Source organism: Oncorhynchus mykiss, chromosome 26, assembly GCF_013265735.2.
Source record: "Oncorhynchus mykiss isolate Arlee chromosome 26, USDA_OmykA_1.1, whole genome shotgun sequence".
Classification (NCBI taxonomy): domain Eukaryota; kingdom Metazoa; phylum Chordata; class Actinopteri; order Salmoniformes; family Salmonidae; genus Oncorhynchus; species Oncorhynchus mykiss.
This window is the reverse complement of record NC_048590.1, coordinates 19,296,682-19,368,770: the sequence shown is the minus strand read 5'-3', so window position 1 is coordinate 19,368,770 and position 72,089 is coordinate 19,296,682. Positions and strand designations below refer to the sequence as shown.

General features: G+C 41.3%; 1 long non-coding RNA gene across 1 annotated transcript; it reads left to right on the top strand.

Annotated features, from left to right (window-relative positions):
- Nucleotides 1-26,686: 26,686 nt before the first annotated feature.
- LOC110506226 lies at nucleotides 26,687-39,922 on the top strand. Its single transcript, XR_002470931.2, has 3 exons — nucleotides 26,687-26,957; nucleotides 27,057-27,115; nucleotides 39,724-39,922. It is a non-coding gene; the product is annotated as an uncharacterized LOC110506226 (long non-coding RNA).
- Nucleotides 39,923-72,089: the final 32,167 nt, after the last annotated feature.

The window sequence follows — 72,089 nt, the reverse complement described above, 5'->3', positions numbered from 1 at the left end:
CTCAGCCAATCATGGCTAGAGGGAAGGTTGCTGCCATTTTCCATGGCTAAACCAGCTCTTCATTTAACAATTATTATGATATTTACAGATGGCATACAAGTTTGTTACTAAGGCACATGAAAGTTCACATGTTCACATTTCTGCCAATATTTTTTTTATTCAAAATAAGAAGTTTACGTCCAAATGGTTTTCCTGTGAAGTAATGACTCACGACATACACCTCATTTCCTGAAATTAGTCACATACGCAGTTTTTCCGACATCTCATCATAATTTAAGAGAAGTTTTATCTAATTGCAAATAATACAATGAAGCAACATCCCACTGTTTTGCTACCCTGTTTGTGCAGCTGATGAGCAAATGGGAATTATCACCAGCAAGCACTAAATGCAAATGGTTCTACCTTGTGCCAAAAAAGGGTTCATTGGCTTGTAACCATAGCAGATCCCTGAAGACAGCATTGAGAACCTCTGATTTAATCAATAGCTAAGGCCATTAGTGAGTATTTTACAAGACACCATCATTGGCCATAGTCATATTGTATATAACATGTCATGGCATAACACAACAGTTTAGATAAACTGGAATGACACTCTGACTCACGGTTGCACAAAAAGAGTTGTGCTCAAACCACGCCCCAAAATATTTGAATGAACCGCCACCCCTACAATTTAATTATCACTTAAAGATTAAAGAACCCTTTTGTGAACTGCAAATAACCATTGAAGGGCTCAAAGGATTCTCTGAGTCATTTTGGTTCCATGTAAAACCATCACCCTTTCCAAAGAACCCGTAAGGAACCCCTCCCTTCTGAGTGAACCCTCGATTTTCAGTCACCAATCAATATTTTGAATCAAGACAATATGCAAGTGAATGCAATGTATTCTCTCTAATGAAATGCCATGCTGTAGCATGAAGCGTTGTCACGAGAGATAATAATATTATGCTAATTAGTATGAAATATGATCACAGAAAGGATGTTATGCTTTGGGCTTTTTTGATTACTACACAACACCTTGGAAGCCATGCTTAATCATTGTTCAGTGTGCTATGTACATAGCTTGTGGAGGTTAGGCGGCTGATGGAGTAGGCCTTGTCATCTGACAGACATCTGTCCTCAGGCCAATGGCAGATAGAGAAATAGGTGAGAGAAAAAGACATTAACATCTCTGCTGGAGGTACAGTGCCTTGTAAAGGTTTTTATCCCCCTTGGCGTTTTTCCTATTTTGTTGCATTACAACCTGTAATTTAAATAGATTTTTATTTGGATTTCATGTAATTGGTGAAGTGAAATGAAAAAAATCACTTGTTTCAAAAACATAAAAAAAATAAAAGGGGTGCATGCATATGTATTCACCCCCTTTGCTATGACGCCCCTAAAAAAGATCTGGTGCAACCAATTACCTTCAGAAGTCACATAATTAGTTAAATAAAGTCCACTTGTGTGCAATCTAACTGTGACATGATCTATCACATGATCTCAGTATACATACACCTGTTCTGAAAGGCCCCAGAGTCTGCAACACCACTAAGCAAGGGCCATCACCAAGCAAGCGGCACCATGAAGACCAAGGAGCTCTCCAAACAGGTCAGGAACAAAGTTGTGGAGAAGTACAGATCAGGGTTGGGTTATAAAACAATATCCGAAACTTTGAACATCCCACGGAGCACCATTAAATCCATTATTAAAAAATTCTAAGAATATGGCACCACAGCAAACCTGCCAAGAGAGGGCCTCGCACCAAAACTCACAGACCAGGCAAGGAGGGTATCAATCAGAGAGGCAACAAAGAGACCAAAGATAACCCTGAAGGATCTACAAAGCTCCACATCGGATATTGCAGTATCTGTCCATAGGACCACTTTAAGCCGTACACTCCACAGAGCTGGGCTTTATGAAAGAGTAGCAAGAAAAAGCCATTGCTTAAAGAAAAAAAAATGGTGTTCTCCAAAAGGCATGTGGGAAACATACGGACGAATGTACTGTACTCTGGTCAGATGAGACTAAAATGTAGCTTTTTGGCCATCAAGGAAAACGCTATGTCTAGCGCAAACCCAACACCTGTGGGGATGTTTTTCATCGGCAGGGACTGGGAAACTGGTCCGAATTGAAGGAATGGTGGATGGCAATAAACACAGGGAAATTCTGGAGGGAAACCTTTTTCAGGCTTCCAGAGATTTGAGACTGGGTCGGAGGTTCACCTTCCAGCAGGACAATGACCCTAATCATACTGCTAAAGCAGCTGTAGCAGTTTTGCCTTGAAGAATGGGCAAAAAAATCCAGTGGCTAGATGTGCCAAGCTTATAGAGACATACTCCAAGAGACTTGCAGCTTTAATTGCTGCAAAAGGTGGCTCTAAAAAGTATTGACTTTGGGGGGGATAGTTATGCACGCTTTCTGTTTTTTTTGTCTTACTTCTTGTTTGTTTCATAATAAAACATATTTTGCACCCTCAAAGTGGTAGGAAAGTTGTGTAAATCAAATGATACAACCCCCCCCAAAATCAATTTTAATTCCAGGTTGTAAGGCAACAAAATAGGAAAAATGTCAAGGGGGTGAATATTTTCAAATGCCACTGTACCGGTAGTATGTGATCACCCTGAATTCACTCTTGACAGAAAGGTGGGACTTTCCACTAGTGACCAGACACATACCCGTAGAGACTGACAGGATGGCATTGAGGTACTAAAGACCAGAAAACGATTGAGCAAGAGGAGAGAAAAATATACATAAACGAGTTACTCTACTCTGCAAAAGAACACTGTCTCTCAGGAGGAAGATAAGCTTGAGTTATTTCACTCTTATGATGCATAATTCTTTTATGGACCAATGACGTAGAGGAACAATGAGAAATAAAAGTGAAAGAAAGCGAAAGGCTAAGACACTGATGTGATATAATATTTGGAGCTACATTTTTTCAGGCTGATTTTGATGGATCTCTATGCATGCCATGTGGCAGTGCACTGTATTTACAGGTTAATAAAATCAGAACGTCTTTATAAAAATAGGGTGGGTGAGAAAGTAATCCACAAAAGCTGTGGTGTGTAAAATTGGATTTTCCATAGGAGTTGTGGAGAGGAACAGTTGTCAATTGACGTGGATACACAGTGCCTTGCTTTTAATTCTCCCTGCTTTAAATTTTTTTACATATAATATAATAGAATTATCATCCAGTTGCATAGCACGAGGGCCAAATCAAATCAAATGTATTTATATAGCCCTTCGTACATCAGCTGATATCTCAAAGTGCTGTACAGAAACCCAGCCTAAAACCCCAAACAGCAAGCAATGCAGATGTAGAAGCACGGTGGCTAGGAAAAACTCCCTAGAAAGGCCAAAACCTAGGAAGAAACCTAGAGAGGAACCAGGCTATGTGGGGTGGCCAGTCCTCTTCTGGCTGTGCCGGGTGGGACAGGAGAAGTACTCCAGATATAACAAACTGACCCTAGCCCCCCGACACATAAACTACTGCAGCATAAATACTGGAGGCTGAGACAGGAGGGGTCAGGAGACACTGTGGCCCCATCCGAGGACACCCCCGGACAGGGCCAAACAGGAAGGATATAACCCCACCCACTTTGCCAAAGCACAGCCCCCACACCACTAGAGGGATATCTTCAACCACCAACTTACCATCCTGAGACAAGGCTGAGTATAGCCCACAAAGATCTCCGCCACGGCACAACCCAAGGGGGGGGGGCGCCAACCCAACCCAACCCAACCCAGACAGGATGATCACATCAGTGACTCATTGTTTGTGAAGATTATCATCAGTCTGGGTGACATTCCTATAACTTAGTTTGACACTGTCAGGGGAAAACATGCTGCAGGTGCATTAAATAAGTGACCAGTAACATGATTTATCACACAAAACGTTTTACATTTTGAACTGGTTCTCTATTTTTGTTTATCAACCAAATTGCCTGGGTGCTTTCCATCAATAATAACACATTTATTAAAGTATAATACTCATGAAATGATGACTCATTGGTAGAATGAAATGTCTTGCGTATCTGCAGTGTCTTGCAGATCTGATCTGATCACAAAGAACAAATACCAGATAAAATGTTAATGCCAACGTGTTCATAAAATCACCCTAACCAATTTGAGCCAATTTGTGTGCAAAATTGATGACGGAGGCAGAATGATTAGATGATGAAAATGTCAGCCATAATCCTTGTGCCATTGTTAAACTTGCCTTTACTCCCTTGTGTTCAGACATGTACCATTTTAAGATGAATTAATTTATCCTCTGCAGTCAGTACTTTAACATTGTCTAGTCTTTTCTCTGTCCAGGCACCTAGTTTAATTGGTGTGAAGACATAAATAGTAGAGTGGTAGAGAAAGTTGTTCCGGTAATAAATCATCTATCAAAATGACAATATTTGATTTGCTTCATGCCGTTCCAGCAGGACCTTCTTTCTGCCTGCATAATCCGTTTGATTGGTCAGCTCTACATGGATCCCACAAAGCCGGGGTATGAGATGCAAGATGTGGACCTACATTAGTGCCGGCTGCTCTTTCAAACAGCTCCTCTCTCAACAATCAAGGCAAGCTTCTCCAGAAGTAATTACCATCACTGTATTTACCGAAGGGGTTTTCCCTGGTGTCCTAGGAATTAATTTTCTTACTTCTTTTGCAAACAGGCCATGAAAGGAATTTATATCCGAATCTAATCAATAGTCTTTCAAAATCCTTCCAACCTTCAGTAGTTGATGATCTTTGTTGATGATGTTGGTCTGTACAAAATATTGTTGAACATGAACATGTGTGTGTGTGACACCTCCCCACACTGTACCACAAGGAGAACTGAAGGAATTCAACCCATATGCAGGCAGACAAAATACTTTAAGCTAATTCTGTCAGCAATAACAATTCTCTAAATGTATTTAGACGCTGTGTCTGCCAACCCAAACATTAGATTCATACCTCGACATGGGTCAGAGACTGCACTGTCATCCATGTCCCATAGAGTCCCACTGAGAGTGACATGACTGAAATGATGGCCAAAAGTCTTAATGTTGCTGTGGGAGACTGACCTTGAAATGTCAGTAAGAGTAAAACATGGATGACTCTCATTGATATTCCATTCACCCAGTTCAATGTAACTGCGATAGGTTTAGGCTACTGCATGATACTCAAATATTCTCTATACCCTTCATGAGATTGCGACAAGCTAGCCTATGAATGAAGGTTTACAACGTAGGTGCACACAGGTCGAGAGACAAATTTGAAAGGACCGACAGTGACATTCAATACCGCTTTGCACACTCTTGCCTGCATATAGGGTCTAATCATTAGTCCAACAGTTGCAAATCCAGGTTTGTTTATCCCCTTTTATTCCATTTGCTTCCGTTTAAGAACAGTTTTTCAACAGAATAAACAGAATGAATACACCTCTGATCACACGTAAACAGAGTTCACTCTTCCTTCTCTTCCCTTCGCTTGTGGACTTCAATGCATAACACATCAGCTGTATGGTTACCAGGCGAAAAAACCTTTCCAAGCCAAACCGATACACACAGCCTACATCGTTGTCACCATATTTGCTAAAGTAACATCATAGTCAGCATGGCTAATAGAACTAATGCGTTAGTAAACCCGCTACAATCATGGCGTAATGTTGGTATACAGTCAGTAAGCAGTTACACCAGTGGGCCCTGGTGGCAATAAATTAGTAATACCAAAAGCTGACCTTGACTTGGAAGAGTTCCAGTGTTGTGTTGGAAAGTCATAGCCAGCTAGCTAACATAGCATCCCTCTGTTTGAGCAGGGTGTTTCAGTAGGCTAAACTAGCTAGCTGCATTTGCTACCTAAGTAAGTGAAGCTGTTAACTTACTCTCTTGCTTCTCCATTTTGGAAGAAATGCATTTGATCAAAACTGTTCAACTATTGTCTTTCTCTCTCTTTGAGTCAACTACTCACCACATTTTATACACCGCAGTGCTAGCTAGCTGTAGCTTATTCTTTCAGTACTAGATTAATTATCTGATCCTTTGATTGGGGGTACAATCAAAGGATTCCTCCGGAAGTTGTCATAATTACTGTGTCAGTCGATGGAAGAGGGTGAGAACAATGAGCCTCCTAGGTTTTGTATTGAGGTCAGAAGCTAGCTGTCCTCCGGCTACACAATGGTGCTACCCTACAGAATACTAAATACATTTGCAAAATACTGTGTTGTAATCAGTTATTTAGTGATGTGATTATATTTAGTACAGTTTACTCAACCATTACAATGTATAGGGAATATACAATTACATATCTTATTGTTTCTGTTTTGCAAGTTGTACTATGGTGTAATAGAATGAGTGACAGACTCTTTTCATCATCACTCTTTCCCTCCCCATCAGTCAGTAGCCTAATTACCCTAGAATCTGTCATCACTGTGCCAGGGCAAAATACCAAATATATCCCATTAATACACTTCAGAGCCATGCTCGTGGCTTCACTTAAAGTCCATGACCTAATGTTCATCTAGCATGTGGTGTAATTATGGGTCATTCACAATCATACCAATGCTAATCATTATGTGTCAGATAAGACCATTATACTGTACCTGTAGGACATCTAGGAAGACATTTTCTATCCGCCAATCTGCAAAGAGTAAAGGTGTGGAGATCTTGCCAAAACAACAGGTTTGTAGACAGACTTCATTAATGGCAGTTACAGATATGGGTGGTTTCGTTTTTGTGCCCTTTGAAATACTAAACACAACGCTTAAATTCTGGCCTTTGTTTTTAACCTATGATAATCTTCCAGTCATATTGTAGACATTATATATTTAAAGTAAGAGACCAGCTAATTCTATTTTCACCATTTCCCTCTAACTGGTTAGGTCATCTTCTCTAATGCCCTTTGAAACTTCCAATAATACAGATCATCTTTCATGACATCTGGAGGGTCTAACATCTTACATGACATATTGACTTTAGTGTGCATTGGTGACAATGTGTTCGCAGTAATAAAATGTACCCGTCTTTGAAAGCCATTTTGTGTGACAGCGAAATTGGAGCAATGTTAAAAACATTGTGCAGTGTTTCTCATGTTTCGTTGTTTAACCTGGCATGAATTCTGCTACAGCACAAGAGGGTTATTTGTCTTGGCCAGCCATTGCCCCAGGCTAATAACAGCAAAGCACTTAATAGCAAATAAGTGACATCTTTTTCCAAATGATTCAACAGTCTTCAAAAACAGAGCTGGCCGGTCCCCCGTAGCTATTGTCAGTGTCTATGGTGACTTTTATAGCATTATGTCACAGCGCCCTCAGAGGGGCAACTAAGGGCTTAGCATAAATTAAAGCCTCCAAAAATAACTATGTGGAACTTCTTGAAAAACAATGGCGCTGGCTTCCAACAAATCATGTCTGTTCTGTTACCCATCTTCATGTGAAGCTATGCTGGTGTTGGACACACTGCAAACCTATGACAAGCTGCACTATCCATAGTAGCTCACCCATCATATTGCTAGGTATTGCTAGGTGTCAGACAAAGGCTTTAGAATTAAAGCCTTCCTAATATTGAGTTGCACCCCCTTTGGCCCTCAGAACAGCCTCAATTCATCGGGCATGAACTCTTCAAGGTGTCGAAGGCGTTCCACAGTGATGATGGCCCATGTCGACTCCAATGCTTCCCACAGTTGTGTCAAGTCGGCTGGATGTCATTTGGGTAGTGGACCATTTTTGATACACATGGGAAATTGTTAAGCGTGAAAAGCCCAGCAGCGTTGCAGTTCTTGACCCACTCCAACTGGTGCGCCTGGCACATATTGTCATATCCCGTTCAAAGGCACTTAAATCTTTTGTCTTATGTCTTTTGCCATTCACCCTCTGAATGGCACACATACACAATCCATGTTTCAATTGTCTCAAGGCTTATGAATCCTTCTTAGACCTGTCTCCTCCCCTTCATCTACACTGATTGAAGTGGATTTAACAAGTGACATTAATAAGGGATCATACCGTTCACCTAGATTCACTCGGTCAGTCTGTCATGGAAAAAGCAGGTGTTCATAAGGTTTTTTACACTCAGTGAATCTACAATGTATTTCCTCATTCACGGTCTGCACAAGTCATAATGATTTATAATGATTTTATGATTTGCTTTATTACAAATGATGGCTGAATCACAAAGCATAATTATGCATCACTGATGCGGCAACAGTTATATTTCTGATATATTAACATAAATTACCAGTTAAACCTTGTGGATGAAAAAAGCGTATGTATGTGTCTGTAGTGTGTGTGTGTGTGTGTCGTGGAGGGATTGACTGTAGCTTACCATTTGTTATTAATGACTTCAATCTTTCTATGCATTTTAATACTCTGCGATTTTGCAGTGTGGTGAAAAATTAAACAGCGTGTCTTTGGCCAATTGGTCTTGTGCCTACTGAAACAATCTGCCAGGGAGAAGGAGGTCCATATTGCCCAGTTTGTATGTTAGTACAGCTTACAGCCTCAGACTAACACTCACTGAACTGACAACATGATGCTGATCACCTAAAAGCCTTTTCTCAGCTGATTTTGTAATGGTGCAATTTTAATAGGACTATACTTCAAAAGGCCTTCAGAATGAGTTAGAAGCATACATCGATAGAGCCAGTGTATTGTGTGTCCATTTATGTTTATGTTTTCCTCCCCGCCAGTGCTTCACTAACAACATTCTCCCTCTCATTACCAGGTGTTCTCAACCACCAGACCTAATTACATAATTATAGAAAACAATCATCTGTGGATAGTTGGAGCCCTCACTGATTTAATTAAAAACATGTATTAATTAAGCCACCGGTGCCTTATGTGACATTGTAGTTTCTCTGGAACTATCCAATATCCAATGCATTGATGTCATCATGAATCAGTCACACCCTGATCTGTTTCACCTGTCTTTGTGATTGTCTCCACCCCCCTCCAGGTGTCACCCATCTTCCCCATTATCCCCTGTGACTTTATACCTGTGTTCTCTGTTTATCTGTTGCTAGTTCGGTTTGTTTCGTCAAGCCTACCAGTGGTTTTCCCTTGATTCCTGTCTCTTGAATGTGTTCCTGTTGTCCCGGTTTTGACCGTTTCTCTCTGCCCTGAACCTGAGCATGCCTACCATCCTGTACCTTTGCCCCACCTATCTGGATTACTGACCCCTGACTGCCCTTGACCTGTCATGTGCCTACCCCAGTTGGATTAATAAACTGTTGTTAATTCGACATTTTCTGCATCTGGGTCTTACCTTGAAACATGATAGAATCTATCCATGTGAAGCCCAAGGGTTATTGTATACTGAACAAAAATATGAACGCAACATGCAACTATTTCAAGAATTTTGTTGAGTTACAGTCCATGAAAGGAAAAAAGTCAATTTAAATGAATTCATTAGGCCCTGATCTATGTATTTCACAGGACTGGGCATTATTTATTTTTTTACATAAGAAGAAAGATTGTGTCTGCGTTCTGCCAAAAATCTGAATATTCACTGCTGAAGTCCTAATGTTTCCTCTCTCTTTCTAGGCTCACCATTAATGTGCACAGGCCCACCCACTTGGGAGCCAGTCCCACCCACTGGGTACCCAGGCCCAGCCACTCAGAATTAGTTTTTTACCAACAAAAGAGCTTTATTACAGACAGAAATTCTGCTCAGCACCCCTTACACCCACTCCCCCTCTAGATGATCCTGTAGGTGAAGCAGCCGGATGTGGTGTTCCTGGGCTGACGTGGTTACACGTGGTCTGCGGTTGTGAGGCCAGTTTTATGTACTGATAAATTCTCTAAAACGACATTGGAGGCGGCTTATGGTAGACAAATGAAAATGTAATTATCTGGCAACAGCTCTGGTGGACATTCCTGAAGCCATCATGACAATTGCACGCTCCCTCAACTTGAAACATCTGTGGCATTGTGTTGTGTGACAAAATTACGCATTTTAGAGTGGCCTCATCAAATCAAATAAGATTTTATTGGTCACATACACATGGTTAGCAGATGTTAATGCGAGTGTAGAGAAATGCTTGTGCTTCTAGTTCCGACAATGGAGTAATAACTTACAAGTGAACTAACAAATTCGACTACCTTATACACACAAATGTAAAGGGATGAATAAGAATATGTACATATACAGTGCCTTGCGAAAGTATTCGGCCCCCTTGAACTTTGCGACCTTTTGACACATATCACATCTTTCAAACATAAAGATATAAAACTGTATATTTTTGGAAAGAATCAACAACAAGTGGGACACAATCATGAAGTAGAACGACATTTATTGGATATTTCAAACTCTTTTAACAAATCAAAAACTGAAAAATTGGGCGTACAAAATTATTCAGCCCCTTTACTTTCAGTGCAGCAAACTCTCTCCAGAAGTTCAGTGAGGATCTCTGAATGATCCAATGTTGACCTAAATGACTAATGATGATAAATACAATCCACCTGTGTGTAATCAAGTCTCCGTATAAATGCACCTGCACTGTGATAGTCTCAGAGGTCCGTTAAAAGCGCAGAGAGCATCATGAAGAACAAGGAACACACCAGGCAGGTCAGAGATACTGTTGTGAAGAAGTTTAAAGCCGGATTTGGATACAAAAAGATTTCCCAAGCTTTAAACATCCCAAGGAGCACTGTGCAAGCGATAATATTGAAATGGAAGGAGTATCAGACCACTGCAAATCTACCAAGACCTGGCCGTCCCTCTAAACTTTCAGCTCATACAAGGAGAAGACTGATCAGAGATGCAGCCAAGAGGCCCATGATCACTCTGGATGAACTGCAGAGATCTACAGCTAAGGTGGGAAGACTCTATCCATAGGATAACAATCAGTCGTATATTGCACAAATCTGGCCTTTATGGATGAGTGGCAAGAAGAAAGACATTTCTTAAAGATATCCATAAAAAGTGTTGTTTAAAGTTTGCCACAAGCCACCTGGGAGACACACCAAACATGTGGAAGAAGGTGCTCTGGTCAGATGAAACCAAAATTGAACTTTTTGGCAACAATGCAAAACGTTATGTTTGGCGTAAAAGCAACACAGCTGAACACACCATCCCCACTGTCAAACATGGTGGTGGCAGCATCATGGTTTGGGCCTGCTTTTCTTCAGCAGGGACAGGGAAGATGGTTAAAATTGATGGGAAGATGGATGGAGCCAAATACAGGACCATTCTGGAAGAAAACCTGATGGAGTCTGCAAAAGACCTGAGACCGGCACGGAGATTTGTCTTCCAACAAGACAATGATCCAAAACATAAAGCAAAATCTACAATGGAATGGTTCAAAAATAAACATATCCAGGTGTTAGAATGGCCAAGTCAAAGTCCAGACCTGAATCCAATCGAGAATCTGTGGAAAGAACTGAAAACTGCTGTTCACAAATGCTCTCCATCCAACCTCACTGAGCTCGAGCTGTTTTGCATGGAGGAATGGGAAAAAATGTCAGTCTCTCGATGTGCAAAACTGATAGAGACATACCCCAAGCGACTTACAGCTGTAATCGCAGCAAAAGGTGGCGCTACAAAGTATTAACTTAAGGAGGCTGAATAATTTTGCACGCCCAATTTTTCAGTTTTTGATTTGTTAAAAAAGTTTGAAATATCCAATAAATGTCGTTCCTCTTCATGATTGTGTCCCACTTGTTGTTGATTCTTCACAAACAAATACAGTTTTATATCTTTATGTTTGAAGCCTGGAATGTGGCAAAAGGTCGCAAAGTTCAAGGGGGCCGAATACTTTCGCAAGGCACTGTAAATATATGGATGAGCGATGGCCGTGCGGCATAGGCAAGATGCAGTAGATGGTATAGAATACAGTACATACATATGAGATGAGGATATGTAGACATTATTAAAGTGTCATTATTTAAAATGACTAGTGATACCTTTAAAACAATTTATTAAATGTATTAAAGTGGCCAGAGATTTGAGTCTGTATGTTGGCAGCAGCCACTCTGTTAGTGATGGTTGTTTAACAGTCTGATGGCCTTGAGATAGAATCTGTTTTTTGGTCTCTCGGTCACAGCTTTGATGCACCTGTACTGACCTTGCCTTCTGGATGATAGAGGGGTGAACAGGCAGTGGCTCGGGTGGTTGTAGAACTTCATTATCTTTTTGGCCTTTCTGTGACATTGGGTGCCGTAGGTGTCCTGGAAGGCAGGTAGATTACCCCCGGTGATGTATTGTGCAGACCACACTACCCTCTGGAGAGCCTTACGGTTGTGGGCGGAGCAGTTGCCATACCAGGCGGTGATACAGCCCGACAGAATGCTCACGATTGAGCATCTCTAAAAGTTTGTGTGTCTTAGGTGACAAGCCAAATTTTTTCAGCCTCCTGAGCGCCTTCTTCACCACACTGTCTGTGTGGGTGGACCATTTCAGTTTGTCCGTGATGTATATGCCAAGGAACTTAAAACTTTCCACCTCACCGACGTGGATGGGAGGATGCTCCCTCTGCTGATTCCTGAAGTCCACGATCATCACCTTTGTTTTGTTGACATTGAGTGAGAGGTTGTTTTCCTGACACCACACTCCGGGGGCCCTGATCTCCTCCCTGTAGGCCGTCTCATCGTTGTTGGTAATCAAGCCTACCACTGTAGTGTCGTCTGCAAACTGATGCTTGAGTTGGAGGCTGCATGGCCACACAGTCATAGGTGAACAGGGAGTACAGGAGAGGGCTGAGAACGCACCCTTGTGGGGCCCCAGTGTTGAAGATCAGAGATGTTGTTTCCTACCCTCACCGCCTGTGGGTGGCCTGTCAGAAAGTCCAGGACCCAGTTGCACAGAGTGGGGTCAAGACCCAGGATCTCAAGCTTAGTGATGAGTTTGGAGGGTACTATGGTGTTGAATGCTGAGCTGTAGTCAATGAACAGCATTCTTACATAGGCATTCCTCTTGCCCAGATAGGGCAGTGTGATTGCTATTACCTCGTCTGTGGACCTATTGGGGCGGTAAGCAAATTGGAGTGGGTCTAGGGTATCAGGTAGGGTGGAGGTGATATGATCCTTGACTCGTTTCTCAAAGCACTTCATGATGACAGAAGTGAATGCTATGGGGCGATAGTCATTTAGTTCAGTTACCTTAGCTTTCTTGGGAACAGGAACAATGGTGGCCATCTTGAAGCATGTGGACACAGCAGACTGGGATAGGGATTGATTGAATATGTCTGTAAACACACCAGCCAGTTGGTCTGCGCATGCTCTGAGGACGCGGCTAGGGATACTGTCTGGGCTGGCAGCCTTGCGAGGGTAAACATGTTTAAATGTTTTACTCACATTGTACACAATGAAGGAGAGCCCACAGGCTTTGATTGCGTGCCCTGTCAGTGGCACTGTATTGTCCTCAAAGGGAGAAAAGAAGTTGTTTAATTTGTCTGGGAGCAAGACTTTGATGTCCGCAATGGGGCTGGTTTCATTTATGTAATCCATGATTGACTGTAGACCCTGCCACATACGTCTCGTGTTTGAGCCGTTGAATTGCAACTCTGATTTGTCTCTATACTAACGCTTCACCGATGCACTTGCTAATAAGTTTACGTTGCTTTTATATCCAATAGTTCTGTCCTGCTGTATTTAATAACACTTGAGATTTTCTGGGCTAACAATGTAAGAAATAATTCATATATTTTTTTTATTACTGTACAGTTTCTTAACCTGTTAGATCTCTAGGGGCGCTATTTCATTTTTGGATAAAAAACGTTCCCGTTTTAAGCGCGATATTTTGTCACGAAAAGATGCTCGACTATGCATATTCTTGACAGTTTTGGAAAGAAAACACTCTGAAATTTCAGAATCTGCAAAGATTTTGTCTGTAAGTGCCCCATAACTCATTCTACAGGCAAAACCAAGATGATGCATCAACCAGGAATTAGCAGAATTTCTGAAGCTCTGTTTTCCATTGTCTCCTTATATGGCTGTGATTGCGCAAGAATGAGCCTACACTTTCTATCGTTCGCCCAAGGTCTTAGCAGCATTGTGACGTATTTGTAGGCATATCATTGGAAGATTGACCATAAGAGACTACATTTTCCAAGTGTCCGCCTGGTGTCCTGCGTGGAATTCGGTGCGCAATTGCCAGCTGCTCGTACTTTTCCATTTGATATTGGGGAGAAACCATGTGTCCAAGAACGATGTATCAATGAAGAGATATGTGAAAAACACCTTGATGATTGATTCTAAACAACGTTTGCCATGTTTTCAGTCGATATTATGGAGTTAATTTGGAAAAAAGTTCGCGTTTTGAGGACTGAATTTTCGGATTTGTTTTGGTAGCCAAATGTGATGTATAAAACGGAGCTATTTCTAATACACAAAGAATCTTTTTGGAAAAACTGAGCATCTGCTATCTAACTGAGAGTATCCTCATTGAAAACATCAGAAGTTCTTCAAAGGTAAATTATTTTATTTGAAGGCTTTTATGTTTTTGTTGAAATGTTGCGTGCTGGATGCTAACGCTAATGCTAATGCTAAATGCTAACGCTAAATGCTAACGCTAGCTAGCTAGCTACTTTTACACAAATGATTGTTTTCCTATGGTTGAGAAGCATATTTTGAAAATCTGAGATGACAGTGTTGTTTACAAAAGGCTAAGCTTGAGAGATGGCATATTTATTTCATTTCATTTGCGATTTTCATGAATAGTTAACGTTGTGTTATGCTAATGAGCTTGCTGATAGATTTACACAATCCTGGATACAGGGGTTTTTTCATAGCTAAACGTGATGCAGAAAACGGAGCGATTTGTCCTAAACAAATAATCTTTCAGGAAAAACTGAACATTTGCTATCTGAGAGTCTCCTCATTGAAAACATCTGAAGTTCTTCAAAGGTAAATGATTTTATTTGAATGCTTTTCTGTTTTTTTGTGTAAATGTTGCCAGCTGAATGCTAATGCTAAATGCTACGTTAGCCATCAATACTGTTACACAAATGCTTGTTTTGCAATGGTTGAGAAGCATATTTTGAAAATCTGAGATGACAGTGTTGTTAACAAAAGGCTAAGCTTGAGAGCTAGCATATTTATTTCATTTCATTTGCGATTTTCATGAATAGTTAACGTTGCGTTATGGTAATGAGCTTGAGTCTGTATTCACGATCCCGGATCCGGGATGGGGAGATCAGAAAGGTTAAGGACCTGAAGCAAGGTGACCATCTCTATCGGTGCACCTGTGTAATGATCATGCTGTTTAATCAGCTTCTTGATATTTCACACCTGTCAGGTGGAAGAATTATCTTGACAAAGTATAAAATGCTCAATAAAAGAGATTTGTGCACAAATTTGTGCACACTATTTGAAAGACATTTTCGGGCATAAGGAACATTTCTGGGATATTTTGGTATATTTTATTTCAACTCATTAAACATGGGACCAACACTTTACATGTTGCATTTATATTTTTGTTCAGTGTAGTATCCTTTAATATTATGCTACAGACATTAACCGATTCCTACAGATGTAGGATCTTAATTTGATCACCCTGTTGCATGAACATGTAGTATATCTGAGGTTTAAATACATTTCCTGAAAAAAAATGTCATTAATTATAATCCACATAATAATTCACATTTCCTGTTGCTGCAGGATTATTTTCCTGCTACAGCAAACTGGATCAAATACAGTATGAGATTGAGATTGTATGAGATTGTAATTGAATAGCTTGATGTCTTTCACTGCTGTGAATGTTTTTTTGAGTGCTAGACTGCTCTTGGTGTAATCTGTATGACCATATACCCTGACTCTTATCATACATGTATGCAAACTTTGGTTCTTTAAAACAGAGAACTCACCTAGACGTGTCCAGCTCTGAGTGACATTTTTCATGGAAATCAATCGAGCCACCTCACCCTCCATCATTTAGAGCCCAGCACTTGTCACACTGACGTAATGGCTGCCAGCCAGGTTTCAATAGACCAGCCATTGATTTGAGGGTAGGCAATTCTTTGGCACAAAAAAATATTTGATCCCTTACCTCCACAGCACAGCCACCACCATCATACATATAGATGAAAAGGTAATCATGCCCAACTAGGATATAAAATACAGATCAAAGGTGTTTTTGAGAAATAAAATGAAAGAATCAAATGTAATTTAGAAACAATCATTCATCACCCACGTGTTACTTGTTCACAATTTGTTTCTTCTGTCGATTGCTACAGTAGCATGGTGTCATTTCTGAAAATGTTAAATGTCATAAAATAGGATGATGAAAGGATGTGATTTTCCCTCTCTCTAGTACTGTACCTTATTTCTGAATGCCCCTTTCTCAATCACACAAACACAGTGAGTGTTTTCACACCTTCGCCTAATGCTGCCATTGATTGACACTCATTTGGGGTGTGAGGAGAAAACCTTTTACCCACAGGGTTGAACCTCCTGTGCTAATGACGGCTGGTCCTCTTCATGTGTGCAGTGCATACCTGTGACCTGATCCTCTGATCCCGAGGAGTTATTACAGCACGCTGCTCTCTCTGACGATGTCATGCACCACGACAAAAGCCACATGCAGATATCACACTGATGAATTTGGACAAGACTTGACACTCCGGAATAGAAGATATTAACATGTAGAGGTGCACGCAGACACTGTCTCTTAGATACAGTGACAGCCGTACTTGTTTACATGACATTCGTTGTCCACATAAACCTTGTTCGGGCTTCTTACTAATAGCACTTCTCTGCTACTAATGTGCCCTCATTCTTCAGATGTGTTCTCTGTGTTTATGAACTTGCACATTATGTATTTTGTCTTCATTCCTCCCCACCTACGTGTGCTGCAACACACAACCTATTTTATCACAAACAGGATAATAGTACCATGTCCTTCAGTCCAGACTGGCTATCACATTAACGTCTTCTCATAATCTGTCCAGTCGAGACCTTTGCCACTAGGTGTAGCTCACGGACTCAGGTACCAGTAACTCCACCAAGCAATATATGCCTAGTAAATAATGCAATCTAAAGGACTCTGAAACAGGTTACTGTCCTTTCATTGCATGGGCAGAGAGCAAACAGAGGCAAAGACGCATATTTTCATTTGAAAGGAATGGTTGTTTTTCCAATGCATCTATACTAGCAGGCCCTTTTCCTTATCAAAGCCAGGTCCATCAAGGCTCCTTGTTTCATTGTCAATATACAGTATTGTTTCTGTGTCACTCTGTGAACCAGATGGTTTAAATGGTGGCTTGCTCATTATGGAGATGTTTCTGGACTGCCTCAATCACTGGGTCGACTCTCCAATCCTAAGGATTACGAGGATGGTGGAAGACGCCGGCACTTGACTTGATTTCTCATAGATCAGTGAACGTTAGCTTGGCTCCTGGTATTTCACAGCCCATGTAACTTAAAGTGACACTTGCCTGAAGCTCCCTTGGAGCGCAAAGCAAGGTTAGCTCTCTGAAACCATATATGACAAGCAGGAGAGAGCTTGCAGTGGAAGTGTTTGCAGCGGTACCATAGGGAAAGCCCGAAATCCTTTCCTCTCTCTAAAAATTCCCAATGCGCCTACATTCTCTTTTTCTACAGGATATAAGTACATTTTGGTGAGGAGAGAGGAGTGAGTTCTCGGATAGAAGAAGAGTGCATATCCATATGCTTGTGCGACCATGTCACCAGCTCAAAGGTGAAATTCAACATGGCTTAGTGGTTTGGGTGAGGTGTGAAGCCTGGCCTGCATCCAACAGCAACTAATACAAGTAATTCCAACTGCTGCATTTGAATAGAAAAGTCTTATGCAACATGGCCACGAGCATTAGGAACCGACCTGGTGTCTGCAACACAACATTCTTTGTCGATGTAATAAGAAAATACTTCCATGGGTATTTGACCTGTCTAAGTAAAGGCTAAGTAATTTAACACTTGCAAGCCACATACAGAAGTGAAATAGCTTGTCGGTCTCTGTTCAACTTTTAAGATAGTCCTGAATGGAGCTGGTATTGAGATGGTTTCCATGAAAGTAGGGCTCAATGACAGTGCCCTGATGGATCATAATCTCTACACTGGCTAAAACTTCAATTCTTTAACTGTATATGATGGGGGGGTTGACACTTCAGGAAATGAAAGAAGAAATGTAAAAAGTTAGATACAGAAAACTGTTCCAAGAGCAGTGATGACAGCCTATGAATTATTTCATGGTTCAAACTCTCTGCTCTAACAATTAGTGAATGTGTGTTCCACGAGGTGCTTTGGGAAGAACTCGCAAACCTACAATGTACATTGCTCAGATTCATCATTCAGTTGTCCTAAAGCCCTCTCTGTATCAACAATCCCTCCCAGATCATTCAGTTCTCACTATACCCCTGTAATTATATGGTTGAGTATTATCTTTTGTTCAAGCATAGCATAAATCAATTGATACATAACCCATACCAACCTAACAATAAATACGTGCTGCCATGCTTGATAAAAAGCATACACACACAGAAAAACACCTTATAGACCCCAAATGATACTGTAATTAACTCCATTAATCATCATTTGAGCCTTTGCATGGTTCAATGAGGGTTGAACATAGAAAGGAGAGATAAATACTGTAATTAGCTGAGAGGTAAAGGCAATGCCTTCCTCAGATGCATAAATAAAACATTGGCCGGAGTTGAGGTCCTAAAGTAATCTGTCTCCATGAACTCATTCCTTAAAGGAACCTATAGAACCTGAAGGTCTACATGATGATACCAGATCTGCAAGGCCAAGAGGGAGGGTATTTCTGAATTTGTTATCATTCCAGGTTTTCACATGGGTCATTTATCAGAGCAATCATTACATAAGAAGGAAGATTGTGTCTGCGTTCAGCAAAATATCTGTTGAATATTCACGTCCAATATTCAAGTCCTATTGTTTCCTCTCTCTTTCTAGAATCACCATTAATGTGTGAAAAAGCCAGACATGATGCCCTCCTCTCTTTTCAACAAGGTTGTTAGTGTGCCGATGTTGGAGATTTCTATGTTTTAAACCATTTCTGTGTGACTGAGTGACAATGCACAGTGAACTGGAGAACAATGTATTTCTCTCACAGACCTGAAGACTGAAATGCTCTCCAGCCTTTGGCTTACCGTGTGGTAGTCTGAATCCATTCAGGCTTTTTTACATTGTTAACCTGACCTTGATTTACTTACTGGTATCACCGTTAACCCCTAAAAGTCTAAGCCTTTGGGGGTTTGGGGGTTATACTAAGATATTGAATTGTTTTAAGATGGTTATACTGTGGATCATTTAGCTATTTGATTTAGAATTTTTGGACCCCTGTAGGCATATATATATATAAAAAAATAACACATGATTTGATAAAATATTGAATTTGGCGTTTACTATTATAGCTCATAGAAACCCATCAAAAAAATGTATCTTACAGAATTGGTTAAGAAGTGTCTATCCCATATCTAGAAGATATAAGAATGCTCCGGACATACACTGAGTACACAAAACAACTTGACACAACTACGGGAACCATTGGAGTCCACATGGGCCAGCATGTGGAGCACTTTCGACACCTTGTAGAGTCCATCCCCCAATGAATTGAGTCTGTTCTGAGGGGGGAGAGTGTATGTATATTTTTTGGGGGGCTCAAAACTACTTCCATAATTTTTTTTAAACAGTACCGAGTTACCTCCAGATGAGTACAGTCATGAAGAAAAATGGAAAAAAACCATTGTGATTCAAGAGAGTCTCCCCTTTCCATGGGGGACTCATATGAGTTTGTAGCGCAAACGGTTCAGACACTACAGACAGAAGTTGGCACATTGACGGTACCAACGTAAGCCGAGTCCCATGACACTTGTGGGGATCGTAGAGCAAAATGGAGAACACCATCGTGTTCGTGAGGGTCACATCTTTCTGTAGAGTGGTCATATTGGTTTGTAAACCTTTCAGAACGCTGCAGACGCTTTCATGAGAAGACATATTGTCTGACAAGCAGCGCTGTAGCTCTGCCACTTTTTTGCAGAAGGCCGACATTCTGTAGGTGGATGTGGTGGATTGAGACACAGCCCATACAAAGAAACAGATATCAATAGCTTAAACAGACAGATTTTGATGGGGATTTTTGTATTATGTTAATTTGATTGATGCACCAGTGCATCAATTGACTATTAAGGATTAAACACCTGGCAGAATAAGTATCTTGGTTCGCTTGCACTCTAATTGCACTCTAAACCATATCAGGTTTTACTAAAGTTTGAAATAGAGGAAAACACTTAGAATTTTGTTACACCGAGGCAAATTATTCCAAAATGTCAGATTGCCTATTTACAAAAACAATTTTCAAAATTGTGGAATGAATAAGTAATAACGTCAATGCTTTCTTAAATAATGGTTTTAAATCACCTGCCTGCACAAATAAAACCATATTGCTTACACAAAGAAATGCCTTCTCCAGGCATCAGCAGCTGGAAAGATTTTCAGCAACATTAATCCACTGTTAATACGTTGATTCATTCACATCCACAGGGTATTTCCCTGCCAAAACAAATATGCATCCGAAAAGCTGACTGATAGAACTGTCAAAAGACTAACCTTCTGACAAAACTTCGAACTGCAACCCAAGTGACAATGGAAAATAAATTAGAAAATGTAAATGCAGGAGGAAGAGCAACAGGGGATAAAAACTGTACAGGAAGTAGAAGAGCGCTTCTCTCCCCTACCAGGGAATAAAGCATATCATAGTATCAATGAAGCTTGTCATGGTAATGCAAATTGGATTTGGGAATTTAATTTCCATCTCACTAATTATCTGATGCCTAAGAATGATCTTGAATGGTATGAGAAATATATTTTTTAAATAAAGAAGAAAAAATGTATGCATGAAAGCTGTTCAGTGGAAGTTGAAAACTGGCTTGCCAAATTCCATCATCTCTCAGTAGACGCCTGCCAGGTCACATGTTGTTGGAGCCATGTGATGTTCTAAGCACAAACAAATGAGATGCATTAACCTGAGAGGATTTTACAACTCACGCTCGTTGTTTTTGTGTGCATGGCCTATATTGTGATAATCGTTGATGGCTAAACTGTTTGGTCGTCACCGACAGTAAGCAAGACCCATGTCTACTGGGTTGTGGCACTCAAACACCTTTTCGTTGAATCAGAAATTGTGATTACTCAATGTGCTAAGACATTCAAAAACAGAGATAATACATAATAATCACCCTTCCTCTAATCCTCACAGTCCCCACTCTGGGTGACAATAATTAATCAACCTAGCATTAAGCAGATGGGGTGCAGCGGTAATAGATCAATTGACAAGCAGATGATAAGGATCGATGGGAGAGATAACCTTGGACAATGTAGAAAGTCTGGATGAGGGAAGAGGGAACCATGGTAATTTGGCTTACACTTACTTTATGATTGTTGAGAACAAAAGGGTTTGACTTTCTTCCACCAAAGACAAAAATGCAGTGCTAAAATGTCAGAGAAACGCTGACCTCAAACAAACTTTCTCATTGATCTGCCTTACTTGGGTTTCAATGTACACATTCAAGATATTTTGGTTCAAAGGGAAATTTGAGTGTGCTTTCACAAGAGGCATTCCCTGATGTGAACCATGCCTCGAACAAAAGACATCTCACAAGTCCCAAGATTAAGAAATGTTGACTTGCATAAAGCTGGAAAGGGTTACAAAAGTATCTCTAAAATCCTTTATGTTCATCAGTCCACGGTTAGACAAATTGTCTATAAATGGATAAAGTTCAGCACTGTTGCTACTCTCCCTAGGAGTGGCCGGCCTGCAAAGATGACTGCAAGAGCACAGCGCACTATGCTCAATGAGGTTAAGAAGAATTCTAGTGTCAGCTAAAGACTTACAGAAATCTCTGGAACATGGTAACATCTCTGTTGATGAGTCTACGATACATAAAACACTAAACAGGAATGGTGTTCATGGGAACACATAAAGGAAGATGCCACTGCTGTCCCCAAATTTTTTTTTTGCACTTCTGAAGTTCGCAAAAGAGCATCTGGATGTTCCACAGCGCTACTGGCAAAAGTATTCTGAGGACAGATGAAACTAAAGTTGAGTTGTTTGGAAGGAAAACACAACACTATGTGTGGAGAAAAAAAGACACAGCACACCAACATCAAATCCTCATCCCAACTGTAAAGTATGGTGAAGGTAGCATCATGGTTTGAAGCTGCTTTGCTGCCTCAGTGCCTGGACAGCTTGCTATCATCGACGGAAAAATGTATTCCCAAGTTTATCAAGACATTTTGAGGAGAATGTAAGGCTATCTGCCCGCCAATTGAAGCTCAACAGAAGTTGGGTCATGCAACAGGACAACAACCCAAAACACAGAAGTAAATCAACAACAAAATGGCTTCAACAGAAGAAAATACGCCTTCTGGAGTGGCCCAGTCAGAGTCCTGACCTCAACCCGATTGAGATGCTGTGGCATGACCTCAAGAGAGAGGTTCACACCAGGCATCCCAAGAATATTGCTGAACTAAACAGTTTTTTAAAGAGGAATGGTCCAAAATTCCTCCTGACCGTTGTGCAGGTCTGATCCACAACTACAGAAAATGTTTGGTTGAGGTTATTGCTGCCAAAGGAGGGTCAACCAGTTATTAAATCCAGGGTTTCAAATACTTTTTCCACCCTGCACTGTGAATGTTTACAGTGTGTTCAATGAAGACATGAAAAATGATAAATTGTTTGTGTGTTATTAGTTGAAGCAGACTGTGTTTGTCTATTGTTGTGACTTAGATGAAGATCAGATCAAATTTGATGACCAATTTATGCAGAAGTCCAGGTAATTCCAAAGGGTTCACATACTTTTTCTTGCCACTGTACGTTGTCTGCTTGCAGAATTGCTGTGAATGTTGCAAATCCTTGTCCATTTTTTCGAGCCTTTCAAGCTTTCAAGTTCATTAACCGCAGTATCTCCCTGGGAGCAGGCCCAATAATCATCATGTTTTATCCCTCATTTCAGTGGATTTACTTGAGGTCGGCTTCTGAAGTCCAACAAGTGGTCACTCTGGATCTCCCTGATCCATTTGAAAGTAAATTAGTCTGAAATAGCCATTATAATTCATAGAGATAAGAAGTCAATTCAAACACAGAGCCCACAGGCAAAGCATTATGATAGATCTTAGGGAGGTCAGTGTTGCAAATCAGTACATTTCTAGGTATAACCCTTTTGGTTCCAGGTAGAACCCTTTTGTGTTCCATGTAGAACCCTCTGTGGAAAGAGTTCTACATGGAACCAAAAGGGTTCTTCAAAGGGCTCACCTTTGGGGACAGCCTAAGAACCCTTTTTGGTTCCAGATAGCACCTTTTTTCTAAGAGTATCGACAAGTAAGGAAAGGAGCTGACATGTCTGAATTGCCATTGGATTGCATCGCACACCACATCCATTACATATGCTGAAAATTGTGTTAATAACTTAAAACAGTAAGAATGTATTCATCAAGCAATCTTCCTGGAACATGCAGATTCAGGGGTTTAAGGAGTGGATAATGGGAGAAAAAGGAGTGTAAGTGGATTTTTGTCTTCTCCATTGCTGCTTCCCTGCACGGCACTCACATCAGAGGGCAATTTGAAGTGTTTAGTCTTGGAAACATTAATCCCTGTAATTTTAGGTCTGGTGTTTCTCGGTTGTCAGGTACATCAGGTCGCATTGGAGAAGCACTAAAACAGGGAGGAAGCCTGGTGTCGTCCGCCGATAATTAGAATGCCCGTGTTCATCCCTACAAGGTAAAACAGCACTTCTTAAATGAAGGGCTGTCACACTTTAATTGTCTCCGCTGAGACAGAGAGAGAACGAGAGCGTGGGATGGATAATTCTACAAACACATGGTAAATCAGAGAGAAGTAGAAGCTGAAAGAAATGATTGCAACAGTTGAAATTCATCAATGCGTCATTTCCATTGAAGTGGATCATGTCAAGGCCAGTTACTTCAGTGGACATGTCACATGCACTGCTTCATAACGGCAATGTAGTAAGATACTTGTGCATGTCCCCTCAAAGCCCCGGACAAGTCACAGAACCAACCAGACTGTAAATAAAGAGAACGTTTAGGAGTGCACATTGAAGGATTGTAAAACAGCAGCTGACAGCATGAATGTCTTAATTCTTTCCATGTGAAGTTAAAAAAAGCCTGCCCTGAGCTGTCTAAAAATAAGTGATTATCTGTGCAAAGTGCTCCACCAAAGCCTTGGGGATTTGATCATAAATTAATCACAACATCTAAAAAGGTGCTATTCATCAAAAGCTAATGGTTCTTACAGTAATGAATAATTCCCTCAAAAAAAGCTGTCTTGAAAGTAGATAGGTTAACAGGCATGTCAAAGACCTCCAGTAGGCAAACTAAGATATGTCACAGCATTTCTGTCATCATCAAGGTTTATGTGTGTAAATTCTGAAAGAAAGTTGGGAAAAAAGATAGATACCCACACACTGATACACCCAGTGAAAATCAAATTAGCATAATATAAAAATCCCCATAAAAATCCATCAGTTTAAGCTAGAGGTACCAGTTTATTTTTGCATTCGATGTGTCTCGAATCACCGCATCCGCTTATGTCGCACTTCCGCATCTGTGGTGAAGGGTAACAGAGCTAGAGCTGTGTTTGTCAGACCATGAGTCATCTGTGGTGAAGGGTAACAGAGCTAGAGCTGTGTTTGTCAGACCATGAGACATCCTGAAAATTGGTCTTCTCACAAAATTGTCTGTAGCATTCGAACGGTTTGGCCTACAAACTATTGTGACCCCTCTATGGAAAGATGAGACTCTCACAAACATAATAATGTTCTCCGTTTTACATCAGGAGAACTGTCAGGAAACTCATCTGAAGCCAACTTCTGTCTGTAGTGTCCAAACTTTTTTTTTGTTGCTAAGGTGAGGTCCCCCGGTACCAGTAGAACAAATAAATGGAGGCATATATGGAGACTGTTTAAAAAAATCTCTCAGATATAGGAGAGCCACTTCAGAACAAACCTAATTTTGATATTTGTGGGGACCATCTGTTGTTCCATGTAGTGAATCTGTTATTCAATGCTTTTGTACTGTATGTGCTAATATAAGTAAGGCCCCAAAAATGTTTTCATCAAATAATTAGTTCATATATATTTTTGCGATTCTTCAAGGGTTCTTAAAATTTAAAATCAAATAGCTAAATGATACTTGGTATGACCTTAAAACAATTACATACAGTAGAACCCCCTCCCCTCCTCTGGCTTAGAAAGAGCTTAGACTCTGATGGGTTAATGCTACCGCAGTTAATTGTGCAACATTTTGACGTTTTGGTCTATGTCAGGCTAAGGCACCTGTACATTTTTGGTTTGAAAACCAAAGCAAAAAAGGGAAAAAAATAGCTTGTAAAGGTTGATTAATCATGCTCTACATGAACCATTGATGGTCTCATGTACAGTAGCCAAAAGTCAACGTGTTTTCCAAGACTTTCTAATTAAATCACATTCCAAACTCAAGTGGATTACTCGCTGCCCAGGCGTAATTAAAATGGTGAAGTTACGAGATGGCAATTTTATGACCATTTCCAATTATACATTAGGGGCAACACAAGTGCCTGTTACCTTCATTAGTCTCTTGGGTGTTGGGGATGGGTTTGATGATCGGTTAACCTCTACTGGATCAGTGTTTTACTTTTTACCCCTTTTTCTCCCCAATTTCGTGATATCCAATTGTTAGTTACAGCCTTGTCCCATCACTGCAACTCCCGTGCGGACTCGGGAGAGGCAAAGGTCGAGATCCATGCGTCCTCCGAAACTCGACCCTGCCATGTCGCTCTGCTTCTTGACACACTGCTCACTTAACCCTGAAGCCAGCCGCACCAATGTATCGGAGGAAACACCGTACAGCTGGTGACCGAAGCCAGAAATCATGCACCCGGCCACCAGAAGGAGTTGTTAGAGTGCGATGGGAGTAGGACATCCCAGCCGGCCAAACCCTCCCCTAAACTGGACGATGCTGGGCCAATTTGTGCACCGCCTCATGGGTTTCCCGGTCGCGGCACAGCCCGGGATCAAACTCAGACCTCTAGCACTGATCAGTGCCTTAGACCACTGCGCCAATCATGAGGCCCTTCAATATGCAATATTTGACTAGAATGTTGTTTAAACAATAGACAATTTTCCGGGACATTGACATGATATATATCGTCACAAAGCATAAATTATTGTTAATCTACCTGCAGTGTCCAATTTACTGTAGCTATTATAGCAAGAAAATACCATGGTATTGTTTGAGCATAATGCACAACAAAACACTTTTATCAAGGCAACTGGTTTGATACATTCACCTCTGACAGTAAATGTACTTACATTCTTGCTCTGATTTGTCATCCTGAGGGTTCCAGAGAAAAAAATGTTGCACAGTCATGCTACATAAAATACATTTTAATATCCTTACACAATCCATTTTGTATACTGTGTTTCACATGAATTCCGTATCTTTCAATGTGCATAAAAAAAAAGTATGAAATCGAATCAGCTAAACCTTTTTTAACCCGGTCAAGTTTGGTTTCTGTGCAATCCTCAACCACTCTAGAAGGCAACCAAATATGTTTCATCATTCTACATTATGTATTGGCTACACAACATGTCAGCCATCATTATGCACGGGCTGTGTTCACTTGATTGACAGCGTCTTGGTCCAATGACCACCTATAGTTTGAAACATAGCTAGCCAAATAGCCAATAAGCTGGGCTTTCCATAAGCATGTGATCGCCCTTTGTAGGACAAACGGTCATTATGCAAGAGCTGTAAGCAACAGGATTCATTCTCAACTGAATATCAACAGGGCGCAGGGAAGTTTACGTTACGCAGTGTTTTGCTTTCTTCTACAAACTTTTCTCAAAACTGAAAAAGTACAACATGGCTACTAAGAGTGGAAAAGCTACATCGAAGTCCAAGTATAACAATTTGGATGAGATTGTTGCAGAAATTGACTGGGAGAGAGAACTAGTGGAATGGATGAGTTGTCTGAGTGAGCAGTTTTGTTTCCAGGGTGCAAGAAAGATTTTTGTAAGGAAAATGTACTTTTAGATCAGTAAGTAAAATACGTTTTTGCTTCTCATGCTAATGCAGCTGTTTAAATGGTTGCATATTAATTTGAGATATTTTTCTTTGATTTCTATATCTCCTCCAGTCTGACCCCTCTGCTGTCTCTGGCTCCATACCCCCGCACGGCCATTTAAAGTTGTGAAGGTTAGTACCTTTTATGTAGGGAAGCTAATGATCCATCATGTATGACATTCCTGGGAGTGTGTAAACTTAATATTTTTTAGTACCATAGCATTTTTGTAAGTTCTCGATAGTTATGTACATGAAAATATATAAATGGACCAATTAGGACACTTGGGTACATTCGGGCAAACTCGTGAGGGACACCTCAGAGACTTTAAAAAAATACTATGTATCTCGCTCATTCTTGAATGTATCAGCCTGAAACTTTGCACACACACTGTTGCCCTTTTGTCGACATCACCTAAATTATCACCAGCTTCCAATTTCAATGTATGACATTTATTTTGCATTTCAAAGAGGATGCAACAAAAATAAAATATATTATTTTGTTTTATCTTTTACCAGATCTATTGTGTTATATTATCCTATATTAATGTCCCATCTCCACAAACTTCAACGTTTTTCCTTTCAAATGGTGTCAAGAACATGCATATCCTTGCTTCTGGTCCTGAGCTACAGGCAGTTAGATTTGAGTATGTCATTTTAGGCGGAAATTGAGATGAAGGGTCCTATCCTCAAGAGGTTAAAAACACAATGATTGTGGGTTCAATCCCAGTGCTTTATTTCTGTTTTAACCCTAACCTTAGTTAATGCATCTAGCTTCGATAGATGGCCGCTACACTAACTTACCAATAAAAATAGTTGTTGTTGAATGACTGTCAGTGACTGACATAGCAAAATAAAAACTCATGATGCACACAACCAAATTTCCAAATTGCACCTTGTGTTGGGGAAATTGATCCGGGGCCTACAAAAGGGGCCTACAGTTGCCCCGCACTAGACGATATAGCTGGACAAAATCTGGTTGTACATTCTATTGGTTAGGCTGCTAGAGAAGTGCACTAGTCGTTAGTTATATTTTCATAGTTGCTATACATAAGCACGGATTGTTTGTTCTTCCTATCGGATTGTTATTCAGGCTGGGTAAATATCTTGTCACTTCCTAGCTAGCCAACTTCAGCTAACAGAGTCATGTCAAACAGCAGTTGCAAGGACAGCAAAATAGCCACATTTTAATAGCTGCATCTCAGTTTGTTTTAGCTACATGTATATCCATAATAATGAGGCTGATGCGTGATTTCGCAGAGGCTGATGCGTGAGGCTGATGCGTGATTTTAGTCTGGACATTTCCCCTGTCTATGGCACAGGGGAGATCGCATTTCAAAATTGAAACATTGTTTTTGAGGTCGGTTTTTACAACCTCCCGCTGTTCCAAGCCAAATGCTAAGCTAGAAGCAAAGGGAAATGATGTGATAAATGTAGGAGTTGATTTGGACAGTAACATGAACATGATGATATTCTTTTGGAGGCGCAGGTTTATTTTAGATGGAACTGTTTGCAGGCATAGGTGTTCAATATCGCTGAATAGCACGGCTTGGAACACTGCTCCTCCATTCAGCATCCAGGATCAAAACAACCAAGTTTTATAACTGGATTGAATGACTAAACTTCTTAACCCCTCTGCCTAAATTTAACCCAAACTTTAGAATAAATATCTAAACTAACCGTTAAGTTTGACTGACAGCTAACAGACAGCAACACATTCCATAATTAAAATGGCAACACACTCCGTAATTTAAAGGGTGACACACTCCGTAATCTCCTGTTGCCTACTGTCTTCGTTTGCCATAGACTCAAAGTTGCATTGAAAAATCATCATACCATTGGTGTAATCAATGACATTTACATCGCGCAATCTGAAAGATGTCTGTTCACTGCTCTTGAAAAATCAAGGCTTATCATTCACTAACATTTGTGGTAGAATAGCGGCGCAATGAGATTGCCCTTTAGACAGTTTCTTATACTGCATATCCATTCAAGACCACATTACTTCTCCCTCTCATAGTTGCAGACATCGTTCATGTTCATATAAAACATTTAAGACATAATGTTCAGTGTGGCAAGACAGACAGTTGACATTTCATTTCTTACATTGTATTGTATGTCTCACATAATTTATTCCAAATATTCTATACATTTTTTCTCTTAAAATTGCTCTTAAGTCCTCCACCAAGTCTTAGCAATTCTGAAAACTCAACATTTGTAGATATGTAATTCTGCTCCTTTGTACCTTGAATTGCCCTCCCCAGCCACATTCATTCTCATGAAGGGTGCAATGGGAATGTGCATTGTGATGCAACAGCAGGCAGGAAAAATAATGCAGCCCTCCTTCTCTCCCATGTGAATGTATTAATTCTTTATCTCAGACTTATCTTCCCTTCCTCTGCCGGTGGCTCCTGAGTTTGCTGTTGCTGGAGCTCAGGCCTAGCCTCAGTGCACCTGATTCCACTTTCTCTCCCCAAAGACCAGCACTGAGTCCCACATTTGTCATTGGTAAACATGCAGACGCGCCATACTTCATACATTTGGAGGGAGGGAGGGGACTTGGTAAGAGGAAAACACAGGGACAACAAAAATCAGCATTATTCTCCATGACGTGAAACCCTCATTCCACAAGAAAAGTTTAACAAAATACAGCAGTTATCTCAACAAACAATGCATATATCGTCGGTACAGTTAATTCTAAGGACATTGGTATGCAAAGAGTGTATTTCATGTGAAAATATCCTTACTTACACCCAATAATGACAACAACATCTCCTCTAACGATATGGCAGTGACGCATACATTTCCAACTCATTAATGGAGAGTCATGCAGGAGAAAGCTTGTGAGTAGTTGAGCCCTTTTGTTTGATTTATTGGACACAAGGGCTGAAGGAGTAAGATATCATTTAGGGGATATTTACGACATGGTTTTACCCACAGTCATTATAAATCCATTGACCGCTGTCGTGTCACGTACCCTTCCAAAAATCAGTCACTGCATTTTCAAAACATTTTTAAATACCCATGCTAAATAACTCTGTTGATGAATAGCTTGTCTCGTGCTCTGGGGGGGAAAGGGTGGTGCGCTAGGGGGAAAAATCCGGATGAAATTACACTGTGGATTGATTGATCTCTGCAACTCTGGAGAATGCAGGTTAAACTGATGTATCAAGATTAGCGTCAGCGGTGGAGCTGAAGGACAATGCAACCATTGTCTTGGGACATGACCTTCGGAATATTTCCAGACCCCCCCCCCCCCCCCCCCTCTTCGTGGGCCGTGGTACATGGCAGGGAACCAAAAGCTGTCCATCACTCCCACATTGGAAGAGTTTTCATTGCCATGAAAGGGAATGAGAGGGAAATGAAATGGTATCACAGATGTCTCAATTCGTATTTACTAATGTAGCTCTGTATATTGTGGTATGAGAACATGCACACAGAAAAACACACACACACACAGACACACACACACACACACACACACACACACACACACCACACACACACACTAAAACAATGTGTAAATCATTTTACCAGGTTATGATTTTGTTTCCTATTATTATGATGGGTGGTGTGCCACAGTACACTATAATTTTACTGGAGAGTCAGATGTGGCTTACTGCAGCTCTTCATAAAGAGCTGACCTCTTAGCAGTCAATATATAAATACAGTCAAAAGTGAATGGGATATATGACAAATGTGCCAACAATTCACATAATAAATAAGTATTTATCACGGTTTGGGATTTATCAAGGTTGGTAAGCCTCTGTGGTTCTCACTAGTCCTTGGCAGAGAGGGAGAGAAGAATATGGATATGATATCAAGCTGAGCACCAGCGTCAGCTAAGTCAAGGACAACCACACAACCACAGCGATGGAAATCTTCGGGGCTATAGCTAGGTGTACCTCAGAGCAGCCCATGGCAGCATGGGAAATGAAATATTTATTAATTCATTCTCCCAACCACTGGGCGAAGCATTATTCTCAGCCCACACCCATAAAGAGTAACAATTACAGATCTGGTGTTTTCCAGCTTAGACTTACTTTCAAAAAAGAAAATACCAGGAAACATGTAAGTAAATGTGTTCATGTTGAAGTTATAATTCATAAATGATACTTTTACTACTGTAGCTATATAGACTCTGTATTTGCATTAAAAGCTGGGATTTTCTTGTCTGACTCGTATCATTGGAAACGTGTGATATGTGCTGTACATAGCTAATCTGGAAAGAAGTAGTGTACCTTCAAAGGAAAACCGCGGGAACACCAATATAAATCAGATAAGGGCCCATACACTCACCTCTTTACCCCTAATGCATATGGCTTACTCATTCACTCTGTTTGAAGTACGATATCTGACATGTACATGATAATCTCTCACTCAACACTCAACATTAGTAATGTTTTTTTGAAGAGCTCTCTCTCTTCTCCAACATTTCTGCTTATTCTGAGGAGGAGCTACTAGGGGCTGATGTCTGCCACTGATAAGTCCTGAGCTCTGTAATTAGACTGGGGGGGGGGGGGGGGGGGGGGGGAATTTAATTCTTCCTCTCGCTGAACTGCCTCCTATTCTGCATCTCTCCCCAGCTGTGCTTTCTTGATGATGAGGCTTATTACAATGCTCAGTGCAGATCTCCATTTCTCCTAAACACAGCTGTAATCCCCACACTGGTCCCAGTTATTAACTCCCATTCATACTGTAGAACTCCTCGCAGCCTTACCTAGTCAACAGCATTGTATCGCCTGGGAATGGATCTGATTGACAGATTCGGAAGTAAACAGAGGGAAGGAAAGAGAGAGAGAGAGAGAGAGAGAGAGAGGAAGAGGCAAAGGGAGTGAGAGAGGGAGGGAGGCTTTCACTTCCAGTACACTAGTGTCTGAACAGCATGCTGCTGGTGGAAGACCATTATAATAAGAACATGTCCCTTATTCCAAAACTTGCCAACATTTGATTTATTCACAACTCTATCTTTTAAAACTGGCCTACAACCTTTTTATGACACATGAATAAGGTTACCAAACACCATTCTGTCAGGGGAACAATTTGTTTAGTGATTTATATATTGTCCGATCCTAATACCAATGAAGCAAACCAAATAATAGTTTGCGGGAAAGTCCCAAAACAAGGCCTATTTACACCAGTGCAGAGTCCCCTGAGGTGGTTAGGCCATGGCGCTGTCACTTGACATGCAATGCAGAGTTGGAACCAATGTCATTATCTGAGAAAGGAGAAAGTTTGTAGAGAACCCAAGACACGGGGGAGGAACATGTATCCATTATGTCAATCCTTACCATCACCACATGAGCACTCTGTATTGGAGTTATATTTGTGAATGAATTATACATGAATCCAGCTTTTCTATGTGGCTAAAAACCAAACCAGTTCTAGGAATAAATCAATTCCTGTAAGTGTAAAGAGGGTTAAAAAAAGTATTGGCCTGACATTTATCTAAGCCCTATGTGTAAATACAGGTATTATACTGTATGCTGTAGAACAGTAATCACCAACCGGATTATCTTCAAGGCATTCCTAGGATTATCTTCAAGGCATCACCAAACATTTCTGTAGAAAAGCCAACGATAAAGGCTTGCGCTCCTATTTTGTGTGTGTGTGTGGCGCTGTTGGCGGTAAGTGCACTTGTTTCAGAAGCCCATGGGTGGGCAAAGCAAAAGTGTTCCCATTTTTAACCATTTTATTTGTCTGAAAAGACAAACTCGGCCTACTCAACAGACCGGGAGATGTGTGGCTAAATCAAGTGTGCTTACGGCACTAACTCAAATCACCATGCCTACCTACAGCTTCCATGACCCAAGCAACGTTTGATACTAGCCTACCTGAAATTTCACAACTTTTAAAACCATGACTGTCAAAGGCTACAGCAAAGGGCTGCTGTTTTTATGATTGAGTTATTCGGCACATTTTTACAAAATGCACTTCTCCCTTCTTCCACTCCCGCTGGAACTGCAATGAATGAGTAGCCAAGTGCATCGATAGCTCTGAGTTTTTATTATTATTAGCAGCTCGTCGTGTCTATTTTAATATCGAGGAATATTTCACTTTCTTTTGTCATAGGAATAACATGAATTTGTGCATGAGGCAGATGCGATGCGAGTCGCTATCAGGTGGAAGACAGTGTCCCCATTCCTCCGGTCAGTCTCATCGGAGGAAATGAAGGACAGAGCAGGAGGATAGGAAGGACAGAGCAGGGACTGTGAAAGGCAGACTCTCTGCTGTGCTCTCCTTCCCTCCAACTGGGAACTCTGAACTCGGAAATTCCGACTTCAGTGCGTTCAAGACAGAAGGCGAGGTAAGTACAGGTTCATCAAAGCTGTGACTGAGAAACCAAAAAACAGCATCCATCTCAAGACCATCAGACTGTTAAATAGTCACTACTAGTCATTCTCCGCCCAGTACCCTGCACTAACCTTTAATCACTAGTTGGCTATCACCCGGTTACTCTACCATGCACCTTAGAGGCTTCTGTCCTATGTACATAGTCATGGAACACTGGCCACTTTAATAATGTTTACATTCTATTTTACCGATTTCATATGTATATACTGTATTTTAGTTAAATAGTTAAATAGGATAGGTATTTAAGTAATACCTATCCTATTTAACTATTGCTGTACACATACTTTTCTTCAGATATGCTACATATTCTATCCATATACTGTCCATATTGTCTATACATCCCATCACATATATACACTTAGGAACACCTCTTTCCATGATATTGACTGACCAGATGACTCCAGGTGAAAGCTATGATCCTTAATTGAAGTCAATTGTTAAATCCACTTTAATCAGTGTAGATGAAGCGGAGGATCCAAGTTAAAGAAGGATTTTTAAGATTTGAGACAATTGATACATGTGTGCCATTCAGAGGCTGAATGGGCAAGATAAATATTTAAGTTCCATTGAAAGGGGTATGGTAGTAGGTGCCAGGCGCACCGGTTTGAGTGTTGTCATGAACTGCAGTGCTGCTGGGTTTTTCCACGCTCAACAGTTTCCCGTGTGCATCAAGAATGGTCCATTACCCAAAGGACATCTTAGCCAACTTGACACAACTGTGAGAAGAGTACATGCCCCAACGAATTGAAGCTTTACTGAGGGCAAAAAGGGGTGCAACTCAATATTAAGAAGGTGAGTATATACAGTATTTATAAACCGGGTAGTTTGAATACTGGATACTGATTGGCTAAAACAGCTTTCAGCTGTGTGAATGTGAGACCTTATACCATGACTATGACATTTAGCCTTTTCACCTTTATATCATTGCGCCTTTGTTAAATGGCTACATCAACAATAGTTTGACATGCCGATGTACAAAATAAGTGTTTAGTTTAACTTTAGAGAAACCGAAACGAAAAGAACAGTGTGAAACAAACAAAGTGGTCACCTACCTGCTTCACTGACAGGTGTGCAGAAAAAGGGATACATTGTGAATTTGGGAATACAACAAAAACGGAGCTGAACGTCATTGTATGGTTCAGTGAGAGACATGAATGGTGAAGAATATAGGATTAGCAGCTACAATGGACTCAGAGCTGGTTTGAACCGACATATCAACGACCCGCCTCTCAGTTTGGCATGGAGTGTACAGAAGGGCACCGAATACACAACAAGCAACAATGTGTCTGTCGGCATAATTAAAAAGTTGAGGGAAGAGGGGCGCGACAAAGCTGCCCACCAGTGAACAGCTACATATGGTAAGTAACTGTTAGCTAGCTAAATCATTACAATGTACCCTGACAATATAACCGGTAGCTATGTAGGCCTAACTACTAGCTAACGTTATTTTGTCTTATGTTTCGGGTACACAAAAGAGTCGATGGGAGTGAACACCCTCGCAAACAATGCTGCCAAAGATCTGCAAAATAGCTGGCCCGTCACAGATTTACACAAACCACTGCCTTCGAACCACCGTGATCCAGAAACTGTCGGATGACAGAGGCACGAGAAATACATGTATGAGAAATACTGTCTGTCAGAGGACGCATATTCGAAGGTTAAATAAATAAATAAAAATAGATAAGCTTGCTAGCTAGCCTGTGGTTGTTGAATAGCAACCAGTCTAGCAACAATACTTTTGTCTACTTTTTCTTGCGGAATGTATTTATTATTAATGCATTTAATAATGATTAATTGTTCATGTATTTTAGAAACATTTTCAATTTAGATGTGCAGTTCCTTGCCTTACTGTGTTGGCAACCGGTTTACAAAAGCAATAAGGCACCTCAGGGGTTTGTGGCATATGGCCAATATACTACGACTAAGGGCTGTATCCAGGCACTCTGCGTTTGGTCGTGCTTAAGAACAACCCTTAGCCATGACATATTGGCCATATACCAAACCCCCCCGGGCCTTATTTCTTAATTATATTCCGGACTCCGACATTGCTCGTCCTAATATTTCTATATTTCTTAATTCCATTGTTTTACTTTTAGATTTGTGTGTATTGTTGTGTATTGGTAGATATAACTGCACTGTTGGAGATCGCAAGCATTTCACTACACCCACAATAACATCTGCTAAATATGTAGTATATGTGACCGATAACATTTGACTTGGTTTGATTGAACAAATTGGAACTTGGAACATTACTACTGTTGAGTGAGAGATTATCATGTACATGTCAGATATCGTACTTCAAACAGAGTGAATGAGTAAGCCATATGCATTACGGGTAAAGAGGTGAGTGTATGGACCCTTATCTGATTTATATTGGTGTTCCCGCGGTTTTCCTTTGAAGGTACACTACTTCATTCCAGATTAGCTATGTACAGCACATAAAAATAGATCAGACTGGGAAAAATATTTTTAAACAGTCATCCAACTTGGAATTCCAAGTCTGATACTCTGGCATCTTTCTAGAGCACCAACTTTTCGACCTCAAGATCACTGATGTCGGGCTCAGTTGGTAGAGCATGGCACTTGCAATGCCAGGGTTATGGGTTCGATTCCCACGGCTGAAACAGTATGAAAAAGGTATGCACTCACAACTGTAAGTCGCTCTGGATAAGAGCATCTGCTAAATGACTAAAATGTCATGATTTGACCTTGTTTTTTTTACCTTGAGTATCTAGTTGTCTTGAAAGCGTCGTGACCAATCAGATGCAGGTACCCTCAATCCAGAAAATATAAAAAGCGAATTATTTCAATTTATGCTCAGCTGTGCCTCACAGGAGCTACACCAAGTATCTATTTTGTTATCAAAGCTCCTGTACTGACCAGCTGTTAAGTGTCTTCACTGACATTTTCAACCTTTCCCTAACCCATTCTGTAATACCTACACGTTTCAAGCAGACCACCATAGTCCCTGTGGTTAAGAAGGCCAAGGTAAATGACGATATCCCGGTAGCACTCACATCTGTAGCCATGAAATACTGTGAAATGCTGGTCATTACTCACGTCAACACCATCATCCCAGTCACCCTGAACCCGCTCCAACAGATTGGTATGTGGGTTGGCGTGGGTCCTCAGGGGTGCGTGCTTAGTCCCCTCCTGTACTCCCCGTTCACTCACGGCTCCAACACAATCATCAAGTTTGCAGACGACACAACGGTGGTTGGCCTGATCACCCAACGACGATGAGACAGCTTATAGGGAGGAGGTCAGAGACCTGGCAGTCTGGTGTCCGGACAAAAACCTCTCCCTCAACATCAGAAAGCCAAAGGAACTGATCGTGGACTACAGGAAACGTAGGGCAGAGCAAGCACCAATTCACATTGATGGGGCTGTAGTGGAGCGGGACGAAAGACTCAGGTCCCTTGGTGTCCACATCACTAATTATCTTTCATGGTCCACACACACCAACACAGTTGTGAAGAGGGCACGACAACGCCTCTTCACCCTCAGGAGGCTGAAAAGATTTGGCATGGGCCCTCAGATCCTCAAAAAGTTCTATGGAAACACCATTGAGAGCATCTTGACTGGCTGTTTCACCGCTTGGTATGGCAGGTGCTTGGCATCCGACCACGTCACTGGGACCGAGCTCCCTGCCATCTGAGACTTCTATACCAGGCAGTGTCAGAGGAAGGTCCTAAAAATTGTCAGACTCCAGCCACCCAATTCATAGACTGTTTTCTCTGCTACCGCACGGTAAGCTGTACTGATGTACCAAGTCTGGAACCAACAGGACCCTGAACAGCTTCTACCGCCAAGCCATAATACAGCTAAATAGTTAGTCCGGGTAGCTATTTGTTTAACTATTTAACTCTCTGCATTGACCCTTTTTGCACTAACTATTTTGACTCATCACATACGCTGCTGCTGCTACTGTTTATCTGTCACTTTATTCCTAGTTATATGTACATATCTACCTAAATTACCTAGCACCCCTGCACATCGACTCGGTACTGGTACCTCTTGGATATAGCCACGCCATCGTTACTCATTGTGTATTTTTTTATTTTTTTATTATTACGTTTTTTATTCTTATTCTATTTTCTTTCTCTCTGCATTGTTGAGAAGAGCCCCCTAAGTAAGCATTTCGCTGTTAGTCTACACCTGTTGTTTACGAAGCGTGTGACAAATACAATTTGATTTGATCATATCTGTAGTGAGAAGATGTACTACATGTGATTTGACTTAACATACATTCTATTACAAAGCTTTTCACTGCATTCAAATCTAAATTATCCTGGGAATGTTTTGAAAGAAAAGCAGGTTAACGTTGACATTGATAACATCTTCCCAGGTTCACCCTTTAAGACTTCAGAAGATGGCATTCCCTGCATCGGATGTCAGGGAGCATTGTGAGAGGAAACATTGACTTTAATCTGCTCAATTGAGGTACTCTGATTTCCATAATGATTGAACTTGTGCCAGATGACCTTCGGTTTCTGTTCTGTGACCGACGTTGCTGTGCAGCTGTTGCTTTATGCAAAACTCCTCCATGGAGACAGGACTGGGGATAAGACTTGTAACCGACTCTCTTGTTCATCTTCGTCACCCCAGGGCAGTTTTCTCCACATTATAGACAGCTCTGGACCTCGACTCATTCTCCAAATCTCACTAGGGAGACATGCCTGAACCAAATGTGTGTGTTAGTGTATATGTTTAAGAATTGTTCTGTGTTCTGCTCCTGTGTTCTCATACTAAAGTATATGTTTCTGTACTGCATGGTTAAGTCACCATGGGAAATTAGCATACACTCATGGAATTAGTTTATGGATGTACTCATGAAGTGCACCTGACCTACTCAGTGTGTACAGTTAATCAGTTATGCCCAGTTTCAACAACAATAATAATATGCTGACATAGAATGAGTACTAGGCAATTATACAGTATAAGATCGAACACTGAAACAATTTTTTCGTTCCCATTATATGGTGCAATTCCACTATTGGAACCAAACTGCTCTGGGCCAGAACCAGCATGATCTAGACTTGTTGGTTCTTCGTTGTTTTCTATTTGCCGTGGAACTGGAAACAGGACTAGGTTTCATTTGCGGGAAAAAACTGCTACTGATGATTTTTAGACAGCGGCCGATGACGCAACTTGACAGCAACATTGTTTTGATCCTCGGTGACTGGCATTTCTAAGTATGGAGGAGGGAGACGTGCTGGTGGCTATTTTGTGCCATCCTTTTCATTTTTTGTTCGTGGGCAGGAAACGAGAGGAGACAGCTGAAAAGAGACAGAGAAATACACAACGTATCACCGTGCGAGGAGAGGATCACTACAGTCCGCTGAAAGACCAGTTTATGCGTAGACAGAAACTCAAGAGAGGTGTGTTTTACTGTTTAGCTAGATGTGTACCTGTCTTTAGGAATTGTTCAAATCTTATTTGGACTGAGGACAGATATTACAGTTGTTTGTAATAAGATACAGTCCTGCAATACGGTATTGCTCTTGTAGTGTGTGATAGGCCTAGGAGGTATGTCAAATGTATCTATTTAGGTGGCAAGCGACATGATAATGCGTATCTGTCTTTGTGATAGATATACATTTTACATATAATAGCTTGGCCTACATCATACACAAGTAATATTGCAGGACATAACCTTTTTGCAAGTGTAATAGCTAGCTGTCTGCATTCAATACTGCAAGAGTCATTTAGCAGAACACTCTTAAAAGAAACAGTTCCTGACTGACATTAGGCAATAATTAATCAACACAATCAACTATATTATCTATACCTATGCTATAGTGTTGACGTGTGTCCCATTGACTGGTGTGGCCAGCTCACATTCTATTGATCACCTGAGTCCAGACAGTCTGATCTGGTAATTGTGATGCTCTCAGGATCTCCCTTAATTGCTCTAAGGAACTCTGTCAGTGGGGAGTAGGTACAGAGGTAGAAAACATTTCCCTATGGAACAGTACAATTTCATAAACCTATAGTTGCAATCTGCAATATATACAGGTATATGTGTTTCAGATCAAGCACATGTGCCATTCAACTGAGTGCTGGGACCACTGTGCTCCACAATTTACAGGCACCCAACGGATTGGTAAATCCGCATGTCGGCAGAGTCCTGTTATGGAGAGACAGGATACAGTGTTCTGCCTTTGTGTCCCTCTCCGAAAGTGAATTGCCATTGCCCTGTGGAAGCTGGCCACGAATTCTGAACATATTGCTATTTATTGCTAATACCAAGGCTGGTGCTCTCTGGTGTGTAGGTAGGCAAAAATAAAGAGAGAAGAGAAAGTTACCACAAGGCAAACAAACGCAATGTTTAATAACAGATCTCTTTTTTTTTCTCCATCTCTGTGATTTTCTCCCTCCTCTCACAGACACCCAGCTCCACCAACACCCTTTGGACAACAAAGTGCCTAGAACAACAACACAACTGGATTCATGACCGACTGAGCCTGGTCACTTAGCTCAGTGGTTCTCTCCTTTTTTGGTTACTTTACCCCCTTTCACATGACTAATATAGTACTACTATATACTCTCTCACATGACTGTACCCTTGGGGATTAATAAAGTACTACTATATACTACTCCGTTATGTCAATCTTACCATTAGACATACAGTACCAGTCCAAAGTCTGGACACACCTACTCATCCCAAGGTTTTTCTTTATTTTTGACTTTTTTCTACATTGTAGAAAAATAATGAAAATGAAATAATCAAAACTATGAAATGACACATATGTACCAAAAAAAGTGTTAAACAAGTGCAGTCACAAAAACCATCAAGCGCTATGATGAAACTGGCTCTCATGAGGTCCGCCACAGGGAAGAAAGACCCAGAGTTGCCTCTGCTCCAGAGGATAAGTTCATTAGAGTTAACTGCACATCAGATTGCAGCCCAAATAAATGCCTCACAGAGTTCAAGAAACAGACACATCTCAACATCATTTTTTTTTTACTTATGTTTTATTTTTTTTCTTAACTTCTTAAAACATTGTTGGTTAAGGGCTTGTAAGCAAGCATTTCACTGTAAGGTACCTGTACTGTACCTGTTCTATTTGGCGCATGTGACAAATAAAAATTGCTTAGATTTTACTTGGGCCAAGAAAAACGAGCAATGGACATTAGACCAGTGGAAATCTGTCCTTTGGTCTGATGAGTACAAATTTGAGATTTTTGGTTCCAACCGCCATGTCTTTGTGAGACGTAGAGTAGGTGAATGGATGGATGGATGATGTGGTTCCCACCGTGAAGCATGGAAGAGGTGGTGTGATGGTGTGGAGATGCTTTGCTGGTGACACTGTCTGTGATTTATTTCGAATTCAAGGCACAGTTAATCAGCATGGCTACCACAGCATTCTGCAGCGATACACCATCCCATATGGTATGTGCTTAGTGGGACTATAATTTATTTTTCAACAGGACAATGACCCAACACACCTCCAGGCTGTGTAAAGGCTATTTGACCAAGAATGAGAGTGATGGAGTGCTACACCAGATGACCTGGCCACAACAATCACCTGACCTCAACCCATTTGAGATGGTTTGGGATGAGTTGGACTGCAGAGTGAAGGAATAGCAGCCAAGAAATACTCAGCATATGTGGGAACTTCTTCAAGACTTTTGGAAAAGCATTCCAGGTGAAGCTGGTTGAGAGAATGCCAAGAGTGTGCTAAGCTGTCATCAAGTCAAAGGGAGGCCACTTTGAAGAATAAAGAATATATTTTGATTTGTTTAACACTTTTTTGTCTACTAAATTATTCCGTATGTGTTAATTCATTGTTTTGATGTCTTCACTATTATTTTACAATAATTCTACACATCATCACACCACCTCCTCCATGCTTCACAGTGGGAACCCCACATGCGGAGATCATCCATTCACCTACTCTTCACACAGTTGATTAAATTGCTGATACTGCTGCTGACGCTGGGCCTCAAGTGTCTTCAGGTATGCGGCCTCGGTCTCACTCATGGAGTTCAGGTATTTGCTGGTTGTTCTCGGAGTGTGTTTTCTCTTCCTTGGGAATATACAGTATATAGGCAGAGGTAAATAGATGTACAGGAATGATAAGGTACAGGGGAAATATATAGGCTGAAGTAATGAAATGTACAGTACAGGAATGTTAAGATACACGGAAAATATATAGGCAGAAGTAATGACATGTACAGTACAGGAATGATAAGGTACAGACTCCAAAGGAAACCCGAGGGCAGCCAGTGTGAGTGCAGCTTTGTCCTCCAACCATGTATTGTCTCATTATATTGATTAAATATAATCCAGCAAAGGCCAGTGTGGGGCAAACCAGATCTACCAACCAGATACACAAGTGATGCAAATAATAAAGGTCATGGGTCAGAATATGATTCATTGTATATGACTCATGAGACAGTTTTACAGTATGTATATATTTCTAGATCCATACTGCCTTCTTGAATAATGTTTAGGAACATATCACTGTCATGACAAAAGCCTTCTGTGGAGGAGATTGCCCACCCCTGTCAAAGAAAGCTAAATTGTGTGATTAGGGCTAAACAAGGGAACATGACAATCAATTGATATTGAACTGTTTACCAACCAAGAATGGACCCCTGGCGCCTGGGGGTGCAGGGCTCAGGGGTTGCAGGAGCATTGATTGTGTTGATGGACCCTGAGTGTCTGGTGGTGCAGGGCTTTGAGGTTGTGGCTTCACCGTTCGAGTATGCAGCTTCCTCCGAGTCTGTTGGTTCAGGAATGTCCTCTGAAAAGTATGTTTGCTTGTATAATGTAAAGTTGGATACTCCAGCTAATGCCAAACACGTAGTTAAGTCCATGTTTATATGAGAAATTGTCGACCCTGGTTCACGTCTGGCGCAGTGCTCATTCTCACACGCTACAGCTAGCTACGCTGAAGACATTGGTTGCTAGCTAGATAGTCATTTGGCTAAAAACAATGTATTACCATGCTGATCATTGCTGCTCGGCGTCATCTTTGCTTCAAATAATGCTGTCGGGGATGACGAATCCAGCATCTCCCGACCAGACATTCCTGGTCCTCATCCCAGTACAGCATCGATGGTGGTCAATTTCTTTGTCGTGGTCTTTTATCTTTTTATATTCTTGTTTGAGTTTCTTAATTTTTTGCCCTGCACTGTTTTACTAACCAATGGATTCTCATCTCGGCTAACATACCCAATCTTTTTTGGAAGACCTTTTCATTCCTGGTGAAAGAATCCAGTTGCCTCTGGATATGAGACACTGTGACATCATTGTGTGAGACCAGTCATTGAGTATGGCCAATTATAACCCCACCCACTGGCCTACTTGGTTCGAGGTCAATAACAGATATCAAACGAGGTTGAATATCACTTTTGGTTCCAGTAATCAAGCGGGCCATGGGCAAATGGAAATGAAATAGGAACCGTGATATTCACGGCACGGCCCTGCAGTGGAAAAACACCAGTAATGTGTTCAAGAGTTATTTTGGTCAATCATATATACATGTTCACCAGATAGACTGTAATTCATTCATGTATACAGTATTTATGAAGTGTTTATTCCTGGAAGATAAATCAAGGTTCAGCCATGAGATAACCCACTATAGTGTTCACAGTTTGAGAATAGATAGTGAATGACCTTGTGTAATGCCAATTGATTACTCTTTCATTAAGTCTAATCTAATTAATCAGAGTTTATTAAGGGGACCCAATAAACAAATGAGAGAAAGGGAGTTGGCAAGTTAAGAACATAGATGAAAAACATCGCTGATTTCAGAGAAACACAAGGATGTTGATTACATCCAGCCATGCCCATATCCACTGGCATCATTGACGTTTTCTTAATATTCATACTAGTTGGAATCAATCAATAGTGGCCACATAGCTATTCTGCTCCCAGTAACAGTTGGAATACAAATATTGACTCCAAATATGTTTGCCACTATGCAAAGTAAGTTCTCACTTTACAAACTGAGGAAAAAGTTTACTACCACGGAAATGGCAAGTGTGCAAGAGCATGGGTACTGTACACATTATTGATCTTGGTTTGACAACACACATTACATCAATTATTTAAGGATAGAGTGAAAGAAAGTGTCCAAATCCATTATCGAATGAATAGATGTTCATGCTGTTTCCCCTCGGTCTACGATGGAGGACCTCCCCCATGATCGCCCAGATTGCACTCGTAACAATGTGACTCGACCCAATGTCGAGATCTACATTTTCATATCTGAGGGCAATGATAGATGAGGCAATCTGAAGTTGTGCTGAGAGATACATCAGGAGGGAGACAGGCACTGATAAAGAAGAAGGAAATCCAGGCCCTCATTGTCACCCATCCACGGGTCCTTGGATATATAGTGGCTCCCTCAGGAGCAATAACTCAAATACGTATGCAAAAAGCACAACAGTGCTTCTCTACCCCGGGACAGATGCTAAACCGCAGAAGGATCACATGCCCTGCCTCTATATCACCCTCTGCTCAGGCACATATCTTCTTTGGGCCCTCTGATGATGACCTCCTTTTTGGCATTATGTGTGTTCCTACTTTATTGAGCTTAGCTTTTATTATTTATTTCCATATCTATAAATACGGTATGTCGCGCAGTACAAAATGCTCATTTGTATCCTATTTGCATAGCTGAATATTTATTGAAGTGAGTTGATGAAGACTAAAGTGAGTAAGGATCATGGGATGTCCTGATCATGGAGTTTAACGGTTAGAATTAGCCTACCCACTCCACTGATCTACAGTTTAATAGTGTTATCCATGTACAATCAGTAAGCATCTATAAGTCTCCAATGAATTTACCATACAGCCAATTCTTGACATTGTGTAAGGCTGTACTCAACCATATTTTTATTGAAAAAGCAAAAACCGTGTTTTAATTGCTTTTGGTTTTGTTTGACGTGGCTTTCCAAAACGTTGTTTTAAGCATATCCAAAAACAGTTTGATAGATGAACAAGTTTTTCCTGATGCGTCAAAGCTCTCGGTTCTAATGTTGTTTATCGGCATCTTTAAACAAGCTAAGTTCATTTCCTTTAAAATATGCAGTAGGCCATGTATCGATTTGGCTGGTAAATGCCTCCAAACTCTCAGCTCTGACTGACAAGGACTGACAGGGAAGAAAGAGTTATCAAATTAAAAAAAGGAAAATCCATTCACCTTAAACGCTTTGGTTCTTTCCCAGTACCTTTTATTGTAATTACAAAATATACAATTGAGTTGCAAGCATCAGATTCATTTATTGGAAGCATTTCCCCCCAGTGTTATAGTAGAATGATATTCCAATGTTATGGTTGGGTACCTTAAAAATATAACTACAAATAGCAAGAGTGCTTATATTTTTTAAGATTTTGCAACTATTGTTTCTAAGAAATGAAATGTTAAAATGAATCACAACTTTCATTTCTTTTTCAAAGCTGGATAATAGCTACATCGAAAATATGGCCAACAACAGTGTTTGAGAGACAAAATGTGCGCATGCTTTTATTCCAGTCCAGCTCTAACATACCTATTTAAGATAATGTGTTAATTAAAAACATGATTTTAAATCAGGTGTGCTAGTGCTACACCCTTCATGGCTGAACATGGAAAAAGCATCCAGTGATGAGAAATTTAAATAAATATCATGGAACACTTTAAAAACACCAATAAAAACAGCCAATAAAACCTATTTGGAAAATAAAGTACTTTGATTAAAGAAGAAGAATCCACACTCTTGAAGTGATTTTATGATTTAACTTGTGCCTCGTGAGGTCCAAATTGCAACATAAAAGTAGAATATTATGAAAACTGCCAACATTATAAAATCATATGTAAGTAAAAAATAATGGTGAATATATTCACATTGCTTTGAATGTGAATAAAACATGAATGTTTTCCCAATTAAAGAACAGCTTGGTGTATGATTTCTACTTTCACAGCAATTTAGAAAACACATTTGCTCAAGCGAGCTTCAGATGAGTTTCAAATGAGGGAGAAAAAGACACATGGAGAGGAGAGGTGTGAACCTTTAGCTTCAGTTCCAGCATAGCCATGGTGCTTGCCAATCTGAACACCTTGTGGTGAGTTCCCCACTGAAATGGACTGGCGCCCAGGGGAATAGGTGCCAGGCTGCAGACTGTTCCCCAACCTAGGAACATCTGTGCTCACCATCTGCTTGCTCTTCATGGTGGTTACCTGAAAGTAGCATGTTACCTTCCCCTATTTGTGGAGGAGCAAGAGTAGTACTTTTGCACTCATACAGCCTAATTCCTGTACTTGAACCTAATATACACACACATATGCACACTCAAATACACACACATACACACACACACAGATCTGGTGATTGGCATTTATCAAAGTAGCTGTGTCATTACTTACCCAAATGAGGAGCTAATTGCAATGAAAGTTTGATACACTAGTGCAGCCTCAGTACACTCAGAAGCCTGCATTATTGTTTCATAGATGCTGACCAGTAATATGTGATTAGAATACAAACTTGGACAACACTTCAAATGTTCAAATGTTACAATGTAATGCCTATATTAGATTGTCATGAACATAACTTTAACATTGACATAACATGACAGGACCTCATTCATATTGTCTATAATCACATGTAATAGATGTTTTACTGTCACATACACCGGATAATCACATGTAATAGATGTTTTATTGTCACTAGATGTTTTATTGTTATTGTTTTATTTTATTGTTATTTGTACCAGCTAGGCTACCTGCTGCCCACATAATGGTAACTTCATTTCCATGTTCACCTGTACCTGTGGCATGGTCTATATTGGCAAAAGTACTATGGACACGTTTTTTCTAGAACCTTAATTGTGTTACTCTGTGGTGTTATTTGAAGGACTTGATCAACAACGTAGAGATACAGTACATTGAATACGGGAAGCCCAGCCCAAAGCAGTAAAACAACCCAGAAGTGCACAAAAACAGAATTCAGAGAAATGGCTTTAATTAGCTAGTGGCTGTTTACATTTATGACAACATCATGTTTCCACTTTGTTTCTTTGGTTTCGAAAAGATAAACTGTCCCTCAAGGTGGTAATGTTGATGAGACCCTCGAGAGAAGCTGTTATCCATTAAAACATTGTGGTGCAAAGAAGAATTATGTCTGACCTGGAGTAAAGTGTGTGAACATTTCAGATACTCATCATCTAGCAATACATATTCCAGAGACTAATCATTGTCTAGCGTGAGAGGAAAAGTGTGAGAGGAAAAGGCACAGTGAAGGTCCACAGTGGCTGTACGTCCCTCTCTTTAACTTGTTGCAGAGGCCAGAGAGCTGTGGCAAGATTAGAAGCCTCCCTCTAATTTAACTCTGCCAATCGCAAGGAAATTGAAGTCAAAAGGTTCACAGCACCTCATACTGCAAAAAAAAATGATCTCCCCAGGACTGATGTCTAAAGGGGAAAGGGGCAATTAACCTGGTCACTTTTACACAATGGTGAAGACAGCAGTCTGAAAATACTTGAAGGCTTGTTGAGGGCACTAGTAAAATACACAATTAAAGAAACTTTAATTTAAGTTCAATGTCAGATAGTATGTTAGTTGCTAGCCGGTGTACCAGGAAAAAAGATAGGAATACATCCACTGGGGGATTAAATTGATCTCAATATCAAAGCTGTTACCCATGGGAGACTAGCCAGTCAAAGACAATCCATGGTTTTATGACAATCAACTAGCTATCAGCCTCAAATAAAATCCATGCAATACTCTGGCACTGTGGAGGAAACATCTGGGTTTTCAACAAGATACTTTATAAAAATACAAGTTTCTGACTCAAAAGTATAAAGTTAAACCTTTGATATGTTATACCATCCCACCATTTCCTCCTCTCTCTATGTGGATGACTTTACTGTACTTTGAAAAGGGTGACAACATCTTCAACTTCTTCCTACAACCACTCCCTGAAAATGACTTTTCTCAAGTTCACTGAGTTACTCTCTGGTTTTTAAGATCTCTCTTCTCTCACTCCAGATGACATCCAATTATGTGCAGATTTACCCAATATAAATAGGAATAATGAGGGCAATTATTGAAGCTCAGCATACCTCCACTGTCATGTATGTAACGATGAGCAATAAGTAACTAATTTAGGGACAAAATAATGGTGTAATGAATGAGAATTGAATGGCTTATGGGTAAATATGTCTGATAGGTCTCAAGACAGACATAACTTATTGTCTGTCTTTCCCCTTGGATCTGGCTATATGCCAGAAGTGGCTTTTAATCCTTGATCTCGGAAGCTCAAAGAATTACCAACCCGCTAAAAAAGCCAACTCTATAACTAGGAGATTATCAAGCCTTCTGATGATGTCAGCACTAGCAACAACCTTAGGGAGTCCACTCACAAGTCATTTCACAGCATGGACAGTTCTCAAATCCCCCTATATCACACTGCTCAGTTCAGACAATCCACGTTTGAAGGTGTTGTTTATGGGATGTCTCTCAGCCAACCTTCTTCCATGGTATCAACAACAAGAAAATGGCGCAGATGGATAGGGCTGCCGTGCTTCAAGCTCTTAGGAAACGTTGCAGTTTTTCTTTTTGTATGTGTTATTTCTTACATTATTAGCCCAGGATTTGTTTTGTGTTATTACATACAGCCAGGTAGAACTTTTTGGATATGGCAGGAACTCACCAGCATTAACTTCTTTGGGGTAGGGGGCAGTATTGGGTAGCTTGGATGAAAAACGTGCCCAAATTAAGCTGCCTTCTACTCAGCCGTAAAAGCTAGAATATGCATATAATTGGTACATTTGGATAGAAAACACTCTGAAGTTTCTAAAACTGATTGAATTATGTCTGTGAGTATAACAGAACTCATATGGCAGGCAAAAACCTGAGAAAAAAATCCAACCAGGAAGTGGGAAATCTGAGGTTTGTTGTTTTTCAACTCAGCCCCCATTGAAGATACAGTGGGATGATAGTTATGTTTCACTTTCCAAGGCTTCCACTAGATGTCATCAGTATTTACAAACTGTTTTGAGGATTATACTCTAAAGGATGGGCTCATAAGAGCTCTTTGAGTGAGTGGTCTGGCATAGTGCCACAGCGTCGGTCTGGCACGCTCACGTGAAAGGTAGCTACGTTCCACTTAATTTGTACAGACAGAGGAATTGTCCGGTTGGAACATTAATGAAATTTTATGTTAAAAACATCCTAAAGATTGATTCCATATTAAGTTTGGCATGTTTCTACGGGCTGTAACGGAACTTTTTAAAACTTTTCGTCCGACGTTCGGCGCGACCTGAACACTGCTTTTGGATTTGTTTACCAAACGCCCTAACAAAAGAAGATATTTGGACATAACTGATGGACATTATCGAACAAATCACACATTTATGGTGGAACTGGGATTCCTGGGAGTGCATTCTGATGAAGATCATCAAAGGTAAGTGAATATTTAAAATGCTATTTCTGAGTAATGTTGACTACCCAATATGACAGGTATCTTTTTGGCTGCGTTGTTGTCTAAAGGCTTTACTCAGATTATTGCATGATTTGCTTTCTCTGCAAAGTTTTTTTGAAATCTGACACAGCGTTTGCATTAAGGAGAAGTTTATTTAAAGTTCCATGTATAATAGTCGTATCTTTATCAATGTTTATTATGAGTATGTCTGTAATTTGATGTGGTTCTCTGCACAATCCCCGCATGTTTTAGAACTACTGAACGTAACGCGCCAATGTAAACTCAGATTTTTTCTATATAAATATGAACTTTATCAAACAAAACATACATGTATTGTGTAACATGAAGTCATATGAATGTCATCTGATGAAGATCAAAGGTTAGTGATTAATTTTATCTCTATTTCTGCTTTTTGTGACTTGTCTCTTTGGCTGTATAAATGGCTGTGTTTTTCTGTTGCTTGGTGGTGACCTAACATAATCGTTTGTGGTGCTTTCACTGTAAATCCTTTTTGAAATCAGACACTGTGGCTGGATTCACGAGAATTGTATCTTTCAAATGGTGTAAAATACTTGTACGCTTGAGGAATTTTAATTATGAGATTTTTGTTGTTTTGAATTTGGCGCCCTGCCCTTTCACTGGCTGTTGCGGGGGGGTTCCGCTAGTGGAACCAGTAATACAATTTTCCCGAACCAGATCCTTTGTTTGTACCCCCCAGGGCAATTGAACTGATCCCAAAGGCTGTTCCAAAACTCGCGCACACCACCCACCACTTTATTACTCGCTAATGTTCAGTCTCTGGATAATAAAGTTGATGAGCTCAGGGCAAAGATTTCCTTCCAGAGAGACATCAGGGATTGTAACATACTGTGTTTCACGGATATACTGTCTGAGTCTGTTCACCCAGTTGGGTTCTCAGTTCATCGCGTAGACCAGAATAAATATCTCTCCGGGAAGAAGAAGGGCGGTGGTGTGTTTTATGATTAACTACTCATGGTGTGATTGTGATACCATACAGGAACTCAAGTCCTTTTGTTCACCCGACCAAGAATACCTCACAATCAAATGCCGTCCGTATTACCTCCCAAGAGAATTATCTTCGGTTATAGTCACAGCCGTGAATATTCCCCCTCAAGCCGATTCCACGACGGCCCTCAAAGAACTTCACTGGACTTTATGCAAACTGGAAACCACATATCATGAGGCCGCATTTATTGTAGCTGTGGATTTTAACCTCTTGCGACAATGGAAATGCCTAAAAAGACGTCACAATGCTTTAGACACCTTGGGGAATACGTGGAAAACGTAAGCTCATTTCTAGCTCATTCACAGCCATAAAAGGAGTCATTGGCATGAGGCGGTTTCAAAAAATGCGGCACTTCCTGGTTGGATTTTAATCTGGGTTTCGCCTGTAACATCAGTTCTGTGGCACCCACAGACAATATCTTTGCAGTTTTGGAAACGTCAGAGTGTCTTCTTTCCAAAGCTGTCAATTATATGCATAGTCGAGCATCTTTCCGTGACAAAATATCTTGTTTAAAATGGGAATGTTTTTCATCCAACATTTTTAATAGCGCCCCCTAATGCATAACTCAAAGCAAATTTGAGGGAAATGTTACCTAAGTTTTAACAACACATTAACTGTAGTACTCACGCTGCTAAAACACTCAACAACTGCTACTCCAATTTCCAGGATTCCTACAAGGCCCTCCCCTTTCAATCCTTCGGCAAACCTGATCACAACTCCATTTTGCTCCTCTATTCCTTTAGGCAGAAACTCAATCAGGAAGTACCCATGCTAAGGACTATTCAAAGCTGGTCTGACCAATTGGAATCCACGCTTCAAGATTGATTTGATAACGCAGACTGGGATATGTTCCGGGCAGCCTCTGAGAACAACATAGACGAATACACTGATATGGGACTGAGTTTATCAGGACGTGTATAGGAGATGTTGTACCCACTATTAAAACCTACCCTAATCAGAAACCATGGATAGGTGGCAGCATTCACCAAAACTGAAAGCGTGAACCATCGCATTTAACCATGGCAAGGTGACTGGGAATATGGCCGAATACAAACAGTGTTGTTATTCCCTCCGTTAGACAATCAAACAGGCAAAACATCAGTATAGAGACAAAGTGGAGTCACAATTCAACGCCTTAAACACAAGACGTATGTGGCAGGAATTACAGACAGTCACGAACTGGAAAACCAGCCAAGTCACGGACACCGACATCTTGCTTCTGGACAGGCTAAACATCTTCTTCGCCAGCTTTGAGGATAACCCAGTGCCACCGACACGGCCCGTTACCAAGGACTGTGGACTCTCCTTCTCCATGGCCGATGTGAGTAACATATTTAAGCGTGTTAACCCTCGCAAGGCTGCCGGGCCCAAACGGCATCCCTAGCCGCGTCATCAGAGCATGCGCAGACCAGCTTGCTGGAGTGTTTACGGACTTATTCAATCTCTCCCTATCCCAGTCTGCTGTGTCCACATGCTTCAAGATGTCCACCATTGTTCCTGTACCCAGAAAGCAAAGGTAACTGAACTAAATGTTTATTGCCCTGTAGCACTCACTTCTGTCATCATGAAGTGCTTTGAGAGACTAGTCAAGGATCATATCACCTCTACCTTACCTGACACCCTAGACCCACTCCAATTTGCTTATTGCCCCAATAGATGCACAGACGATGCAATCACCATCTCACTGCACACTGCCCTATCCCATCTGGACAAGAGGATACCTATTTATGATTGCTGTTCATTGACTATAGCTCAGCATTCAACACCATAGTACCCTCCAAGCTCATCATTAAGCTCGGGGCCCTGGGTCTGAACCCCACCCTGTGCAACTGGGTGCTGGACTTCCTGACGGTCCGCCTGCAGGTGGTGAAGGTAGGAAAAAACACCTCCACTTCTCTGATATTCAGCACAGGGGCCCCACCTGGCTGTGTGCACAGTCCCCTCCTGTAATTCCTGTTCACCCATGAATGCGTGGTCACGCACGCCTCCAACTCAATCATCAAGTTTGCAGACGACACAACAGTAGCAGACCTGATTACCAACAATGACGAGAAAGCCTACAGGGAGGAGGTGAGGGCCCTGGGAGAGTGGTGCCAGGAAAATAACCTCTCACTCAACGTCAACAAAACAAAAGAGCTGATAGTGGGCTTCAGGAAACAGCAGAGGGAGCACCCTCCTATCTACATCGATGGGACCGCATTGGATAAGGTGAAAAGCTTTAAATTCCTCGGCGTACACATCACTGACAAACTGAAATGGTCCACCCACACAAGCAGAGTCTTCAAGAAGATGCAACAGAACCTCAGGAGGCTGAATAAATTTGTCTTGGCACCTAAAACTAGTGATGCACCGAAATTACATTTTTGGCCGATAAATGTTCTTCTTGCCAAAAAAAAACCTTACCGATATCGATAACCGATATTGAAAATGTTTGAGGCCTTTCAAGCATTCTAGTACAGTTGAATAGTTAACACACACACATGGACGCAGTGGTCTAAGGCACTGCATCTCAGTGCAAGTCCCTGGTTCGAATCCAGGCTTTATCACATGCGGCCAAGATTGGTAATCCCATATGGCGGCTACAATTGGCCCAGCGTCGTCCGGGTTTGGCTGGGGTAGGCCATCATTGTAGATAAGAATTTCTTCTTAACTGACTTGCCTAGTTAAATAAAGGTTATACACACACCACACTGACCAAAAATGTATTTTTTTGACATTTACGTATGTCCCCATTACCAGTAAAACATAATCAAAACCTATTTCTTTCACTTACTTGCTATGCTGTTTCGTTCATTTGTTCATTTCGTTAATTTGTTCAGTCATTTCATTCTCAACCAGGATTTCCATGGAACACCTTTTGGGTCTTTTCAAAAAAGATACACATCAAATAACACTGTTTGACAAATGAGCTTGTTGACTAATCAGGACCTGAATATGACTGCATGTCACATAAAAATTGAATGTGTTCATACATTTATTATTGCACATTGATTACACTATCCCTCGTATTTCATATGTCACGATTCAACGATTCATCGATACGTATGCTATGATGCTGGTCTCGCGCACGTACAATACAGTGCTGGTCATAAAAAAAGCTAGCTCGCGCATGGATGCAAACAATGTTCTTCCCCAAAAACATAACTATATAGCTAGATGTCATCTAAAATAACCCTAATTGATAAGACAGTTCTTATTTGATTAATGGTGGTCGAATCCGTCCATGTGAAGCTTGCCACAATAACGATTAGCCACAATAGTGAAATTTGTGGTTAGCCTTCAAAATTAAGGTATGCCATTGACAGTGATGCAAATGAATACAAATAGTAGATTTATGCTATAATTGAATAGATCATGCTAAACGAGGTTGAAATGTTGTTATATAAAATCAACAAAAGACAATAATTTGTTAATTTTACAAAAATATGTTGAAACCACACTGGATATGTTATACTTTAGAATTGCATTGGGGCATTCTTATTTCACTGTACAGTCTTACATATGGATTGTAGATCAATGACATGGGGTATCAGTCTACTCAGTGACACCCAGAGAACATTAGCGTCGTAGCTCTTATTGTGGGACTCTGAAACAACTATGAATTCAGCCACATTTATTGTCAACCTATGTGTATTGAACACTATTCCAGAGGAAAAACATTACTGTGTGGATGTTTTGGAGTCTGATAACCCTGAGGGTATCTTAGGTATTGAGTAGACTGATACCCCATTTTATTGATCCCCAATCCTTAGGTAAAGCTGTACAGTGCAATATGAATGTCAATACACACAGTAGGCTGACTGGTGAGCTGATTTCACACAGTCACAGTCCCGCGATAAGAGTTACAACGCTAATATTTGCGTGCAACACAGCATTCAAAGAGTAGACTGATACCCCATTTCATTGCTTCACATTCTGACCTTGTTTAACATAATCTAGTCTAACAATTGCCTGATTCCACCAATTGTAAACTTCTGCATCACTTTCAAAGAGGTACTTTTATTTTGAAGGCAAACCACAAATTCCACTATTGTGCAAAATCCTTATTGTGACTAGCTCACAACACATAGCACGTTCCGGTCGAGCCTGACAAGCCATATGAAGCTAGCTTAATACTTATAAAGTTAGCTTTGGGCAACTGGGTTAAGTAGCTGGCTAGCTATTTATTTTCATGAAATGAGGTTCAATTTCAATAGGCTAACAACAAGTGACTACCTAGCTAATACTTATTCCCAAGGATTCCTAAATCATTGCTAAGAATAATGAAAATGAATGCAGTTTCTACTACTTGTTTTCAGGCTGGTTGTATTGGTGCTAGCTTGGTACCAAGCTAAAGCTAGCTAGCTACCCTAAAAGTTGCAGTCGAACAAATAATGCTTTATTACCAACAAGGTAATTGTAAACACATCGTTCATGGCCGGTATTTGCTTGTTTGTACGGCTTTGACAGTGCTACTGATAGTAGTGGTGGCGCTTGGCTTGCACGTGCAAATTCAGACCACACAACATTCTATAATATAACTGTGTTATTTGACGTGTCAAATGAAAAGCTTATTTAACACGTCAAATACTGTTTCAAATAACACTATTTGACATGTATCTTTTTTGACACGCAAAGACCCAAACATCGTTCCATAGTATTCGTGAAGCTAATTGCAGTGATGCTATTACTGTGTAACTCCGGTAGGGAAACATCTGAAAAATAGTGTACTTGGTAGTGTGAACCGGTGCTCGCCAAGTCACGAAAGCCAACATCACCCATGACAGAGAACAATTGATTGTAATTGCAATGAATTCCATTATCTTATCTTAAAACCTCTTAAGGCTAGGCAGAATACTGCCCCCTTTGGAGGAATTGCGTGCCCATAGTAAACTGAAAAAAAATCATAAAAGCATATAACAATTATTATTGGATAGAAAACACTCTAAAGCTTCTAAAATCGTTGGAATTATGTCTGTAAGTATAGCAGAACGCACAGGGCAGGCATTCTTCCAAACTAGTTTTGTGGTCATGAAAGTTGGGGGGTAACTTTGACGTGATCGCCCCCACCCTTCCCAACCAGCTATGGATCTGGGGACACTTTCTATGTCTTCCACTAGATGTCCTCATTCAGTAGAGCGTTTAATCGTTCAAATCCCGCGAGAATTGGCCCTATGGGAGTGAATTGAGTGAGTGCCGCGAGAAAATACCTGTGCGTTAGGGCGCGAATTGGTCCCAGCCATTCCTTTGTTCCAGCACTCCTGTTTACAACATCCTACAGCTTGATTCTGCACTTAGTTTGACCTGTTTAGTCGACATATAATATGTAATTTTGAAGTTTTGATGCGCAACTTTTCCGGACCAGAGGACATTTTTGGTGCATTTCAGCTGATATTGTTAGCAGATGCTAATACAAAGTCACAAGACTTGAAACCAAACAATGTTTTGGGTAAGTATGAACCCTTCCAGTACATTCTGAACGAAGACCATCAAAGGTAAGGGAATATTTATGCTGAAATTATGTGTTTCTGTTGACTCCAACAAAGCGGAGAAATATTGCTTATATCTGAGCGCCGTCTCAGAATATTGAATAGTGAGCGATTTCTGTAACGCTAAAAATAAATGTAACAAAGCGATTGCATTAAGAAGCAGTGTATCTTTCTAACTATATGTAGAACATGTATATTTAGTCAAAGTTTATGATGTCTATTTACGTTATCTTGCGGCGCTAACTATATTTTCTGCAGACATTTTTGAGTATTTTCTGAACATGAATTCAATGTAAATGGACATTTATGGCTATAAATGGCATATTATTGAAAAAAAAAAATGTACTGTGTAACATGTCCTATTACTGTCATCTGATGAAGATTTTCAAAAGGTTAGTGAATGATTTATTTTTTAATCCTGCTTTTATAATTTTATATTTTCTGTGACAAAATGGCTGCCTCTTGTCTTCGTTTCGGTGGTGGTCTAATATAAATATGTGGTGTGTTTTCGCCGTAAAACATTTAACAAATCTGAAATGCTGGGTAGATGAACAAGGTGTTTATCTTTCATTTGAGGTATTGGACTTGTTAATGTGTGGAGGTTAAATATTTCTAAGAATATTTTTGCGTTCCATGCGCCACGTTCCAGCTGAACGTGGGAGGGGTCGTTCCCAAAAGGGAACCCTAACCCGTCATCGGGTTAATGGATTTTGCCTTTGAGTTGTCTCACTGAAATGTTCTTATTCTTTCAAATGACTGCTTGTCTTGTTGACTGCTCAATCCACACAGCAGACATTGTGGGCTAGGTTAGGAATGCTGTGTTGCGCAACATTTTATATGGTGTCATTATGTCATGTACCTACGTTATATAGGTATGCACGTCAGCTTTGACATCAGTTTTGCACATCGGCGTTAAACTAGACATCGGGCCGATACAGATGTTGCCATTTTCAGATGGTGGTGTGGTCTGCCCAATGCATCATCCGGTGCAGACTACCTGCCCTACAGCATCCGATGTCACAGGAAGACCAAAAACATCAAGGACAACAGCCACCCAAGCCACTGCCTGGTCACCTCGCTATCATCCAGAAGGTGAGGTCAGTAAAGGTGCATCAAAGCTGGGACCGAGAGACTGAATAACAGCTTCTATCTCAAGGACATCAGACTGTTAAACAGCCATCACTAGCCCTGCATCTTAGAGGCTGCTGCCCTCTATAGACTTGAAATCACTGGCCAATAATGGATCACTAGTCACTTTAATAATGTTTACATATATATTCTTAATTCAATTCCTTTACTTTAAAGTTGTCTGTAATGTGTGTATTGTTGTGAAATATATTATATTACTTGTTAGATGTTACTGCACTGTTGGAGCTGGAAACACAAGCATTTCACTACACCCGCGACCTGATCACATATGCATGTGATCAGACGATTTGATTTGAATATCTGAACGGGCTTTGGTATTAAAATACTTATAAAGTTTTATAAGAAAATGTAAAAAAAAAAACATATAGGCCTATTTTAACAATGAAAAGGCTTTGACTAAACTAAATTAAATTATCAATTCAATAAAACAACATACCTTTAATTTTATTTTTATGAAAAGCGCCACATAAAATGACATACCCAGTGGAAAAAGTTACCAATTGTCATATTTGAGTCAAAGTAAAGATACCTTTTTAGAAAATGACAAAAGTGAAAATGAAAGTCACCCAGTAAAATACTATTTGAGAAAAAGTTTGTTTTAGATATACTTATGCATCAAAAGTTAATGTCATTTCAAAAAGATATATTAAAGGCATAAATCATTTCAAATCACATATATTGGGGAAATTAGACAGCATAATTAATTTTAAAAAAGATGTACGGATCGTCAGGAGCACACTCGAACACTCGGACATCATTTACATATTAAGCAAGGGCGTTTAGTGAGTCAACCAGATCAGAGGCAGTAGGGATGACCAGGGATGTTCTCTTGATAAGTGTGTGAATTTGACAATTTTTCTGTCTTGCTAAGCATTGAAAATGTAACGAGTACTTTTGGGTGTCAGTGAAAATGCAGGGAGTAAAAAGTACATTATTTTCTTTAGGAGTGTTTTTTTTATTATAAATATATATATATAAATAGTAAAGTAAAAAAAATATATATAAAGTCAAGTACAGATACCCCAAAAAACAACTTAAGTAGTACTTTAAAGTATTTTTACTTAAGTAATTTTACACCACTAGACATACCGTAGCCTAATTTCGGCCAATCAAAGTGGCACTGTCTACAGTGGCTCCATGTGTGGCAAGCAACGTGGGAGATCTCTAATCAATGCAAAATGGAATTGAAATGACAAAATTAAGTTGGTTAAATGAAAAAAAAGTAAGTTACAACAAGCAACCATCAGGTAGGCTGTTAATCTGAATGGAGTTGTCGTAGACAAGGATGGGAAGCACAGCAAAAATGTAAAAAATTAGACTAGGTAGCTAGCTGGTTACATAGTTTGTGGTCTTAACTAGCTTCATTACATCAATGCAGTCAAGACAGTCACTACCAGATGGGATGATAGATAACCTAGGACATCTACAAGTTTGTCTAACTAGCTCGAGTCGGTATGGCTACTCTCTCTCCCTTCCGGGAGACACACCGGCACCTGCGCATCCCACGCACTGCTGCAAGCAAGCGTCACCTGTCCCCCATGTAGTGCACCTGCTTTTTCCAATACTTCATGCCAAGTATCCAACATTTGAGGGGGGCGGTTTGTGAGATGTAGTCATGTTATAAGTATTCAACAAACAGGGATTTGTCACAGCAAGCCTGACAGACTCACAGTAAATTGAACTACTACTATTTTCCTAACTTTCAATTCACATGCAGTTGAGAACTCACATTATTACTTTGACTTCCCATTAAGACAAGAACAACAGATCTCAGTAAGATGTTTTTATTTCTGAGGTTTTCTATTAGGGGACATTACAAACTGGCATAGGAACTCTCTCAAAATCAAATCAAATTTAATGGTCATGTACACATATTTCGCAGACGTTTTTGCGGGTCTAGAGAAATGCTTGTGCTCCTAGCTCCAACAGTGCAGTAGTATCTGACAGTGCAGTAGTATCTAAAAACGATTCACAACAATACATACAAATCTAAAAGAAGAAGAATGGAGCATGGAGATCGAGCAATGTTGGAGTGACATTGACTAAAATACAGTAGAATAGATACAGTATATACTGTTGAAATCGGAAGTTTACATACACTTAGGTTGGAGTCATTAAAACTAGTTTTTTAACCACTCCACAAATATCTTGTTAACAAACTATAGTTTTGGCAAGTCAGTTAGGACATCTACTTTGTGCATGACACAAGTACATTTTCAAAAAATTGTTTACAGACAGAATATTTCACTTATAATTCACTGTATCACAAATCCATTTGGTCAGAAGTTTACATGCATTAAGTTGACTGTGCCTTTAAACAGCTTGGAAAATGGCAGAAAATGATGTCATTATGTCATTTAGAAGCCTCTTATTGGATATTTTACGTCATTTGATTCAATTGTAGGTGTACCTGTAGATTTATTTCAAAGTCTACCTTCAAACTCAGTGCCTCTTCGCTTGACATCGTGGGAAAATCAAAATAAATCAGCCAATTGTAGACCTCCACAAGTCTGGTTCATCCTTGGGAGCAATTTCCAAATGCTTGAAGGTAGCACATTCATCTGTACAAACAATACTACACAAGTATAAAAACCATGGGACCACACAGCCGTCCACACAGCCGTCATACCGCTCATGGAATGTGACGCATTTTGCCTCCTAGAGATGAACGTACTTTGGTGCGAAAAGTGCAAATCAATCCCAGAACAACAGCAAAGGACCTTGTGAAGATGCTGGAGGAAACAGGTACAAAAGTATCAATATCCACAGTAAAACGAGTCCTATAACAACAGAACCTGAAAGGCCACCCAGCAAGGGGCCACTGCTACAAAACCGCCATGAAAAAGCCAGACTACGGTTTGCAACTGCACATGCGGATGCTTTGCTGCAGGAGGGACTGGTGCACTTCACAAAGTAGATGGCATCATGAGGATGGATAATTATGTGGATATATTGAAGCAACATCTCAAGACATCAGTCAGGAAGTTAAAGCTTGGTCACAAATCGGTCTCCAAATGGACAATGACCCCAAGCATACTTCCAAAGTTGTGGCAAAATGGCTTAAGGACAACAAAGTCAAGGTATTGGAGTAGCCATCACAAAGCCCTGACCTCAATCCCATAGAAAATGTGTGAGCAGAACTTAAAATGCATGTGCGAGCAAGGAGGTCTATGAACCTGACTTAGTTACACCAGCTCTGTCAGGAGGAATGGGCCAAAATTCATCCAACTTATTTTGGGATGCTTATGGAATGCTACCCCTAAACGTTTGACCCAAGTTAAACAATTTAAAGGCAATGTTACCAATTTCTAATTTAGTGTATGTAAACTTCTGACCCACTGGGAATGTGATGAAAGAAATAAAAGCTGAAATAAATAATTCTCTCTACTATTATTCTCTCTACTATTTCACATTCTTAAAATGAAGTGGTGATCCTAACTGACCTAAAACAGGGATTTTTTCTGGGATTAAATGTCAGGAATGGTGAAAAACTGAGTTTAAATGTATTTGGTTAAGGTGTATGTAAACTTCCGACATCAGCTGATGAGTAAACATTGTTTAAATATTATTAAAGTGACTAAAGTGGTCAAGTCTAGGCATGTAGGGCAACAGCCTCTAAGGTGGCCTTGCTGCGTAATCGGGTGGAAGCCGGCTAGTGATGGCTATTTAACAGTCTGATGGCCTTAATAAGATAGATGCTGTTTTTCAGTCTCTCGGTCCCAGCTTTGATGCGCCTGTACTGGCCTCGCCTTCTGGTTGATAGCGGATTGTACAGGTCGTGGCTCGGATGGCTGATGTCCTTGATTATGTTTTTGACCTTCATGTAGCATTGGCTGCTGTAGGTGTCCTGGAAGGCAGGTAGTTTTCCCCTGGTGATGCGTTGGGCAGACCACACCACCCTCTGGAGAGTCCTGTGGTTCAGTTGCGGTTCCAGGCGGTGATAAAGCCCTACAGGATGTTCTCAATTCGCAGTTTGTGCGGGTTTTAGGAGTCAAGCCAACATTTCTTCAGCCTCCCGATGTTGCAGAGGAGCTGTTGAGCCTTCTTCACCACACTGTCTGTGTGGGAGGACAATTTCAGATAGTCCGTGATGTGTACGCCGAGGAACTTGAAGCTTTCCACCTTTTCCACTGCGGTCCCGTCAATGTGTATAGGGGCGTGCTCCCTCTGCTGTTTCCTGAAGTCCACGATCAGCTCCTTTGTTTTGTTGATGTTGAGCGAGAGGTTATTTTTCTGGCACCACTCTCCCAGGGACCTCACCTCCTCCTTGTAGGCTGTGTCGTCATTGTTGGTAATCAGTTCTACTACTGTTGTGTCGTCTGCAAACTTTTTTTGATTGAGTTGGAGGCGTGTGTGGCCACACATTCATGGGTGAACATGGAGTACAGGAGGGGGCTGAGCACGCAGCCTTGTGGGGTCCCTGTGCTGAATATCAGTGAAGTGGAGGTGTTGTTTCCTACCTTCACCACCTGGGGGAGGCTTGTCAGGATGTCCAGGACCCAGTTGCACAGTGCGGGATTCAGACCCAGGGCCCCAAGCTTAATGATGAGCTTGGAGGGTACTATGGTGTTGAATGCTGAGCTATAATCAATGAACAGCATTCTTATGTAGGTATTCCTCTTGAGCAGATGGGATAGAGCAGAGTGCAGTGCGATGGCAATTGCATCGTCTGTGGATCTATTGGGGCGGTAAGCAAATTGAAGTGGGTCTAGGGTGTCAGGTAAAGTAAAGGTGATGTGATCCTTAACCAGTCCCTCAAAGCATTACATGATGACAGAAGTGAGTGCTACGGGCCAATTTTTATTTCAGTTACCTTTGCTTTCTTGGGTACAGGGACAATGGCGGACATCTTGAAGCAAGTGGGGACAGCAAACAGGGATAGCGAATAATTGAAAATGTTCATAATCACAGCCATCTGGTCTGCGCATGCTCTGAGGACACTCCTATAGACTTTCCAGCCTGACATTGCTTAGAGTTGCATCAGGGAGATCCAATAGTCCAAAACCATTCCCCAACCTTCACATTTATATACAGATAGGTTCATGCTTAGACCTCGTGAATTAGTGCTGTGAATAAATAAATTAGGAATATTATCTGAATTTCATAATCAATGTTGTCAATATAATGGTGGAATTGGCTCACCATTTTGTTTGCAGACATTGAGAGAATGTGCAATATGTAGACAGCTGAGACAGAATGATTGAAAGTGACCAGAAACTCTTGTTTTTCATTTAATTCAGTTAGTCTCCTCTCAAAGTATACATTAGACAGGAGGAGAGCAACATGCATTCAGATCAAATTCAGACACTCCACAAACCCAATTTCCATTCAGTTTCTGAACCCAGTGGCTATTACGACAAAAGCGTAATTCCAATTTTCTGTCAAATTAAATGAAAAAGGGATCTAATGATTTTTCTATTATTATTATTGTTATTATATATATATATATATATATATATTTTTTTTTTTAGATGATGTGAAGATGCTTATAAAGTTGACTAGTAAATTTATCTACTGTATGTTTGCAGTACTTAGGCCTATACTTAAGCAACACGGAGTACCTGGATAAAGCTTTTAGCCTTGGTATATTGGCCATATACCACAAACCCTCAAGTTGCCTTAATAAAGATTTTATAAACTGGATGCCAATGTAATTAGAACAGTCAAAGTAAATGTTTTGTCATACCCGTGGTGACAACCAGCATTCAGGGCTCAAACCACCCAGTTTATAAATACAGCTAAAACACTGAGAAATGCTGCCATCGTATTTGACAGAAGATATGGTTTAGTCAATCATTAAAATAACCCGCAATTGTACTTTAATAATTTACTCTTAAAGCCTATTTAATCCCATCAGTCACGATAGTGACCGTAAAAAAAATGTTTTCAGTTATAAGGCCCTAACAACATTTCTGAATGATACATCAATGCATTTCCAGCAAATATTGAAATAATAAAGGGTCTCAATGAAATATGTGCAGTGTCACATGTTAAGTGTAAATTGTCACATGACCAGAGCTGTTTACTTCCTGGTTGCACCATGAGAAGACGATGGCTGCGTCAAAGCTCCCAAACATGTTAACACTATCTTAATGTTAACATTGTTAACATTAAGATAGGACAAATATTTTTGGTACACATCATCCTTAAGGTGTCTAGTATTGATATAAGCATTTGCAAATACTCAACTTTGTTCAGTGTGGTCATGAGTAAACATATTGATGGCAACAATAGTGATCGGCGGGATAACACAGTGCATCTCGGTATACATATACTTATACATAGGTCTTGTTCTACCTAACTTTCTAGTCTGTTCTTTCTTTTAGTTTAGTTTTACTTTGAGTCCAGTTCTGGATGTGTTGACTCTAACTGACCGCCCAGACAAGGCTTGTAACATTGCAGTGAATGTGATAGCGATGGGTCAGATATGGACTATGAGGGGGAGACAGGCCATTTGCCAGCCAGGCTGTTGAATGCATATGCTGAACCTATGCAAACAGATCATGACAGGAACAATGTTATCAGTGATGATGACCTACCCCTCACCACGCCACACTCTCCTCCCTGAGACTGGATTGAGTCATGGACCCAGTGTCGTTCTTGGTGTTGTAGAGCAATCTCAGCTGCCTCAAGGTTTCAAGTTCCTTCATGACAACCTCTTCACTTCGCTTGCACTCCTCGATGAAATTACAAAAAGAGGATATTGGAGCTCTGGATCAATGAGGCAAAATTGTCTGTTTGATGTCCCATTCAAGCCACAGAAGGACTTCATGAAGTTACCTCGGGGAACCTCTGAGGTTCTGACCGAAGGAGACAAGTTGCTGGTCCGTTAGAAAGACAATAAGATTGTCACAGTGGCAACAAACATGGAGGGGAAATACAGTGAGAACTCTGTCAAGAGATGGAACAAGGAGCGACGTGCCTTTTGACAAACCGATACAATGAGCACATGGGTGGTGTTAAACCACTGAGCCAAGGAAGGAGATCTCTACTGGCTGTGACTGTTGCAGATCAAGCAAGATATGACAAAGCTTATCAACATGATGCACTGGTTCCAAAGATGTCGTCATTGTGACAAACGCACTACCTATGCATGTGAGAAATGCAAAGCGCCACTGCACACACCACTGCTTCAAGATATACCATGGACAGTAGAAAAGGAGATAAGAGCGAATGAAACAGGGCTGAAAAGGCCAATAAAAGAAAAAAAGAAAAGTAAATAAAAAGTGAGGAGAAGCAGTACAACAGACTCTAGGAAGAAAAGAAAAGTCCATACGAAAATGGGAGAAAGACAATCAAAATGATTGAAATGTTTTTGGAAAAGAGGATCAATTGATTCCAAGATATACTGTATGACAGTAGGTCTGACTGATCGTAGTTCAAAATAGTGATGCACAAACTAATCGTGTACTTGGTTCTGAAGCCTACCTCTATGATATACAGTATATACTGTATACAGTTGAAGTCGGAAGTTTACATACACTTTAGCCAAATACATTTAAACTCCGTCACAATTCCTGACATTTAATCATAGTAAAATAAATCCCTATTTTAGCTCAGTTAGGATCACCACTTTATTTTAAGAATGTGAAATGTCATAATAACAGTAGAGAGAATGATTTATTTCAGCTTTTATTTCTTTCATCACATTTCCAGTGGGTCAGACATTTACACACACTCAATTAGTATTTGGTAGCATTGCCTTCAAATGATTTAACTTGGGTCAAACGTTTCGGGTAGCCTTCCACAAGCTTCCCACAGTAAGTTGGGTGAATGTTGGCCCATTCTTCCTGACAGAGCTGGTGTAACTGAATCAGGTTTGTATTCCTCCTTGCTCGCACACGATTTTTCAGTTCTGCCCACACATTTTCTATAGGATTAAGGTCAAGGATTTGTGATGGCCACTCCAATACCTTGACTTTGTTGTCCTTAAGCAATTTTGCCACAACTTTAGAAGTATGCTTGGGGTCATTGTTCATTTGGAAGACCCTTTTGTGACCAAGCTTTAACTTCCTGACTGATGCCTTGAGATGTTGCTTCAATACATCCACATAATTTCCCTCCCTCATGATACCATCTATTTTGTGAAGTGCACCAGTCCCTTCTGCAGCAATGCACCCCCACAACATGATGCTGCCACCTCCGTGCTTAACGGTTGGGATGGTGTGCTTCGACTTGCAAGCCTCCTCCTTTTTCCTCCAAACGTAACAAAGGTCATTATGGCCAAACAGTTCTATTTTTGTTTCATCAGACAAGAGGACATTTCTCCAAAAAGTACGATCTTTGTCCCCATGTGCAGTTGCAAACAGTAGTCTGGCTTTTTCATGGCAGTTTTGGAGCAGTGGCTTCTTCCTTGGTGAGCGGCCTTTCAGTTTATGTCGATATAGGACTCATTTTACTGTGGATATTGATACTTTTGTACCAGCATCTTCACAAGGTCCTTTGCTGTTGTTCTGGGATTGATTTGCACTTTTCGCAAAAAGGTATGTTAATCTCCAGGAAACAGAACGAGTCTCCTTCCTGAGCGGTATGACGGCTGCGTGGTCCCATGGTGTTTATACTTGCGTATTATTGTTTGTACAGATGAGCGTGGTACCTTCAGGCATTTGGAAATCGCTCCCAATGATGAACCAGACTCAAATTATGTCAATTAGCCTTTCAGAAGCTTCTAAAGCCATGACATAATTTTCTGGAATTTTCCAAGCTGTTAAAAGGCACAGTCTGTTACGGTGAGTGAATGAGGACCCAAAAGCGAACTAACTTAAACAGAGCTTCTTTAATAACCAAACATAGGTAGGCTCAGATAGACCGGCAGATTCCGACAGGACAGGACAAGGTTACAGCAAACATGACGATAGTCTGGCTCAGGCATGAAACACAACAAACAAGAATCCGACAAGGACAGGAACAAAAACAGAGAGAGATATAGGGGACTAATCAGAGGGAAAAGGGGAACAGGTGGGAGAAGGGGTGACGAGGTAGTCAAGAGGAGACAAGGAACAGCTGGGGGAAAGCGGGGGAGAAAAGGTAACCTAATACGACCAGCAGAGGGAGACAGGGTGAAAGGAAAGGACAGAAAGACACAACATGACAATACATGACAGTACCCCCCCACTCACCGAGCGCCTCCTGGCGCACTCGAGGAGGAAACCTGGCGGCAACGGAGGAAATCCTCGATCAGCGCACGGTCCAGCACGTCCCGAGAGGGAACCCAACTCCTCTCCTCAGGACCGTACCCCTCCCAATCAACGAGGTACTGGTGACCACGGCCCCGAGGACGCATGTCCAAAATCCTGCGGACCCTGTAGATGGGTGCGCCCTCGACAAGGATGGGGGGGGGGGGGGGGGAAGACGAGCGGGGGCGCGAAGAACGGGCTTAATACAGGAGACATGGAAGACCGGGTGGACGCGACGAAGGTATCGCGGAAGAAGAAGTCGAACTGCGACAGGATTAATGACCCGAGAAATACGGAACGGACCAATGAACCGCGGGGTCAACTTGCGAGAAGCCGTCTTAAGGGGAAGGTTCTGAGTGGAGAGCCAAACTCTCTGACCGCGACAATATCTAGGACTCTTAGTTCTACGCTTATTAGCAGCCCTCACAGTCTGCGTCCTATAACGGCAAAGTGCAGACCTGACCCTCTTCCAGGTGCGCTCGCAACGTTGGACAAAAGCCTGAGCGGAGGGGACGCTGGACTCGGCGAACTGAGATGAGAACAGCGGAGGCTGGTACCCGAGGCTACTCTGAAAAGGAGATAGCCCGGTCGCAGACGAAGGAAGCGAGTTGTGGGCGTATTCTGCCCAGGGGAGCTGTTCTGACCAAGACGCAGGGTTGCGAAAAGAAAGACTGCGTAAGATGCGACCAATAGTCTGATTGGCCCGTTCTGCTTGACCGTTAGACTGGGGGTGAAAGCCGGAAGAGAGACTGACGGAAGCCCCAATCAAACGGCAAAACTCCCTCCAAAATTGAGACGTGAATTGCGGACCTCTGTCCGAAACGACGTCTGACGGAAGGCCATGAATTCTGAAAACATTCTCGATGATGATTTGTGCCGTCTCTTTAGCAGTAGGAAGCTTAGCAAGGGGAATGAAATGAGCCGCCTTAGAGAACCTATCGACAACCGTAAGAATAACAGTCTTCCCCGCTGACGAAGGCAGTCCGGTGACAAAATCTAAGGCGATGTGAGACCACGGTCGAGAGGGAATGGGAAGCGGCCTGAGACGGCCGGCAGGAGGGGAGTTACCGGACTTAGTCTGCGCGCAGACCGAACAAGCAGCCACGAAACGACGCGTGTCATGCTCCCGGGTGGGCCACCAAAAACGCTGGCGAATGGAAGCAAGCGTACCCCGAACGCCAGGGTGGCCGGCTAACTTGGCAGAGTGAGCCCACTGAAGAACGGCCAGACGAGTAGGAACGGGAACGAAAAGAAGGTTCCTAGGACAAGCGCGCGGCGACGGAGTGTGAGTGAGCGCTTGCTTTACCTGCCTCTCAATTCCCCAGACAGTCAACCCGACAACACGCCCCTCAGGGAGAATCCCCTCGGGGTCAGTGGAGGCTACTGAAGAACTGAAGAGACGAGATAAAGCATCAGGCTTGGTGTTCTTAGAGCCCGGACGATAAGAAATCACGAACTCGAAACGAGCGAAAAACAGCGCCCAACGCGCCTGACGCGCATTAAGTCGTTTGGCAGAACGGATGTACTCAAGGTTCCTATGGTCAGTCCAAACGACAAAAGGAACGGTCGCCCCCTCCAACCACTGTCGCCATTCGCCTAGGGCTAACCGGATGGCGAGCAGTTCGCGGTTTCCCACATCATAGTTACGTTCCGACGGCGACAGGCGATGAGAAAAATACGCGCATGGGTGGACATTGTCGTCAGAGAGGGAGCGCTGAGAAAGAATGGCTCCCACGCCCACCTCTGACGCGTCAACCTCGACAACGAACTGTCTAGAGACGTCAGGTGTAACAAGGATAGGAGCGGATGTAAAACGATTCTTGAGGAGATCAAAAGCTCCCTGGGCGGAAACGGACCACTTAAAGCACGTCTTGACAGAAGTAAGGGCTGTGAGAGGAGCTGCCACCTGACCGAAATTACGGATGAAACGACGATAGAAGTTCGCGAAGCCGAGAAAGCGCTGCAGCTCGACGCGTGACTTAGGGGCGGGCCAATCAATGACAGCTTGGACCTTAGCGGGATCCATCTTAATGCCTTCAGCGGAAATAACAGAACCGAGAAATGTGACGGAGGAGGCATGAAAAGTGCACTTCTCAGCCTTCACAAAAAGACAATTCTCTAAAAGGCGCTGGAGGACACGTCGAACGTGCTGAAGATGAATCTGGAGTGACGGTGAAAAAATCAGGATATCGTCAAGGTAAACGAAAACAAAGATGTTCAGCATGTCTCTCAGGACATCATTGACTAATGCCTGAAAGACAGCTGGAGCGTTAGCGAGGCCGAAAGGAAGAACCCGGTATTCAAAGTGCCCTAACGGAGTGTTAAACGCCGTCTTCCACTCGTCCCCCTCCCTGATGCGCACGAGATGGTAAGCGTTACGAAGGTCCAACTTAGTGAAAAACCTGGCTCCCTGCAGGATCTCGAAGGCTGAAGACATAAGAGGAAGCGGATAACGATTCTTAACTGTTATGTCATTCAGCCCTCGATAATCTATGCAGGGGCGCAGAGACCCGTCCTTCTTCTTGACAAAAGAAAACCCCGCTCCGGCGGGAGAGGAGGAGGGGACTATGGTACCGGCGTCAAGAGCTACAGACAAATAATCCTCGAGAGCCTTACGTTCGGGAGCCGACAGAGAGTATAGTCTACCCCGGGGGGGAGTGGTTCCCGGAAGGAGATCAATACTACAATCATACGACCGGTGTGGAGGAAGAGAGGTGGCCCTGGACCGACTGAACACCGTGCGCAGATCGTGATATTCCTCCGGCACCCCTGTCAAATCACCAGGCTCCTCCTGTGAAGAAGAGACAGAGGAAACAGGAGGGATAGCAGACATTAAACATTTCACATGACAAGAGACGTTCCAGGAGAGGATAGAATTACTAGACCAATTAATGGAAGGATTATGACAAACTAGCCAGGGATGGCCCAAAACAACAGGTGTAAAAGGTGAACGAAAAATCAAAAAAGAAATGGTTTCGCTATGATTACCAGAAACAGTGAGGGTTAAAGGTAGCGTCTCACGCTGAATCCTGGGGAGAGGACTACCATCCAGGGCGAACAAGGCCGTGGACTCCCTTAACTGTCTGAGAGGAATGTCATGTTCCCGAGCCCAGGTCTCGTCCATAAAACAGCCCTCCGCCCCAGAGTCTATTAAGGCACTGCAGGAAGCTGACGAACCGGTCCAGCGTAGATGGACCGACAAGGTAGTGCAGGATCTTGAAGGAGAGACAGGAGTAGTAGCGCTCACCAGTAGCCCTCCGCTTACTGATGAGCTCTGGCTTTTACTGGACATGAAGTGACAAAATGACCAGCAGAACCGCAATAGAGACAGAGGCGGTTGGTGATTCTCCGTTCCCTCTCCTTAGTCGAGATGCGGATACCTCCCAGCTGCATAGGCTCAGCTCCCGAGCCGGCAGAGGAAGATGGTAGTGATGCGGAGAGGGGGGCAACGGAGAACGCGAGCTCCTTTCCACGAGCTCGGTGACGAAGATCAACCCGTCGCTCAATGCGAATAGCGAGTTCAATCAGGGAATCCACGCTGGAAGGGACCTCCCGGGAGAGAATCTCATCCTTTACCTCTGCGCGGAGACCCTCCAGAAAACGAGCGAGCAAAGCCAGCTCGTTCCAGCCACTGGAGGCAGCAAGAGTGCGAAACTCAATAGAGTAGTCTGTTATGGATCGATTACCTTGACATAGGGAAGACAGGGCCCTGGAAGCCTCCTCCCCAAAAACAGATCGATCAAAAACCCGTATCATCTCCTCCTTAAAGTCCTGATACTGGTTAGTACACTCAGCCCTTGCCTCCCAGATTGCCGTGCCCCACTCACGAGCCCGTCCAATAAGGAGAGATATGACGTAGGCGACACGAGCAGTGCTCCTGGAGTAAGTGTTGGGCTGGAGAGAAAACACAATATCACACTGGGTGAGGAACGAGCGGCATTCAGTGGGCTCCCCAGAGTAACACGGCGGGTTATTGATTCTGGGCTCCGGAGATTCGAAAGCCCTGGAAGTGGCCGGTGGATCGAGGCGGAGATGGTGAACCTGTTCTGTGAGGTTGGAGACTTGGGTGGCCAGGGTCTCAACGGCATGTCGAGCAGCAGACAATTCCTGCTCGTGTCTGCCTAGCATCGCTCCCTGGATCTCGACGGCTGAGTGGAGAGGATCCGAAGTCGCTGGGTCCATTCTTGGTCGGATTCTTCTGTTACGGTGAGTGAATGAGGACCCAAAAGCGAACTAACTTAAACAGAGCTTCTTTAATAACCAAACATAGGTAGGCTCAGATAGACCGGCAGATTCCGACAGGACAGGACAAGGTTACAGCAAACATGACGATAGTCTGGCTCAGGCATGAAACACAACAAACAAGAATCCGACAAGGACAGGAACAAAAACAGAGAGAGATATAGGGGACTAATCAGAGGGAAAAGGGGAACAGGTGGGAGAAGGGGTGACGAGGTAGTCAAGAGGAGACAAGGAACAGCTGGGGGAAAGCGGGGGAGAAAAGGTAACCTAATACGACCAGCAGAGGGAGACAGGGTGAAAGGAAAGGACAGAAAGACACAACATGACAATACATGACACAGTCAACTTAGTGTATGTAAACTTCTGACCCACTGGAATTGTGATACAACAGTGAAATAATCTGTCTGAAATAATCTGTCTGTAAACAATTGTTGGAAAAATTACTTGTCATGCACAAAGTAATGTAGTAACCAAATTGCCAAAACTATAGTTTGTTAACAAGAAATGTGTGGAGTGGTTGAAAAACAAGTTTTAATGACTACAACCTAACTGTATGTAAACTTCCGACTTAAAATGTATATATCTGTATGTATGTGTATATATGTACAGTTGAAGTCGGAAGTTTACATACACTTAGGTTGAAGTCATTAAAACTAGTTCGGACATCATTTACATATTAAGCAAGGGCGTTTAGTGAGTCTGCCAGATCAGAGGCAGTATGGATGACCATGGATGTTCTCTTGATAAGTGTGTGAATTTGACAATTCGTATTTCCTGCTAAGCATTGTTAATGTAACGAGTTCTTTTGGGTGTCAGTGAAAATGTAGGGAGTAAAAAGTACATTATTTTCTTTAGGAACTTTATATATATAAAGTAAAGTACAGATACACCAAAAAACAACTTAAGTAGTACTTTAAAGTATTTTTCCCTAAGTAAATCTACACCACTGGACATACCGTAGCCTAATTTTGACCAATCAAAGTGGCACTGTCTACAGTGGCTCCATGTGTGGCAAGCAACGTGGGAGATCTCTAATCAATGCAAAATTGAATTGAAATGACAAAATGAAGTTAGTTAAATGAGAAAAAGTAAGTTACAACAAGCAACCATCAGGCAGGCTGTTGTTTAATCTGAATGCAGTTGTCGTAGACAAGGATGGGAAGCACAGCAAAAATGTTCTCAATTAGCCTAGGTAGCTAGCTGGCTAACATAGTTTGTGGTCTTAACTAGCTTCATTACATCAATGCAGTCAAGACAGTCACTACCAGATGGGATGATAGATAACCTATGACTTCTACAAGTTTGTCTAACTAGCTCGAGTCGGTATGGCTACTCTCTCTCCCTTCCGTGTCAAACACACCGGCACCTGCGCATCCCCCGCACTGCTGCAAGCAAGCGTCACCTGTCCCCCATGTCGTGCAGGCTGCTTTTTCCAATACTTCATGCCAAGTATCCAACATTTGAGGGGGGCGGTTTGTGAGACATAGTCATGTTATAAGTATTCAACAAACAGGGATTTGTCACAGCAAGCCTGACAGATTGAACTACTACTATTTTCCTAACTTTCAATTCACATGCAGTTAAGAACTTGTTTCACATTATTATTTTGACTTCCCATTAAGACAAGAACAACGGATCTCAGTAAGATGTTTTTATTTTGAGTTTTTTTATTTTTATTAGGGGACATTACAAACTGGCATAGGAACTCTCTCAAAATCAAATCAAATGTCATTGGTCACGTACACATATTTAGCAGACTTTTTGCGGTGCAGTAGTATCTAAAAACGACAATACATACAAATCTAAAAGAAGAAGAATTGAATTAAGAAATATATAAATACTAGATTGAGCAGTGTTGGAGTGACATTGACTAAAATACAATAGAATAGAATACAGTGTATATACAGTTGAAATCGGAAGTTTACATACACTTAGGTTAGAGTCATTAAAACCACTCCACAAATTTCCTGTTAATAAACTATAGTTTTGGCAAGTCGGTTAGGACATCTACTTTGTGCATGACACAAGTAATTTTTCCAACAACTGATTACAGACAGATTATTTCACTTATAATTCACTGTATCACAATTCCAGTGGGTCAGAAGTTTGGAAAATGCTTGGAAAATGGCAGGAAAATATGTAATGGTTTTAGAAGCCTCTGATTGGCTAATTGATGTCATTTGAGTCAATTGGAGGTGTTGCTGTGTATGTATTTCAAAGCCTATCTTCAAACTCAGTGCCTCTTCGCTTGACATCATGGGAAAATCAAAAGAAAT